Source organism: Idiotropiscis lumnitzeri, unplaced genomic scaffold (genome assembly GCF_059441095.1).
Source record: "Idiotropiscis lumnitzeri isolate Australia: NSW breed Sydney's pygmy pipehorse unplaced genomic scaffold, RoL_Ilum_1.0 HiC_scaffold_99, whole genome shotgun sequence".
In the NCBI taxonomy this organism is placed as follows: Eukaryota; Metazoa; Chordata; class Actinopteri; order Syngnathiformes; family Syngnathidae; genus Idiotropiscis; species Idiotropiscis lumnitzeri.
In genome coordinates this window covers 244,011-316,099 of record NW_028283637.1, presented here as the reverse complement: position 1 = coordinate 316,099, position 72,089 = coordinate 244,011, and the positions used below count along the sequence as shown (strand labels likewise).

Below are 72,089 nucleotides of genomic sequence, written 5' to 3'. Positions count from 1 at the left end.
TCCAGTATTTCCCTTATGAGATAATGCCTCACATAGCAAATGTGTACAGCGCGAGCTGAAAATGCATTTACAGCACTAAAAAAACAAACTTTTATAACAGCTAAACTAAACGTTTCCAATGTAAATTTCCACCTTTATATAGTGTAAAAAGACATCCTGAAGCCTGGGCAGTCATTAATTTGATTGTCCAATATTTCGCTTATGAGATAATGCCTCTCATAGCAAATGTGTACAGCGCGAGCTGAAAATGCATTTACAGGACTAAAAACCCAAACTTTTATAACAGCTAAACCAAACGTTTCCAATGTAAATTTCCACCTTTATATAGTGTAGAAAGGCATCTTGAAGCCTGGAAAGTCATTAATTTGATTGTCCAGTATTTCCTTCATGAGATATTGCAACACTTAGAAAAGGTGTACAGCGCCAGCAGACAATGAATTTTCAGCACTAAAAAAACGAAACTTCATTAACAGCTAAACCAAACGTTTCCAATGTAAATTTCCACATTTATAGAGTGTAAAAAGGCATCCTGAAAGCCTGGGAAGTCATTAATTTGATTGTCCAGTATTTCCCTTATGAGATAATGCCTCACATAGCAAATGTGTACAGTGCGAGCTGAAAATGCATTTTCAGCACTAAAAAACCAAACTTTTATAACAGCTAAACCAAACGTTTCCAATGTAAATTTCCACCTTTATATAGTGTAAAAAGACATCCTGAAGCCTGGGCAGTCATTAATTCGATTGTCCAATATTTCCTTTATGAGATAATGCCTCTCATAGCAAATGTGTACAGCGCGAGCTGAAAATGCATTTACAGCACTAAAAAACCAAACTTTTATAACAGCTAAACCAAACGTTTCCAATGTAAATTTCCACCTTTATATAGTGTAAAAAGGCATCCTGAAGCCTGGAAAGTCATTAATTTGATTGTCCAGTATTTCCTTCATGAGATAATGCCTCACATAGCAAATGTGTACAGTGCGAGCTGAAAATGCATTTTCAGCACTAAAAAACCAAACTTTTATAACAGCTAAACCAAACGTTTCCAATGTAAATTCCACATTTATATAGTGTAAAAAGACATCCTGAAGCCTGGGCAGTCATTAATTTGATTGTCCAATATTTCCCTTTTGAGATAATGCCTCTCATAGCAAATGTGTACAGCGCGAGCTGAAAATGCATTTACAGCACTAAAAAACCAAACTTTTATAACAGCTAAACCAAACGTTTCCAATGTAAATTTCCACCTTTATATAGTGTAAAAAGGCATCCTGAAGCCTGGAAAGTCATTAATTTGATTGTCCAGTATTTCCTTCATGAGATAATGCCTCACATAGCAAATGTGTACAGTGCGAGCTGAAAATGCATTTTCAGCACAAAAAACCAAACTTTTATAACAGCTAAACCAAACGTTTCCAATGTAAATTCCACCTTTATATAGTGTAAAAAGACATCCTGAAGCCTGGGCAGTCATTAATTTGATTGTCCAGTATTTCCCTTATGAGATAATGCCTCACATAGCAAATGTGTACAGTGCGAGCTGAAAATGCATTTTCAGCACTAAAAAAACCAAACTTTTATAACAGCTAAACCAAACGTTTCCAATGTAAATTTCCACCTTTATATAGTGTAAAAAGACATCCTGAAGCCTGGGCAGTCATTAATTTGATTGTCCAATATTTCCCTTATGAGATAATGCCTCTCATAGCAAATGTGTACAGCGCGAGCTGAAAATGCATTTACAGCACTAAAAAACCAAACTTTTATAACAGCTAAACCAAACGTTTCCAATGTAAATTTCCACCTTTATATAGTGTAGAAAGGCATCCTGAAGCCTGGAAAGTCATTAATTTGATTGTCCAGTATTTCCTTCATGAGATATTGCAACACTTAGAAAAAGTGTACAGCGCCAGCAGACAATGAATTTTCAGCACTAAAAAAAACGAAACTTCATTAACAGCTAAACTAAACGTTTCCAATGTAAATTTCCACCTTTATATAGTGTAAAAATACATCCTGATGCCTGGGCAGTCATTAATTTGATTGTCCAATATTTCCCTTATGAGATAATGCCTCTCATAGCAAATGTGTACAGCGCGAGCTGAAAATGCATTTACAGCACTAAAAAACCAAACTTTTATAACAGCTAAACCAAAACTGGGTTTAGCTAGTCAGTAAAACACTCTTTATAGTGTAGCAACGTTAGTAACGCTAAATTCTTACCTAGTTTATGAGACGAGTGCTGTACTTGACTATTTTTTGTAATTTATTATTATTTTTTTTTTTTAATGCTTTATAGAGCAAATTGCACCTATGACAGTTGTTATTACCACAGAAGCCATCTCAAATGGTTGCAAACTCTGAGGGTGACTTTGAACCGGAAGTCCCGCCTCAATCGTCATCTGATTGACAGCGGAATCCTGGAGCCAGAGAAGAGAAAAGAATCAGACACGAAGTTGAAGAAGCGAAAAAAAATAAACATCGAATCTTAAAGTTCTCGCAACGAGGGTGACTGTTGGGGTCTGGAGAAGTGACCGGGAGATGGGGAGCCCCGTATTTTGGTCTTGGTAAGAGGGTAACTCACTTGATGTTGACGAGGGAACCTATGCCGCTATGCTATATACCGTCGTGAGAAAACTACGGCCTGGGGGCCACATGCGGCCCGTTAAACGTTTTAATCCGGCCCGCCGAATTTGAAAAAAAAATAAATAAACCTTGTTAATGTTTTATTTTCAAAATAGTGTGGTTTTTCAAAGACAAGCTTTTGTTCACTTTCATTTAAAATTAAATGTATTTTTTTTCTCAGATGAGATGAGGTTACCAAAACACTCCATCCATCTGCTCCTGGTCCAGCCCCTCTGTCAAATTTTAGAACCCATTGTGGCCCGCCAATAAAAAAGTTTTCCCACCCCTGCTATATACTATAAACTATGTTAATGTCGTCAGGCCATTATAGAGTATTTCTTCTGACATTTTGAAGGAGAAATAATACTCAACGTTTTATTTTTTTATGATGTTTGAGGCATTCTGACTGAAATACAGTTAAATTGAGGTTACCAGTAGTCATTTCCATTACCTGTAAATGTAAATTAGAATGTAACTTACTACAGTGAACCCTCGGTTATCGCGGTTAATGGGGACCGAGACCACCCGCGAAAACTGAAAATCCGCGAAGTAGCGGCGCACCTTCAAAAATGCTTAAAAAAAAAAAGTGCGAAGTAGCGGCGCACCTTCAAAAATGCTTAAAAAAAAAAAGTGCGAAGTAGCGGCGCACCTTCAAAAATGCTTAAAAAAATAAATAAATAAAATAATATATATATATATATATATATATATATATATATATATATACGGGTAGAGAGAGAGAGGGTGAAATTCATGTTATAACAAAAAAAAAAATTATTAAAACATTTTTTTATTCCCCAGCCATTATTTTTGTATTTATTCAATTACTTCTTTTTGTATTTATTTAATTACTTCGACTTTTACCTGCTGGTACGCCGTCCGGTGTGCCCTGGCATTCTTCATTTATTTATTCATTTATTCATTCATAACTGACAGCCTCGCGCTCCGCTCATGCCCGGGCGGAAGGTGTTCCTCTTCGGCTTAACAACCACGCACGCCGGCCGGTCTCCTCCGGAGCTCTCGCACGGTCCCGAACGGAGCGAAATGTCGCCCCGCTAGTGCCCGGGCGGAAGTTGTTCCTCTTCGGCTTAACTGCCACGCACGCTGGCCGGAGCTCTGGTACGGTCCGAACCGCGCGAAACGTCGCCCCAAATCGTGCCCGGGGGAACGTGCTCTTCTTTGTCCACTCTCCTCTTCGCCCACGTTCTTCTTCGGCGCACGCCGGCCGTCTAACCACTCCAGCGCCCCGTCGTGCCGCTCGGCGAAACTACAATGCCCCCGAATATTTTTTAGACCCGCGAAGCACTGAACCCGCGAAAGGTGAACCGCGAAGTAGCGAGGGTTCACTGTATTGCAGCCAGATACCTATAAAATGTCATTTAATTTGCACTGTTTTGATTGCCACTGTTTTGCTCATTGAACAACAAATGAAAAGATGAATCATACACAGTGTTTGTAAAGATAATTGTCAATGTTTTATTAAATGAAATTCCAATGTAAAATTGTGTAATATTGTGTTATATAATGGGTCTACAACATACATTTCTCACAGACAAGTAGAGCTTTTTCTCATGAAATGTGTTGAAAAAAAACTAACATTTGAACATTGTTTTGCGTTACAACATCCGTGTTTACTGGTCATAAATTATTAACTTAAGTTTAATATACACTACACGAGCTGGGTAGCCACCACGCCTCAACCACCATAACAAGTTCGCTAACCCTTTAAGTCGAACGAGGTAGCTAACATATCGGGTTCAATTTGTACCAAAAATATGCTGTTGTGCCTTGTGTCTCTGTATATGTCGTCATGACGTGTCATTTGACAAAGCCTTGTGTCGATGTTAGTTGTCGATGTAACAGTCTTTGTTAGATGTCAATGTATGTCTATGTTAGATCTCAATGTGTCGATGTTAGATGTCAATCTATGTGTCTATATTAGATGTGTTTATGTTAGATGTCTATGTAAATGTTTGTTAGATGTCGATGTGTGTAAGATGTCTATGTAAAGGTTGGTTAGATGTCGATGTCTATGTAAATGTTTATGATGGATGTCGATGTGTCTGTTAGATGTCCGTGTTTGTTAGATGTGATTGTAATGGTTTATGTTATAGACGTCAATGTAAGTGTCAATGTTAGATGCCCATGCATGTTTGTTAGATGTCGATATATGTGTCATTGTTACATTTCAACGTAAATGTTGTTCGTGCAAGTTTCCAGTCCTCCAGCCACGTGACATCATGCGCGTCAAAGTGATAACTCGTACATTTCACGGAGGGAAAAAAAACAGACACCATTGGTAGTTTTGACCGGGAAAAAAAAATCATTTATTTTTTTCGAACACCTCATGTCTCTTTCAGCGTAAGAATAAACATGACACGACCAAAATAAAATATACCAACACAGGCAAATATTTAAGGAGCACTCAAGAGATACACTTCAGCTCATTTAATCCCACCTATTTTTACTAACGCAAACCCTTCAATTCTAGCGCCCACAGAATAGTGTGCTATAATGCTATAAAAATATGGAGCCTTTACCTGACAGCGTTTGAATATAACTGAATTCCCATTGCTCACGAAAAACTGAGAAACTAAGAACAAACATTTCAAGCACAAGCTTGACTTGACTTCAACAGTTCTATTTTTTCTTTTGTGACAGCTAAGACATCAAAATAATGCTTTCCTTCTATAAAATAAAAACAGCATGACAAAAGGTGCTGAAATAAACTATATACGGAAGTGCGTGAGTGACAGTGTGTGCATGTGTTTTTGCAACGCATGTGTACACCCCGCCATACAAATTACACAATTCGTTGGGTATGTGGTATACACTTAAAAACAATTGCCTTGGAGCAAGTGAACACAACACGTCTCACACTGTATACATGCTGTAGAAGGGCTGGGCGATATGACCTCAAATCAATATCGCGAGAAATCGAGCAATTTTACCTCGATAACGATAAATGCACAATAAATTCCCACGTGGACTAAAATCAAAATAAATGCAGGAATTGCATATTGACTGTTTTTTTTATTGACCAACTGGTACACTTTACTTTCAATGAAAAATAAAAGTACAAAAATCATTTGTATGAACATTCCAAATAGCTTGCAGGGTTCGCGGTTAACTTTAAAAACTGCTTGCCCATAGGGCAAGTGCCACTAAAATTTGCCTTGCCCGAGTGGCCAAATTACTTGCCCGACTTGGGCAAGTGACAATTTTTTTTCTCTAAGAATAAAATGTTTATGGTTGTAAAATGTGCGCCACAAATGTAAATAAACATATAATCTGATAAGCATAAATTAATCTTGTTTTCATCGTCAACCATGAAACCCTACTCACAAGAGCAAATGTATCATCCTGTGCAGTTATTGAAAATGTTAATTGTAGTTTTAATAATTAACAAATCTGCATGTTAAATTGGGAAAATGATATTACAGCAATCCAGATGATCAATTTTAAGTCCAGGAGAGCGTATTAATTGAGGAATCACATGAGTAAATTATGAGTGTGGCAAATTTGTGTATTCCTTTAAGACCAGTGCCTGTGGTGCTGCCTCCATAAGTTTCATAGCATAAACAGAACACAGTCACTGACACTATGTCAGGTCACATCATGGAGCTAATGAATTAACAGCCAATAATCAAATATTACTCCCTTCCTTACTCACAACTGAATTGTCTACTTAAAAATATTCGAGCTATTTTAGTCATGTCAGAGGAATCCGAAATGTTCGGATTTGAACGAACTCGTCGCCAATTTTCGGCCAAAATATCGTAGGTTTTTGTTGTGTTTTTCAAACTTCAAATGAGGATGCTACGACAGCGAGTTCCAATACTGCGGGATTTATTGACGTCCACTTTAACTCGACATTCACTGAACTAACTGATCCCCGTAGCGCCCGCCCATTGCCCCCGATAAGGCCAATGGACCATACCAAAACATAAGGGGTTGTCTGGGTTAAACCATCACCATACAGTGCACACAAACAGATCACACCACCGTTTTCGTCAAAATTAAAGATATTTGGCTGCTTTAAAAAATGCTTGCCCGGTCGGGCAAGTTGCCCATAATTTTACCTTGCCCGTGGCCAAATTTCACTTGCCCCGGGCAATCGGGAAGCGGTTAACCGCGAACCCTGAGCTTGCTTTGCATGACTTGAACAATGTCACAAAGAAAAAGGGTACCTCTTGCGAAATCTTTTTCTGCAAATAGATTGCGCCAAGATGCTCTCATGATGTAAATAATGGCAAATAAAAAAACGCTAAATAAAATGAAAGAAAATGTCAATGCAAGCCAAATAAACAAGTGGGTATTATCGGGGAAAATGTGCCGTCTCGAGTACTCTGCTGCGCAGTCGCCACTTGTCATCTATGTAATGCACAGTTAGGCTCAATCAGGGATCCATGTTGCGACCCGACCACAAGTCGGATGTAGATGCAAAATGCTTGACATGTCTAAGCTCCCGGCCCGATGTAGTCCATATCGGGAAATACGGCTTTCATGAAGCGTTTAAATCCTGTGCGCGCCACGTAACTAGAGGAGCTTTATCTTTAGCTATGTGCTAAGCTATCGCGTCCACCTCTGAGACGTTCTCTCGTATGGTGTCGCCTCCGTTCATGGGCTGTTGTCACTTGTCGAACCTTGCTTCTCACTTTGAACTTTCAGCACAGCATGGTTGTGTTGTGGGTGGTGAGAAAGCTTCTGGATTTGAATCGCCAGCAACGAGAGCGACAGACGGGTGGAGTCACATGACTAGAGGCGCTGTAGCGGTCTTAAAGGGGCATGAACATTGCCGCAGACAAAAGGCTTTTCTTTTTTTATTCATCGAATTTACCGACATGGGCAAAATGATTTCGGTCATTGTAATAAATTTCGGTAACGGTAAATTTTCGGTTTATCGCCCAGCCCTATGCTGTAGCATGGCTTTTTTTGCCGTGGGTGTCAAATATTTTACTTTGTTTTCAGAGTGCTTACAGACCTCTTGGTTTTGCCTCAAAATAATTGTCTGCAAAGCAGTCTGTGCCATCCGCATCATTGATGTGCAGGAGTAGCTTGTTGGTAATAAATAGCTGCAAGAAGTCCGCTGTTTGCCGCAGCATCCAGTGGTCCAGCGCTCGCAGTGAAAGTCTTGTCTGGCAGCCCGAACCATCCCCAAACATTTCGAGATGCACGCCCACTAAATTCCAGAAATATAAACATGGACAAACTTGACATTCTTCCAGATTCTGTCTCTTTGCATTGTTTTGAAGTTACTCCTGCAACTTTTCCACTTCTTCGATCCTCCCCATTGTCTGAAAAAGAAGTGTATATTTTGATTTGAAATAATGACCTCAACATACCAATACATTTGTTTATCATCTGAACTGGATTATTTTGAAACAACATTTGGGTTGGACATCTGGGATTTGTTGTTGTGTATATTCAGAGTAATCCTTTTCTTGTATATAGCTAAAGCAATAGTCGCTGGCCTTGAAAATGGGTACAAGACTTGACCAAATTAACATGCCATAAGGTCTAATTTGCCCCTTCTCTACCACAACTGATTTAGAGGCCATTAGTAACAGATTTGAGAAGACCACTTTTAAAGATATGAAGCCAGAGCTCGGCACCGGACCCATTTTAATTATTTATTATAATTTTAATGTATTATTGAGCAAATGACACAATATGTCAGTAGTGATTACCACAGAAGTCATGTCAAAATAGTGCAAATTCTGAGGTCGACTTCAAATCAGACAGGCGGAGACGAGCGCCAGAGAAGAGATGAGAATCAGAAGAGATGTTGAAGAAGCTAATAACAAAAAAAACAAAAAAACACATCAAATCTCCATGTAGTAGCAACGGGGATGGCTCATGGGGTCAGGAGAAGTGAGCGGGAGATGGGGAGTATGAGGTGCCGTTGGGGACAAAAGTCAGGAATCGCTTCACACTTCTGAAATGCACTCTTACACACCAGTGAAATTGTTGTTGCTCATGCATACTTATGAAACGCTATCATACATACGAGTGAAACGCTCTCATACACACTAGTGAAATAGTTGTTGCTCATACACTCGTCAAATGCGCTCATACACATAGGTGAAACATTCTCATACACACCAGTGAAAGGCGCTCAGGCACAATTGTGAAATTATTGTTATTCATAAATACAACTGAAACATGCTCATGCCCATACACGAGTGAAATGCTTTCATACAAACACCCACACTGTTGAAAATGCTGTCATGAACACAAGATCGCTTACAAATACTAAAATGTAAAAATTAATCATTTATTTAGCAGGGATGCATGGTGGGCGACTTGTTAGCACGATGGTCTCACAATGCAGAGGTCGCGGGATTGATTCCGGCTTTCCTGTTTGGAGTTTGCATGTTTCCCACACGCCTGCGTGGGTTCTCCGGTTTCCTCCCACATTCCAAACACATGCATGGCAGGTTGTTTGGACACCCTAAATTGGTGTGAGTGTGAGCGCGGATGGTTGTTTGTCTTTGTGTGACCTGCGATTGGCTGGCAACCAGTTTAGGGTGTACCCCACCTACTGCCCCAAGATAGCTGGGATAGGCTCCAGCACCCCCCGCAACCCTTGTGAGGAGAAGCCGTATAGATAATGGATGGTGGGATGGCATTCATAATGGACGGCCGCCACGGTGGGCGACTTGTGAGCACGATGGTCTCACAATGCAGAGGTTGTGGGATCGATTCCGGCTCCGGCCTTCCTGTGTAGAGTTTGCATGTTCTCCCAAGCCTGCGTAGTTTTCTCTGAGTTCGCCAGTTTCCTCGCACATTGCAAAAACATGCATCCATTTACTCTGATGCCAATGTTTTCTGTACCTTATGGCAGATTTTTCTCTTTGCCGAAGACTATTAGCACTTGTAGAGCGAGGACCTGTGCCACAGTCGTCAACTGCACCCTAAAATCTGATCATTTTGTATTTTAGACATTACACACTACACAGTTAAAGATGGTCCAAAGAAGAAAAATGGATTAATGTATTTCAACTTACATAATACTCTTTAAAGAGCTGACCAGCTCATTCCCAGAGGTACGTATTGGGGCGTATTGGTCGTCTTTACAGAAGACTCCAGGAGGTAACTCAGGTTTGACCTTCAGCCACAACAGAGTGTTGGGTGTGAGTGCTTCCAAGTCGTTGAGGTCGGAAGATGTCCTTGTGATAGGCCTGCTGTTTATAACTGCTTCAGCCTCACCAAGCAAGGTATATTGACTTTCTTCACCCGAAATTTGTTCTTTTACAGTGACATTCAGGATTTTTCTCACAGACCAAATAAGTCGCTCACAGCTTCCTCCGTGGTGGGAACCTGCTGGGGGATTGCTATGCCACTGAATACCTTTTTGCAGCAAGTGTTTCTCGATTTACTTAGTGTTCCATTCTTTGATTGATTTCTTCATTTCACTGTCAGCTGATCTAAAGTTGGTTCCGTTATCAGAATACATCTCTCTCACTTGTCCTCTTCTGACAAGAAATCTTCGGATTGCGTTGAGACAAGCATCTGTGTCACGTGAAGATGCAATTTCCAGATGTACGGCTCGTACAGCGAGACATGTAAAAATCACGCCGTATCTCTTTACTTGTCCTCTAACCCTACTTACTTAGAATGGACCAAAATAATCAACGCCAATTCTCTTGAAAGGCGGATCGTCAGGTAGCACTCTTCTGATGACTCTAGCAGCTCGAGGTATCCAAAACTGTTGATGCAGATTAGCCATCATGTGGTTCCTTCCAGCGTGAGCTGTAATCTCATGAATGTATCTCAGGACTAGCTTTGTGTTATGTGAATCCTTGGCAAGATGGCTTGCTGTTTTGCTGTTTCAGGCATGGCTGCGTGGCTCAACTGTCCACCAACCCTCATGACACCATCTTGAAGTACTATATTGAACTTGTAAAGTGGGCTACTTTTCTTCACCCTTTTTTGTTTTTCAAATATGGCTAAATCTTTTTTGAAACTTCGCCTTTGACAGTATTTCACAAGTTCTCTTTCTGCTTTATCCAAGTCGTCGCAGGTCAAATACTTTCCTTTGACAGTTCTCTTGAATAAATTCATCTTGCCTTCTTCACCTAATGTGATTAACTCCTTTCTATTTTCCTTTACTCTGTCAGTAAGTCTTTCAGCTTTAGAAACCAGGCTACGGCCTGCTTCAATGCTGTCCAAGACGAATAATGGTTCATCCACTGGCCCAGAGAATCTTTGGGCTACAGTGACTGAATTACATGCACTTGAGTCACTCATTTGACCTCCAGGTCATTAATTGGTAATTTGAAGTGGTTTTTGTGTTTAACTAAATTCCTGGACACTGCCTGATTTTTTTCAGAGCTGTACAACCACTAGAAAGGGTGGTTCCCACAATGTGAGTTTTGCTCAGGTGGCCCAACAATGTCACAAAAACAAGTAGGGGTGTGTGTGTGTGTTTGTATAAGCTACATGTTGGGGACCAACATCGGACAGCACACCCACTGTAGGGGACCAAAATTTTTGTGGGGACCAAAAATCTGGGCCCCACAAAAAAGAGCATTGAATTCAGTGATAAGAAGCTCAGGGGGAGGTCCTGTCAAAGTTTCAGGGCTTCCCAGGAAGGTCACAAAAACAAGACGAGTGTGCTAGAAATGTGTGTGCGGAAAAATTACTCAGGATCGCTGTCTAGTGGTCGGTCCCGGTACTGCACTTACGCACACTTCACACACTCGGCTGGTCTGCGCATGTGCAGGACAGTCTGCTTTATGTCAGGCAGCCACCCTCCCCTCCCCCACAGCCCAACCCGAAAAATTGAGATGTTAGTTAAGTATTTATTCCTATTATTGAGTGAGATTACATATTTTTACTTGGCAGCTGGCACAACAGCTAAGCTTGGAGCACAGTTATTGCAAAATAAAATAAATAAACAGTAACAACAATAAACGATTGTTAATATTGTTATACTTTATAGCGTAACCTATTTATACTAATTTTCTGTATGCAATTTCAAGTGCAACTAATATAGTTGTGCATATAGATAGCCACCAAACTCCATACATTAGATAAAAATAAGAGCCACGATGTTAACCAATTAACAGTTCAAGAAAAAAGCAGACATCCAAGAACTTGCTTTGTTACTTTTGCGTGGCCAGAACTACAAACCCCAAAGCAGAGCAAACCCAAAACATCAGAGAAAGTACAATACTTTTGTCAAGGAGTGGTGCTGCTGCTTTGCGATCGCTGCCACCATAGTGAACGCGCTCCCACATTCGTGCACACGCACACATGCCACACACCTGTTTTCCACGTCCTGTCAGTCCACTCCGTCGGTCCGCATTTATTTCGTTGGTCAGCCATCACGGTTGGGTGCGCACTAGATCGCTGTTAAACCATCTTCTACGCCACAGTCCTCGTGTTCAACAAACATTTCTCCCGAATTCGCCTACCATGCACAACTCTCCACTTTCAAACCGAGCGCCGCTGTTACTTCCGGGTTTTTAGCGCCAAGCACTTGACGCTAGCGTGTGACGTCATGGCGAAATACTAGGTTTTAAAATAAAAATTTTCTTTTTTTTGTACAGTCTAAGTGCATGGGGTTATGATAGATCGAATGAGTATACCTTTATGTACTCACTAACATTTATGTTGATCATAAAATGTTGTTTTGATGAAGAAAACTGTTATTTTTTAGAATCAATTGGCTTAGGGCACTTGGGCAAACTACGGCCCGGGGGCCACTTGTGGCCCGTTAAACGTTTCAATCCAGCCCCCCAAACTTGAAAAAAATTAAATGAATAAGCCTTGTTAATGGTTTATTTTCTAAATACTGTGGTTTTTCAAAGACATATATATTGTTGTAATGCTTTTGTTCACTTTCGTTTAAAATTAAATGTATTTTAGGACTCATTGTGCCCCCCCCCTCCCAATCAAAAAGTTTGCCCATCCCTGGCATAGTGGATGGGCCGAGGAGTTTAAAAGGCACACATCATGCATTTTTCAGTCAGTTTTAGCCAGGGCTTGGTATGGGGAAGACCAGCTGGTTTACATGTAATCATTAAATTTTCCCAAGTTTTATTTAAGTTAATTGGACAAAACAAAAAAACGCAATATTCTTCTGCCAGAGAGTATGTAATATTCTTCTGCCATTTTATTGTAGAGGGCCATTTTGAGCCCCTAACAATATTATTCAACCAAGAGATCATGAGTCGTCGCCCACTTACTTTCTGAAGTCAGCTGGGATGTCACGGCTGTGAGCCTCGTGAGGATAAAGTGGTTCAGATGGAAAAGTAGGACTAAGGGCTTTTTCTCAGGTTTCCATGCGCAAATCCATGTATATTAGGTTAATTGGAGACTCTAAATTCTCTACTCATCAAATGACATTCGTGACCCTGATGGATAGATAAAATAGATTATTAATCTGCCATGGGAAGTCCAAGGTGTCTGGTAGAAAGAAATGCATTCATACACTCATTACACAGTCAACCAAGCAAAGACACAAAGCCTAGGGCAGGGGCGGGCAAACTTTTTGATTGGAGGACCACAATGGGTTCTAAAATATGACAGAGGGGCCGGACCAGGAGCAGATGGATGGAGTGTTTTGGAAACCTCACCTCATCTGAGAAAAAAAATACATTTAATTTTAAATGAAAGTGAATAAAAGCATTCCAACAATAATATTTGTCTTTGAAAACCACAGTGTTTAGAAAATAAAACATTAACAAGGTTTATTCATTAAATTTTTTTCAAGTTCGGCGGCCCGGATTAAAACTTAACGGGCCGCATGTGGCCCCCGGGCCGTAGTTTGCCCTCGCCTGGCCTAGGGCATAAACACATACATGTAATATCCAATCCGCTTATTCTCACAAGGATAGCGTGCTGGAGCCTACCCAGCTGTCAACGGACAGTAGGCGGGGCACACCCTGAAGTGGTTGCCAGCCAATCGCAGGGCACGCAAAGACGAACAACCATCTGCGCTCAAACTCACTCACAAATGCAACCTCCACACAGGAAAGCTGGGTCCCGGGATCGAACCCTGCACCTTGGGACTGCGAGCCGGATGTCCTAACCAGTCTTAACTCATTAAATACCAGCCATTTTCACTGGAGCAACCCGCTCAATCCCAGCGTTTTCCTGGGTTTTGACTAATATTGCAAGGCCCACAGAATATAGTATTCTAATGCTATATAGACATGGAGCACACCCGAAGAAAGATGAGACTCTCTTCTTTCAACAGAAAAAAATGTTTGTTCCTATCTTTTTCCATTCTTGAGCAATCGGCATTTGAAAATAGCTAAATTTCATGAAAACTCCAATCCCTGGGGAAAAAACTGAGAAAATGAGCTTTTTGTAAACTGATGCATTTTGACCATAATTTGAATTTTGACACTATTATTTATGGCTTTTATGACACCTCTAACATCTAAATAATGCATGCCTTCTATAAAATAACAAAAAAAAGCACAAAAAATGTTTTTGATAAAATAAATTTATTTGCACATAACACTAAACGACTGAACTGTTGAACTATGTACAAAAATGAAATACATCAGTGTCATACATACTTTTTTTTTGTGTGATATAAAATAAAACAGTTGCCTTGATGCAAGGGCACACAACATAGTTCACACCACATTCTTGTTTCACTCCGTTTGCCTTTGCACAAACAGACCCGACACTTTCGTTGTGGTCTGGCTTTGCTGGTCCGTGGAAAATAGGCGAGCTTGTGTTTGTCCACTGGGGTTTGTGTGAAAATAATTGTCTGGGAAGTGATTGCTGGCATCCGCGATGTGCTGCAGAAGCTCATCCGTGAGAAACAGCTGCAGGAAATCAGCTGGCTCCTCAGACTCCAAATGGGCAGCGGCATTCAGTGGTCCAGGTGTTGCTGTAAAGTCGATTTTCCTCGGTTGCCATCCAGTGTGACGCCATCCGGAACCACTGCTTCCTGATGCACAACCTGTAAATTACAGAAATACAAACAATTGGAAATATATATTTATTGCTGCATTTTATTGCTGGCGTGTGAAGTTTCATATTATAATTTACCTTTCTTTACACCAACAAGACGAGGAGGAACTTTCTTGCCGCGGGATGCACAATCTGTGAATTTTAGAAAGTATGCATGATTACCACACCATTCAGTATTGTTGTTTCCTCGTCGGGGAGGAGATGCGCTCGCGCGTAACTGCACATTTACGCGACATTTTCTGCCCGCAAGATGCATGATATGTACAATAAAAGCATGAGGGCTAAAACCACATGTTCAATGGTAACTTGCGAGCGTTTACTTCCTCGTCGGCGAGGACTTACGCTCGCGTGTAATTGTGCAATAGGCGCCCGGACGAGAAAGTCAGCGAGCAAGCTTGCGTCTAACTGCACATTTACGCGACATTTTCTGCCCGCAAGATGCATGATATGTACAATAAAAGCATGAGGGCTAAAACCACATGTTTAATGGTAACTTGCGAGCGTTTACTTCCTCGTCGGCGAGGACTTACGCTCGCGTGTAATTGTGCAATAGAGGCGGCCGGATGAGGAAGTCAGCGAGCAAGCTCGCGTCTAACTGCACATTTACGCGACATTTTCTGCCCGCAAGATGCATGATATGTACAATAAAAGCATGAGGGGTAAAACCACATGTTCAATGGTAACTTGCGAGCGCTTACCTCCTCGTTCGGGGGGATCTGGTGAGGACTCTCAGCTGCTTTGGCTATTGTCCGAAGGCAGGCGATGCAGGCCGCAAGGCACGCGCACCCTCTTTAGACGCCGTTTTGTTGTGACGACGACGAAGCGTCATCATCTCAACCAAAGCGTCTCCATCGCCTTGATGCTTTTAGGAAGCTTTTTTTTAAAAAAAAAGCATTCCTCGATCGTCATTTGCTTGGAGGATTTCATTGCTAACGCTACTAATGCGACTGCTGCTAGTGCTGCCGATGCTGCTGCTACCCACGCTGCTCTCCACACTTATAAGTCTACCCCAGGATCCCGCCCCCCCATTTGTACCTCTGGCGCAGATTCAAGGCGGATCTTTTGCACCTCTGCCCCCTGCTGGGTGATTTTTACATGATTCACAATGCGGACAAGGCTGATTCTCAGTCAGAGGTTGCATCAGACCCTTATGTACACTATGACGTAAAAAAGACAGGAAACGTACTTATACGTCTTTGGTAGAGGGCGCCATTGCATTAAAAGACGTCTTTGTACGTCTAAGGGAGTAAATGAGTTGAACAAAGTACAGGGTCCTTCACCTGACTACAGATGATCTTCTGGGGACTTTATTTGGTTTTAATCACTTTTGGGGTCTGTATCTATGCACACTCCCTGGTTTTGCTACCTTCCCGGGTACCACATACACACTGCTTAGTTTCTCTGCCTTCGTGGGTACCACATACATATTGCTTGGTTTCTCTGCCTTCCTGGGTACGACATACACACTGCCTGGTTTTGCTACCTTCCTGGGTACCAGTCACACAAACGTCAGACGACTCAGCACATACCGACTGTCTCAGCACTACACACTTTCACTCCAAGGCAGTGCTGTGAACCAACTTACTGACAAGAGGTAGTATTTAGAATTTTAAAAAGTGCTTGAAAGGTTTTGTTCATGTAAAACCAACAGATTATGACATTATTATTATTATTATTTAAATCAGTATTAAACAGCATCAGCATAGGTTAAAGATATTATACAGACTATATACGATAAAAAAATACTAAACCACCCTTGCTTTTCCGTCATTTCTTGTATAAGTTAACACACAGATGTATAACATTTGTTTATACAAATATAACGATTAAAAAGTAGCTGATTAGAGTTTTAATTTTGTATTCATTAATCTGTAATAAAAATGGACATATTTTGGTTAATAAAATTAACAAGAAATAAAAGTAAAGGGTGTTCTAATACTTTTTTCAAGATTGTCCTAACATACATTTACTGTTTACAGTATATGTCTTCGGAAGAAGCGCAGCATTAGATTTTTTTTTTGTTCTCTCTCTTTGACTTCTGAATTTGAATTTCTGTCACAGATGTGCTTGAATTCTATTTTGGATGATTTGTGTTAAACTGCACAAATATTTGAAGAGCCATAGAATTCAAGAATCACACCAGTGCTGCTACTCCTCCGAACGGGTGAACGCCCTTGATTAACAACCTGCGTTGAGGTGGCTTTTGAGATTCGTGGTGTGGGAGAAAAATCTCTGAAGGCATTCTTAGACTTCAAGAGAGGGTCCACAATTTTCAAAGATTCACTTCCGTCTGAATCAGAGGCCTCACTTGTATCCGGAATATATTCATCTCCACCGTCATCTGAGTTGGAGTAATAATGCTTCTCCATTCCAAAGTCAGCCTGTTTTTTTAATCTAAAAAACAACAACAACAACGAAATATAAAGGATAGAAGGCAGGAGACCAATAAAATATATGCAATTTGCTTGTAAGATTCCCTGAAATCTATATGGGTTGTTTACCTGTATACTTTTGGTCCTCCTGAGCCTTGGGATAGTAATATGGTCTGGGTCTGAGGCACAAAGTTCAGGGGCAGGATTTGACAATGATTCGTCAGAATCTGTGTCGTTATTCCAAGGAAGATTCAGCCCATATTTTTTGTCCAAGGGAGGAGACTGGGTTGCATCAGAGTCCAAGAGAAAATTGAGAACCCATTAAATACTTAATCCCCAGAGGAATCTGCACAGAAAAAGGTCTTAATTCTATTTGAAAAAAAAAAAAAACTAAAATATTGATGAATGATATTATGACAAAATAATGTCATAAAATTAGAATGATTTTAGGAAATTATTTGCAAAACCAAAACATTGTGGTACGATAATAATGCATATAATTATTCTACGCAGCTATATTTAACAAAAACACTTAATTGACCGTAACAAAAAGCTCCCGGGAGGAAAACTACATTAAATGTTTTTTTAACAGGGCAGTGAAAATATTGGAAAATAAAAAAAATAATGAATAAAATAATACGAAAAAAGAATTCAATGTGTATCGATGGACCCATATGAAATACTTATATCGCTATGTACTTATCAGCCATATCGCCCAGCCCAATATGTAACTGCAACTTCAAAACCTCGGGCCATAACAGGATTGTAACATGGGATGCATATCTTCATTCCTAAATTTGTAGATCCCGAGGAGGCTGCTCAATGGTCCTGGTAATGTAAACCTCAACCAATTCGGTCACAGCCAATGTTCTCCATCCTTGTTAAGAAGTTTTGAAATGATTTAATAGATATACTATTGCAAACTATACCAGAATTTTATACATTTTAAACTTTTGATCACAATTTTACCTATTTTCTAAAAATCTGAAGAATCCACATGCCAAATCACCTGCTGTGGACACATAGGTTCTGTTCTGACAGATAATTCAGTTACAGGTTGTGTACTTAAAGCCAATAAGAGGGCAATGCAGCAGTCGACAGCCTGACGAAAGCTTAAGTCTCCCAATGAGAGAACTGTAGTGGCTGGTAGGTTCTTAGATTGTAACATAGTAAAGACATACACTACGCATAACTGTATATCATATGATGATGAGGGAAAATATTATTAGCTACGATTTATGTCCAGATATATTAGAAAACTTGTCCAACCAGCACAGGTCTATCTAACTGTAATTTTAACATCTCAAGACACGACAGGATGACCACATGATACGCATACCTCCTTTTCAGAGTCTGTCAAACCTTGAGAAGGCTGCTTCGATGTTCTGGTGGCATCAACCTCAGCCGATTCAGTCATTGTCGGTTGTCCTCCATCCTAATGAACAAGTTGAATATTAATTTAATGAATTCAAAAAAAGAAAATGGATCAGAATTTTACACATTTTAACGAACAAGTTCACGAATGAAACAAAACCAATTACTTTAGCGCATGACAATTAATCTTCAGTAGAGATATGTTGTGACTGATATTTCAGTCACAGGTTGTCTTTTGAACGCCACCAGGGCCGCAATGGAGCACAGGACAGCCAAAAGTCTTCTTGTCGGACAGCTGTAGTGGCTGGTAGGTTCTAAGATTATAACATAGTAAAGGCACATACAACTCCTAACTGTATTTCATATGATAATGAAGGAAAAGATGATTAGCTATGATTTATGTCAACAATAAAAATGGCTCTACGGGGTCCCCACGAACGCAAACCTGACAGTTGGGTGTCAGATGGCCAACATACCTGACTCGCAATTCAACTCAACTGGACCCCACAACACAAGAAAAAGCTGAGTGAGCCTCAAACCAGACATACACATTCACTGACAAATATCCTGTGACACCAGATATATTAGAAGTCTTGTCTAATCAGCACACGTCTATCTAACTGCAATTTTAACATCTCGAGACACGACAGGATGAGCACACGATACGCATACCTCCATTTCTGAGTCTGTAAAGCCTGGAGGAGGCTGCTTCGATGTTTTAGTAGCATCATAAATTTATTGAATTAATTATATTTGAGGTTGGATTAGATTTTTACACATTTTAAGCCTTAGCCACCCAAAACAAAACATAAGCTCATGAATGAAATAAAACTAATTAATTTCGCCCATGCCAATTAATCTTCTGTAGACACGTGTTGTGACCAGTGTTGTTTTTGGCAGGCATTTTAGATTTTGTCCAAGTCATTTGGACAAAGTGCTGATTTGTTTACATCACATTTAGTCATCCCAATTCGTTATAGTTTTAGTCCAGTTTTAGTCAACGAAAACTAAAAAAAGGGTTTTAGTCCAGTTTTAATCGACGGAAACGCAAAAAAAGTTTTACCCTAGTTTTTGTCAATTTATTCACAAAGGTTTTAGTCCAAGCGGCACGGTGGCCCAACTGGTTAGCATGATGGCCTCACAATATTGAGGTCGTAGGTACGATTCTGGCTCCGGCCTTCCTGCGTGGGTTTCCTCTGGGTAATCCGGTTTCCTCCCATATTCTTAAAACATGCATGGCAAGTTACTTGGACACTCTAATTGCCCCGAGGCATGAGTGTGAGCGTGGATGGTTGTTCGTCTATGCATGTCCTGCGATTGGCTGGACACCAATTCAGGGTGTACCTCGCCTACTGCCGAAGACAGCTGGGATAGGCTCCAACACCCCCCGCGACCCTAGTGAGGAGAAGCGGTACAGATAACGGATGGATGGATGGATGGATGGGTTTAAGTCCATTTGAGTTAAAACAAGGCATTCAAGGTTTCCACCCAATAACAAAGACTTTTGGATGGACTACTAAGGATTCTTCATTACAAACAGAAAAAAGTGGCAACAGTGGAATCAATACTCACTACTCCAAAATAAGCAGAGAAGCAAAACATTTTGTTGGGCAACTGTTGTGGCTTTATTTCACTAAAAGCAACATAAAATAATTTATGAACCACATGCTAACAATTTTGTCTAGTCAACGAAAAAAATTCATGTACATCACGTCATGTTTTCGTCATAAAAGAACCTCGTATAGCTTGTCATCGTCATTAAAAAAGGGGCGTTAACGAAGTATTTTCGTCATAGTCATCAGTGACGAAAACAACACTGGTTGTGACTGATATTTCAGTCCCAGGTTGTCTCCTGAACACCACCAATTGGGCAAGGGAGCGCAGGAAAGCCTGGGGTCTTCTATTTTTACAGTATAGAAAGGCTAAATATCAAATTGAAACAGTGTTTTATATCATGAATATACAGGGTTGGTGCTGGTTCTGGTAGGGAAACCACAACATAAAGATGTCCTTAATTAGTCCCACAATGGGGATATTTGCAATATGGCATATGATGGCCTAACAGGGCCACCGCCCAGAAAGGAGTAACGCAGAACTTTGTAATACTGTCACTCCCTGACCAGTTCGTTGTTCCTGCAGAGCCAAACTTTGACTCAGACCCACAAATTTGAATTACAGATAGTGGACAATGGAGAACTCCCCCAGTCAGTCATCATGTTCAACTTCCATAGAAACTTCACATACATTTATTAGATTGCCAAACTAATTGGAAACTACATCACCAGAACACCACAAGTGGGCTCTGTTATTGTACTTAAAGATGCATCTTACAAACCTGTGTTCTCCAAGGCCAGCTGGTCCATAGTCTTAAGTTATTTCTTCGCCAACATCAATGTCTCGGAGCGCAAACAGACAGAGGTGTGGTCTGTCCTCTGTTGTCATCTTCTTCATTTTACAGTTGGGGTGCATGTGGTCATCATTAACCAGTCTTCCCAGACTGCCATCTTCTTGAGCTGCATCAACACTTAAAATAGATAAAAAAAAAAAAAAACAATTATTCAATCAATGTCAGAAATTAATCTTTGAGACAATCTTGTGTACACAAAACATAAAAATAGGAAATCCACAATTTTTAAATCTAAATCAAATCATACAAGAAATTTCTATTGGAATCAGACCCTATTAACAGCTTGTCTTTGAGACTTCATGATCTATATTTTCATTTGTACAGATTCAACGCATGAATAAAAGTAATTATACATTTTTGCTTAGAGAATGATTTTTCCCCTAACACTTATGGGATGAGTATGTGTTTATTTTTTTAAATAAAAACAAAAATAAGATAACATCTCAATCTTTGCCTCACCTCCAAGTTTTTTCTTGCCGGCGGAAGTCAAACAAAAAGACAGTGCCTCTTCCATCCATCTTCCTGCGTTGAGATTCATCAGAATCTATCAATTTTCCTCTGTACTCCATAATAAAGAATAAAGTCGTCTTTCCTGAAAGGGGCCTTGGTAAATACTCCTCGACCTAGTTAACAGGGAAATCAAGTTAGCTTCGTCATATTTTTAAGCACACAAATAAGGAGTCATCATATTCATTTGGGCCACTATACTAATGTAGGGTGGTTTGAAACATTGCTTCTTGTGAGGGATAGAGCAGAGCCCTTCTTTATGATTTTAAAGGAACAGACCAGCCAAAATTCATTTTCCAGCATTGCATTAGCCAGTATGTATTAGGACTGAAAGTACAAATGTCAATTGCACCTGGTTACGTAAAAAAAAAACTTTAAGATTATTTAGTTTCAAAACAATGACATACACTGTACACAGTCATATTGGATCGCGTCACGTGATCTCTGTGACGTATTACGTGCTTTACACTAGACTATCAATATCGGACTTGTTCACCGGTCTATTGTGGTATAAAAATGCCGGAGGGCGTCATCAAGTACAGCCTTAATTTAGATAGAACTCCTACCATCAGGTTTCACACTCACTGAAATAACTTGAAACTGACAAAAGTGGCAAAAGAAAAGGTCAAGACACTCTTAATGTAAAATAACCACTTAAAAAACGATGTCAGCTTGGTTATCAGAAAACAATAATATATCTTAGCAAAAGCGTTAACATCATACCTTTAAATTAGTTTATATACTTCGCTTCTAACTCTGCAGTCTTGTCCAGACCCTTGACTGCATGTTCAATAGTATCCTGCTTTGGGGACTTCCTGCATCTCAGGGAAGGCATTGTTTATTCTATAAAGAAAAAAGACAGTATTGTGTTGAGAATTATTAATACTATGGGCTAAATGGAGTTTTAACAATATCAGTGTAAGAAAAATAAATTATAAATTAAAAAAATATCAATTCCTCCATCCCAATTAACGATTTCAACCATAATAGTTTATATTGAAGTTTAAACAACAAACACAGACAGATTTATGCAGTGCGACTACAAAAATCTTACCAAAATTGCATTCACAGTAACCTTTGCTTTAAGAATCATGTAATTAACCAGTGAACATCGTGTCTTACACAAAAATTAATGACAGAAATTATCATGGTACTTGCATTCTGTGGTTCTATAACAAAAGTGCAAGCTGTTAGCTCCGCAAAGCTAACGCAACAAGCTAGCGTCCCTCGTGCTCACATTCAATGCAAACCTGACCACCGGATGACAATACGCGTCGGTTTAGTTCTTTAAATGAGTAAAAGCACCATGACGTTTTATAATTATTCAATGCTTAACTGGAGCTCGTCAATTATGTCGATGTAGGAGCACATGTTTGCTAGGCCAGTGTTGTAGGCCCACATCCATGGTGCTACTTTGTATAGTGTTTTCCACACAACTATCTCTAACTATGAACAAATGCACTCGACGCATGTTTTGAAAAAAACCCAACGAAAAACACTTACCTCTCCGTTTCAACAGCAGTTCGAACTTCGAAGTGGTGATATTCTCCAGCGTTAAGCACCTGCTCGAACTGCGAATAGGTCAAATTCAACAGCGTCTTTTTTCTGTCTTAATAAGGACGCGATGAGAGGAGGAGCGCTTGCCTTTTCGTCAGCACGCCCCGCGCGGGTGGTGCTGCTTTATCACTCTCTATCTGTGCCCGCCCGCCGGCACGTCGATAGAAAAATAATATTCCTTCAAACATTACTTTCATCTTCTTAACGTTTTGTAGTGAATTTAACAGGTTCACCACTTTTTTCAAATACACCAATGGAAAACAGGTCTTAATTGAGGAAACATACAAAGAGCGTCTCACAAACACCTTATGATGAGCAATGTAATTTGATCACGTTTTTTGTCACTGCCTGGACGTTGGGTTCACTGGCCTGGTGGCAGTGGCTTGTAGACACTGTCACTGAGTGGGAACGGATCTCAAGGTGGGTCAAACTAACCCAAGCAGTGGATCGGTCCGTTTTTTAAATTTATTAATTTTTTTATTTTATGTATTTATTTATTATTTAATACAAGGGCTTCGGCTCACTACCAGTGGGCGGGACCAAAGAATTTGGGTTTCCTTTGAGCTAGGAGGCAGTCAAAGGCAGTCCAATCCCCGGCAACATAAAGCGCCTAGCTCTGGGGACATGGAATGTCATTTCTCTGGTAGGGAATGAACCCGAGCTGGTGTGTGACGAGACCAGTGGTTCTCAATTATTTCCTGTCATGCCCCCCCTACCAAGAAGAAAACAATTCACACCCCCCCACCACAATTTTCTTTTACATTTCGTACTAATGTACATGTTCTTTGCATATTAATGTTAGATTGTCAATAAAATATCTTACCTTAACAAAGCTAAATTGATAAAAATAAAATATCATTTTGAGAACGACTATTGTGAGGATCTCGAAACTCAGTACTCTGTGGTGCTAATATTGATGAGATGATAAATATGTTGAAGCCACAGAACAAAAAGATTAGATATTGTTTGGAAATTAATGACGTACATAAAGGAATATCAGCCTTGATTGGAGTACATTACTGCATTTAAATTTTTAATAAAAATGAAACAATTATTGATGTTATGACCACTATGAAGAATTTAAAAAACAATATATAGGGATAATTATAGTTTTCATTTTGTTATGTGTAGTCTGTTCATGTTGCATTATTTTTATGACAAAGACGATGGTTAATCGTAGGTTTGTTGCCCAAATGTACCATTACAACCTGATTAATGTTGAGAATGACGAACTCAAACTGGACACTGAAACGTAAAAACACATGGACTTCTTGCCCCTGTCCTCACACGTGCACACACACACACACCATACACGAAGATCCGGGAGGTAAGGACGGCTGTCCTACAGGATGCGGATGGAAGAACAACTGCAGCGGAACAATGCCAGGGATGTCTGGAGGGGCCTGAAGACCATCTCAGGCCACGGACAAGCAGGTAAGACCCAGAAGGGGGGGGGGCTTCAGTGGGCAAATGAGTTGAACCTATTTTTCAATAGGTTTGATCAAATGTCTGACCCCGCTCAGGCTTCCCTGATGCAGCCCCCACCCACCCCTCCTGCCACTGCGAACAAGACCCTCTCTCCCCCTCTCTCGCCCCTCTCTCTCTCCACAGGCTCCAGTTCCCAGCCTCATCAGACAACCACCACTTCCTCCTGCTCAGCCTTGTTCCTCACAACATCTCAGGTGAAGAACCAGCTGAGGAAGATGAAGGCGAGGAAGGCGGCAGGCCCAGATGGGACCAGCTCCCAGCTCCTCAAATCCTGCGCAGACCAGCTGTGTGGAATCGTCCAGCACATGTTCAACCTGAGCTTGAAGCTGGGCAGAGTCCCCCAGCTGTGGAAAACATCCTGCCTGGTTCCGGTTCCAAAGACACCCCATCCGAAGGAGCTCAACAACTTCAGACCAGTGGCGCTGACGTCTCATCTGATGAAGACCCTGGAGAGACTGGTCCTCGTCCATCTGCGCCCCCTGGTCAGCTCCTCAATGGACCCACTCCAATTTGCATACCAGCCTGGCATCAGTGTGGATGATGCCATCATCTACCTGCTCCACACTTCACTCTTCCACCTGGAGAAGGCGGGGGGCACGGTGAGGATCATGTTCTTTGATTTCTCAAGTGCTTTCAACACCATCCAGCCCGCCTTATTGGGAGACAAGCTGGAGCAGGCGGGAGTGGCCCACCACCTCATCACATGGATTCACAACTACCTCACAAACCGGCCACAGTACGTGAGAACACAGGACTGTGTGTCTGACGTGCTCCTCTGCAGCACGGGAGCGCCGCAGGGAACTGTGCTGGCTCCCTTCCTGTTCACCCTCTACACCTCGGACTACAAATACAATTCCACAACCTGTCACCTGCAGAAGTTCTCTGATGACTCTGCGATTGTCGGCCTCATCACTGACGATGACGATCGGGAGTACAGAGGGGTTACGCAGGGGTTCGTGGACTGGTGTCAGCAGAACCGCCTCCAAATCAACGCTGGGAAATCCAAAGAGCTGGTGGTGGATTTCCGCAAGCGTCGGCACTCTCCACCTGCACCAGTGAATATCCAGGGAACAGACGTTGAGAGGGTCTCAACTTACAAGTACCTGGGTGTTCATCTGAACAATAAACTGGACTGGAGCGACAACACAGACGCTCTCTATAGGAAGGGTCAGAGCAGACTCTTCCTACTCAGGCGGCTGAGGTCCTTTGGCGTTCGGGGAACACTCCTCAGGAACTTCTATGACTCGGTGGTTTCATCAGTCATCTTCTATGGAGTGGTCTCCTGGGCAGGAGGCATCTCGGGCCGAGACAAAAAGAGACTGGACAAACTGGTGAGGAGGGCCAGCTCTGTCCTGGGCCGCTCCCTGGACTCTGTGGACTCAGTGGGGGGCAGAAGGATGACGGCAAAACTGTCATCAATGCTGGACAAACCAGCCCACCCATTCAATGACACTCTGAGAACACTTTACAGCTCCTTCAGTGACAGACTTTTACACCCTCGCTGTACCAAAGAGAGATTTCGCCGCTCCTTCCTGCCAACTGCTGTCAGACTTTTTAACAAGAACATTGGGTCAGGCCTACAAACGGGAGGGCATTAGTGCAATTGTGCAGTCCTAGGATGCAATATTAACTACTACTGTACTTTCAGCCAAGGGTGTACTTAAATATTGACCAATGATGTATTTTGTTTACCATTACAGTATTCTTATTACAATACTTCTATCACTGTAGTATTTCTACCACTGCAGGATGTTCACTATTACAGTACTTTTATCATTGCAGTACTTTTATCATTGCAGTATTTTTCTATCATTGCGGTACTTTTACTATTACAGTACTTTTACCATTGCAGTACTTTTACCATTGCAGTACTTTCATCATTGCAGTATTTTTCTATCGTTGCAGTACTTTTACTATTACAGTACTTTTACCATTGCAGTATTTTCTATCATGCAGTACTTTTCTATCATTTCAGTACTCTTACCATTACAGTACTTTTATCATTGCAATATTTTTATGATTGCAGTATTTTCAATCATTCAGTAGTTTTTATCATTACAGCGTTTCCCCCTCCGTATAATGGACAAACATTAGGAGTGTTTCCTTACACTTAGATACGTTTATACTGTGTATATTTGCATGCTTTTTCTGAATGTCTGCTGCTAATGTTATACATTAACGGCTACATTACGCCGCCGACTCTGTGTGATCTATATCTTTGCTGCTGTAACACCTCAAATTTCCCCATTGTGGGACTAATAAAGGACATCTTATCTTATCTTATCTTATCTTATCTCTCCTACAACGAGGCAAGGGCCTCCACCAAGTCACCCCAGGGACAAGTTTTATTCCCTGATGGTCATCAAATTATGAGGATCTCATTCTACGCCGGAAGGGAGGAGGGGAATTTTTCCCTAATGTGAGGTTTTCGCTCCTCCACTGATGATCACACTGTTGTATGATTTCATTATGATGATCTGTCTTAAAGCCGTAAGGACATGATTTTTAAATCCACAACAGGGGGGAAATGTAAGATGGGCTGAGGATAGGTAATCAGTTTGTGTATTCATAATCATGTTTTTATACACTCATTAATGTTGAACACACACAGAGACACTTACTTGTTATTTTAACACACACACACACAGACACCGTATCCTGAAGATGTGTTTAGTTAAACTGACCTTGGGTTATGATTTTCTGCCTGCTGGAGTCCCTGGTGATTAGTTATTGATGCTTTAGTTAAACTGACCTTTATACCGTGAGTTATTGATGTTTTCTGTCTCTTGGTGATTAGTTGTTGATGCTTTTCTGTCTTCTGGTGATTAGTTATTGATGAGTTAGTTTCAATAAAAAGGCAGAACGGAGGGTGAGAGTCAGAGGGTGTGCGGGATTGAACTGGCAAGACGGCTGTTTCACCTCCTGGCTCCCTCTCCCATTCTGAATGGCACAAAACGAAAACTTTAGTAAGTTATTTCAGTCTAAAAAAGGCGTCAGGGCATTTTTAAACCGGACAGTAAGTCGCCACTGTCTTGGTTCCTTTTTGTGCCTTGACCCATACCGGAATTATTGAAAGGATGCAGTCCTATTTACAGGCCCAAGTGACACCCCAGGTTTCTGTTGTTTGTACGAGGGCGCTTAATAGGTACTGCTATTCACAATCGTCTTAGGCTGTTTCTTTGCAGAAGTTTATGGACAATGTGTAGTGCTGTAGGATGCAGTCTAGAGCATTCTTGACATTGAAGCTTTTGTTTCCAGCAACTGCTAATGCGACCGTGCATCAAACATGCAAAACACAGACCCTTGCTCCTCAAGAAGTCAATCTTATCCTTGTGATGCTTTCTCCTAAATTCCTTACCAATTGTGAGACTGTGTTGCTCTCCATTACAATTAGCACATGGTTTGGCAATAGCATCCACTGAAACAGGTTCTGCCTTTGGCGTGGTGGTTTTGTTGTTTTCCATCTTGGCGGGCACAATGACTGTTGTGAAGACTTTCTTTGATTTTGTTGTTTCTGTGTGTTGTGATTTTGTTTTCTGTTTTATAGAAATCTTTCGTGCTTGTCAACAAAGTCAACAAAATCCTTAAACTTCACTCTTCTATTTGTTCTTTCTTGGAGATTGCAGGCAAATTTTCTCCAAGATTCTATAAGTCTGTATGGAAGTTTGTTTGCCAATGCCTTTATATTAGCCATGTTGTCCAAGTCCTCCATGTAATTAACATCTGCCATTATGTTCGAACAGCCCATAAGGAATAATGTGAAAGACTGAAGTGCAACACCATCTTCAGACTTGATTGTTGGCCAATCCATGGCTTCCTTTAAATATGCTTCTGCTATCATGAAGTCATCACCATAAAACTCCTTCAAGATTTGTTTTGCTTTGGTATATCCTGTCAGAGGTTCCATATGGATGCAGCTCTTCACCAACTCATGTGGTTGTTCACTAGTATACTGCAGCTAAAATTGAAGATGATCACGGTTATCACTTGTACGGCCTTCAATCCCATGTTCAATGGCACCTATACAGGTTTTATAATGCAGAGGGTCGCCTGTAAAACGTAGGAATGGAAAGTTCGGGAAGAAGCGATGCTTTTTGACTCTTTGCTAAGTATTCTGCGACACTGGCTTGCTGTGAGATTGCGTGGCAAAGGCCATCAAGCACATGTCCCTGTTGTTCTCTACTTTCTGTCTGATGTGGAAATCTAGCCATTGGAATAGTCGAAGTGGGAGCATTTCAGGTCAACACTGCTTGTTGCTCTGATAGGCTGTGATGGTAATTGAATGTTTTTCCTTGTTTAAATTGTAACACACTCATCAGGAATGTGGATACCATCCTCCTGGGTATTTTCATATCTTCTCAAGACATCCAATTTAGCATCAGACTCAGGGAGTGCCGTTTGCATTGCATGCATTTCCTTCTTTGCTTTAATTGCAGCTTCTTCTTGCTCAAGTGCCAACCTTTGTTGTAAATCAGCAGCCTTTGCCTTTAAACATGCTCGTTCCATTTGAGCCTTTAATTTAATTGAAGACGTTGACAGAAGTGAGCTTCTGTCTGTTAGATTCTTTACTTCTACTTCTATGGGTGTAGTTAGTTGATGCAGATCTACTATCAGCAGGTGATATTTGTTTATTGCATCCTTCCTCTGCACGTTTCAAAACGTCCTTCTTCCATTGCTCACATTTCCATTAATTACATTTTTTGGATCAAACCAGTTATTTTGGTCATCGGCAAAATCCTCTTCAGTCTTTAAATTTTGCAGACCGGAATTGAGGTCCACAAATTCTTGCTCCATGCCGCTAAAGCAAACACGAACCTCAGTTTTTTACAGCGTCAACATTTGCATCATCCTCCATCAATTGTTCAATTTGACGTTGCATGGAGGTCAATTGAGCAAATTTGCAGCTGCGTGCCTGCATCCGTTTAGGCTTGTGATCTTCTACAGCTTTTCTCCGTCATTTTTAATGTCCGCTTTCCACTGTCTTGTTCCTCCATGTCAATCCACAATGAAGCAAACAAAAACGTCAAACTGACTGTAGCGTCTCAATTTGCAGGTCAGCCGAATGACGATCAAAGTTTTAAGCAGTTTACTCACGCACCTGTTACGTGCGCGTCCTTGTTAACTCGCGATGCTTGTCAAGTATGGACGCATGCTAACAGCTAGCAGCTCATTGTCCCGACTGGAAAGTTGCTCCTTAGCTGTGATGTGCCTAGGGTTACACTATCTATCATTAACAAACACAGCCAGCCCTCCTCTTTCCTCTTACCGCTTTCCAGTGTCCTGTCCGCAAGTAGTATTTGGAAGCCGTCAAATTCCACAACGGTGTCCGGCGTTAGCTCTGTTAGCCATGAATCCGTGAACATCAGCAAGCTAGCTCATTGGAAGTTCCTCTCGTGCCGCGTTAGCGCTGTTAGCTCGTCCATTTTCTTGGGAAGGTATCTAACATTTCCCATAAAAACGGACGGGAGGACGGGGTGGTCACGCCTCCTCTTTGCCTGGCGTTTCGCCCCCGCGCGACATCTCTCTTCCTCCTCAACTCGTGGGGGATATCGGGTCTCGCTCCGGGAGTCGGCACGGGGTTAGCACGAAGTGCTAACAGCTGATCTCTTGTGTAAACGATTGATCCGTAGCTCCCAGTGACATCTCCGGACACGATCACGCAAAAAACAGCCCTCAGCAGCAATAAAACCACCGCAATTTGGATGTCCATTGCTGCGATGAGGTAAAATAAATAAAACTGGGTAAAGGGAAAAACACGCGAAAAAGGCTCAAATAGTGAGCCGTGCTGCTCTAGCAGGTAGCCACTCGCGTGGCGACGGAACCGGAAAAACAAATGTGGTCCCATCAAAATCTGATTGGATATTTAAAAATAAAAGCGTGAAAATTTGCTTATTTGTCTGTCGTCACCAATGATTAAAAAAATTAAAATCATTACAAAATCCTCAAGCTATCGTGATACCAGACGAGTTCTGCGGGACACCAGACCACCCCAGTTGTCCACAAAAAGTGGTCACTTCAAAATTTGATGTGGCATTTCAAAATAAAAAAATCACCTGAAATATGCACTGTGATCAACACTGATTTAAAAGAAAAATCTTTAAAAAATATCCTCAAACTATCGTGATACCAAACCAGGACTGGGGATACTAGACCACACCAGCTGTCCACCAAAAGTGGTCACATCAAAATGTGATGTGGCACTTCAAAATAAAAGTAGCCTGAAATTCGCTTATTTCACGGTCATCACCACTGAGTTAAAAAAAAACATAGCTCGAGCTTTCGTGATACCAGACCAGTTTTGTGGGACACGAGACTACCCCAGCTGTCCATAAAAAGTGGTCCCATTGAAATCTAATTTGTAATTTCAAACTAAAAGTTGCCTGAAATCTGCACATTTCACTGTCATCATGCCTGACTTTAAAATTTCATTAAAAAATATCCTCTAGCTATGGTAATACCAAACCAGGTTTGGAGGACACTAGACAACACAGCTTTCCACCAAAAGTAGTCCCATCAAAATGTAAGGAGGCATTTTAAAATAAAAGAGCTGGAGCTGTCGTAATACCAGACTAGTTTTGTTGGACACTCGACGACCCCAGCTGTTCATCAAAAGTGGTCCCATCAAAATCTGGTGTAATTTCACAATAAAAAAAAAAACACCTGAAATATGCACATTTCATTGTCATCAACACTGATTTTAAAATAATCATTTCAAAATACCCTCGAGCTATCGTGATATCAGACCCATTTTGGGGGACACTAGACAACCCCAGTTGTCCATCAATTGCGGTCCCACCAAAATGTGATACGGCATTTCAAAATAAAAGTAGCCTGAAATCAGCATACATCACTGTTATCACGCCTGACTAAAATATCATGACAAAATATCCTCCAGCTATCATGATACCAGACCAGACATATTTCACTGTCATCACCATTGATTTAAAAAAATTAATTAAAAACTAGAGCTGCGAGCAGCTATAAAGGGCCCTCGCCACCCGGACAACGTTGGGGTACTGGCACGTTGGAAATGTGAAATATTTCCGAGAAATAACGTGAGGAATCTTCAAGAGGAATTTGCTTGTAGTTAAAGTTAGAGCAGCTTTTGTTTTCAAAGCCTCGTCAATGTTTGAAGTAAATTTGTTGGCAGGCACTACAGGTGCATCAAATCAAAGACTAATAGACTGAAAAACATTTTCTTTCCGAGAGCCATCACCATTCTGAACTCTCACACACATGCACACACACACGACCACCCTTACCTTGCTGAACAGCGACGTATTGTGTTGTATTTCTCCAATTTCATACTATTTTCCATCACAATATTTATTCTCTTATTTATCTAATTTATATATTTGATTAAATTATTGTTGTATTGCACTGGAGAGGGGAGCTCCCTAATCTTGTTGCACACTGTACAATGACAATAAAAGGATTTCGGATTCTGATAAATTTAGAATGGCCGACTTCCTGTTCAATTTAGCATACGGCTCCATGAGACTTTTTATTAGGTCTTGGCTTTGTACACACTTCATCAAATTTTCAGTTTGGTGAAACAGAGATATGGGGCTGTTTTTTTTTGTTGTTTTTTTTTTCTAGGGGGCGATAGCGAGCCATTTTTAAACAACTGTACGACAAAATAATAAAATATTGTGAATATTGAATCAACTCCCGGTTGGGTGGACGCTGGCACGTTTGGCTGCCACTGCTCACCGGTAACTCTCAGAAATATTTTGGATCCGCTTGTTGTACCTGCTTTAGCAGTTTACAATCCCTCCAGTTACAGTGATTTTATTTATTATCTGTATGTTGAGCGATCCCGATTCTCATGAATGCCACCCACCGATTGCATAGTCGCTGACGCGTCTACTGTGGCTAAAGTTTAGCTTACCTATCAAAGTTAGCACCTTATGTACAGGGTAAGTTTGGGATTTTTTTAGAGCATGAGCAGGGGAGTTTTTAAGCATTTAGTCCATTGTGGTGAACCGCCCCCATTTAAGTAAATTCAAAATGGCCGACTTCCTGTAAAACCTAGCGCATGGCTCCAAGAGACTTTTTTGTAGGTCTTGGCCTTATACATACTCCATCGAATTTACAAAAAGTAGGTGAATCACTCAACCAGGGCTGATGTTTTTGAATATTTCTAGAGGGCCATGGCAAGCCATTTTAAAAAAGCTGCACATTCCATTCCGCAGGATTGCTATGGACATTGTGGGTCCTTTGACAAAAAGCAGTGGTGTAGTGTGTGACAACGCCACACGTTTCCCAGAGGCATTTCCATTGCGCACAATCACTGCTCCGGCAGTACTTTGTGCCTTGGTGCAACTCCTTTCCAGAGTTGGCATACCAGATGAGATTCTAACAGACCAGGGAACCAATTTCACTTCAAGGTTAATGCAACTGTTCAACAAACAACTGGGCATCTCCGCCATCAAAACCACTCCATACCACCCATAGACTGATGGACTAGTGGAAAGGTTCAATCAGACCTTAAAGAAGATGCTCCAGAAATTTGTGGATGATACTGGAAAAGACTGGGACCGGTGGCTGCCCTTTTTGCTGTTTGCCTATCGCGAAGTTCCTCAGGCGTCAACAGGTTTCTCTCCCTTTGAACTCTTGCATGCTTGGGAGGTTCAGGGGCCATTGGACTTGCTCCGAAAGGCCTAGGAGGCACCTTCCACCACGTGAAGTGATCGGGGGGTGGTGAAATTTGTGCTGGAAATGAGGGAGAGACTGGCCAGGTACCAGTAGGAGGCAGAGGTCAACCTGCGGGAGGCCCAGAAAAGCCAGAAGACCTGGTATGACCAGCAAGCTCGCCACCGGGAGTTTAAACCCGGCCAAAAAGTATTGCGGCTTCTCCCCACATGCAACAACAAGCTTTTAGTAAAGTGGCAGGGGCCATATGAGGTCACCCGGAAGATGGGTCCAGTGACCTATGAGATTTTCCATCCGGAGAAGAAAAAAAATAAACAAACTTATCATGTGAACCTCCTCAAAGAGTGGAAGGAGCGTTCAAACCAGGCTCCAAAGGAGGTCATACTCGCGCGGAAGGTGGAGGAGGACGACGACGACGACAAGGACGAGGACGACGACAATGATGATGATGATGATGATGATGACGAGGCAGAGCTGGAGTCCTCGACGACGACAGATGCGCCTGCACTGGCACGTCGGAAACCCAAGCAAGTCACAGAGATGTGCTTAATTTTCAAGACGGTGCCTTCTCTTTTTTCCGCCAGCCCAGGGAAGACGACGGTGGTAGAACACGTCATTCGTCTCAAAGAAGGATTACCAATTCGTCAGCGCCCCTACCGAGTTCCGCAACACTTGGTGGAGAGACTAACCAAGGAGCTCCAGGAAATGCTGAAGCTTGGAGTCATTGAGCCTTCCAAGTCGGAGTGGTGCAGTCCGGTGGTTATCATCTCCAAGAAAGATGTGTGCTGATTTAGAAAGAGAGTGAAAGACGTTTAAGAGAAGAAGCAGAAAGTACTTAATATGGAGATAAAGAAAGACGAAGAAACAGGAGCGAGAAAAAAAGGAGGAAATGCACCAGCCGAGGATCAAAGAGACAGTGACAGTGAAAAAGGAAGTCAGGGTGAGAGAGCTGAGGAGGAGGGCCAGCGAGAAAAGGAGCCGGGATTGCCTCAACAAGTGGACAACAGCGCCCTGGGAAGCCTGCCACAAGAGATGAATGCAAAGCGGCCTGCCAAACAATCACACCAATCCAAGATAATATGCGTAAATGGGCTGCGGGCCTCACGACCACCCCGTCAGCACCGATCTTCTACCAAGGACGTGGAAGAGGAAGAGGACACCTGCCAACAAAAGACGACGTCTGCTACAACTGTAGGAAACATGGCCACTTTGCTCGAAACTGCCGTCAACCACCCAGGAAAACCGATTACAATTTACACAGACAGAATCAAGTTTGATAAGAAATTTGTGATTTGTCAGGACCAGTCGTGAAAGCAACGGAGGATCACGTGACGTAAAAAACAAACAAAAAAAGCAAGTGGAGAAGCAGTTCTACATGAACGTGCGTTTTACTTATTAGGCCGTGATACACTGACACAATTGGACCTTAATATCAGAGTCAATAAGCAAGGGCGAATTCAAACAAACGTCAAAACTTTAAAAGGGCACATTATTATCGGTTGCTACATTTGGAAGAACAAAATAGGACGTCAATAAATTATTAGAAGTAGCTCACAATAGAGTCTGTTTGGGCGATGACGTGCAACACATGGTTAGTCTGCAAGGGACTATCAGATACAATGTATCAAAAGTAAGTGAAAACGCAACTATGGTTTCGTGCACCACCACATGCAACACTTGCACCATTCTCATGGAAAGACTCTCCCTGCTGGAGGGACGTGTCCGCCAGCTAGAGCAGAGTACTGTGGTAAGCGTAAATGTGGCGGACAGCACCGGTTAGCATTGGCCGTAAACGGCTTGCTAATCGCGTTGAGCCTGTTAAGACACAGAGCAGTTCCATTCCACCTCGGTCTCCTGGCTCCCGCACTTTAGTGAAAGGTGACTCCATTACTCGATACATTAAGCTTGAAAATCCAACCACAGAATGTGTATTGCTGGGGCCAGAGCACCCGACATTGAAGCTAATCTTATGGAGCTAGCACACAAGAGACCTAGACACCAGCGCAGTGCAAACAACGCTAGCTATTCAGATATAGTAATACACGTCGGCTCCAATGACACTAGTGTTACTGCCGTTTCAATGATACGCTGGCTAAAGAAAGTTTTAACGCGCACTCACTCACCATGGGTTGAAGTTGCGATGACGTTCGCTCGGCTTCACTGGTCTTGATGTTGATGTGTAGTTATGTATGTCACGTCAAACAGTCAAGGGTTAGTCTTAATCGTAGTCATTTCAGTCCAGATGTCATGCCGTGAAGTCAAGTAAATCAAATAAATAAATCAATGGCTACGGTCTTCCAAACTTCAAATCAAAAACATCCGCGCATATGCGGTAATCAATACAATATACTATCTTCTATCTTCCAGTTTGTACATAAATAATGCGTCTTGAGTAAGTGCGGTTGAAAAACGGTATCCGACCAGCGTTCCCCCACCTGTCCTGCATTTGTTATTTATGGATGAACGCAACCAGTGCTGACGTCATCAATTGCCCTAGTGGTGGTGTTGCCATACTGCATTACTCAAAAGAAAACTGCTCCAACAACTAGGATGAAGCAATCAGAGATCACAAAGAAAAAACATAGCAAGGACTTGTGATCTCGCCAGAAAGATGAGTCTGAGTCGAGTAATTGTCTCTGGCCCCTTGCCTGCGAGAGGCAATGATGAGAAAGATGGGGGTGTAGCCCTCATTTCCGAATTTAATCTAAAACTTAGTCCTCGTCCTAGCAATTCCTTCAAAACATTTGAAGTTCTCATTATGCGATCCACGGCCGCACTGCCGTTTTATCTTGCCGTTTTTTACCGTCCCCCTGGCTCTTACTCAGGCTTTTTAGATGAATTTTCTGAATTTGTGGCTGATTTGGTAACTCATGCGGATAATATATCATGGGCGACTTCAACATTCATATGAATCTCCCGTCGGAACCACTTACCGTGGCGTTTCGGACAATAATTGATATGTTTGGTTTCATGCAAATAATAGATGAAGCAACGCATATAAATGGTAACACGTTAGATTTGGTATTAACCCGGGGCTTAGCATCCTCAAAAATAATTGTATTACCATATACTAGTGCTATAGCTGACCATTACTTAATCAAATTTGAAGTCTTGGCGCATTGCCATCGTTCTGACCATGATCAAAGCTATAGCAGCCGCAACATTAGCTCCTTAACCACCGCTGCGCTCTCTGAGCTACTCCCTTTAGTAACCGATTCGTTTCCTAATTATATTGGTACGATTGATGATCTTACAAACAACTTTAATGTCGCTCTGTTAAATGCGCCTGACTCCGTCGCACCTTTAAAAACTAAAACTTGTCCAAAGAGGCTGACTCCGTGGTTTTATGAGGAAACACGCATACTGAAACGATTCTTGTAGGAAGCTTGAGCGCAAATGGCGTGCGACCAAACTGGAGGTCTTCCGTCAGGCATGGTGCGCTAGTTTATACAAGGAAGCGCTCAATCTAGCCAAAACTAATTATTACTCTAGATTAATTGTTTTACATAAAAACAACCCTAAATATTTATTTGCTACTGTAGCAATGCTAACGCAACAGCAACCAACCTCGGATAGCTCTTCCTATTCAGCTCACGATTTCATGCAATTCTTTACTCAGAAGATTGAGTGTATTCGTGATGAGATTAAAGACACTGTTCTTACAATTCCGTTGAATTCCGTCATAAATGGTGTTAATAGGGACATTAGGGCTGATAACTGTCCGATAACCTTATCTCAATTTAAAAAAGTATCTCTTGAAAGCCAAACAAAATTGGTTAGTGGGGCAAAACCGACAACTTGTGTGCTCGATCCGCTTCCTGGCAAACTAATTAAAGAACTGTTTATGACCCTAGGACCGTCTGTCTTAAATATTATTAATCTATCACTTACCACGGGTATAGTACCAGCAGCTTTAGGACCGCCATTATGCGACCGCTACTTAAGCAACCAAACCTCGACCCAGAGAGTCTCAACAACTATAGACCGGTTTCAAATCTTCCGTTTATTGCAAAAATCTTGAAAAACTTAATGAATATATGACTAGTAATAATCAATTTGAACCTTTCCAATCAGGTTTTACCGAATGGAAGCTACGGAGGAGGAGGGCATGCTCGCGTCACAGTTAAGCCGAAGAGGAGCACCTTCCCCGGGCACGGGCGGTGTCAAGCGGCCCCTAAATTTAACCGAATGGAAGCTCCGGAGGAGGAGGGCATGCTCGCGTCACAGTTAAGCCGAAGAGGAGCACCTCTTCCCCCCGGGCACGAGCGGAGCGCGAGGCTGTCAGTTATGAATGAATAAATGAATAAATAAATAAATGAAGAATGCCACCTTTCATTTCACTGGCATGATCCGTGCCTGTCATGCCGCGTGTGTTTTTGTTTTTTCAGCTGTGTGGGGCGTTCCTCCAGCGATCGTCTCGCGCCATGCGGTCAGCTGCTGCGAGACGCGCCCACCAGCCCCGCACCGGATTCCCATTCACTCACTGATTACACTCACTACCACCTACACTGACTACCTGGCGTCGGATTGTTATCCTACTTGTGTCTGCGTTTGGAGAGTCCTGCTCAATCCTCCAGCTCTGCTGGAGGATCATAACATTCACAGGGCACACCGGACGGCGTACCAGAAGTTAAAAGTCGAAGTAATTAAATAAATACAAAAATAAGTAATTGAATAAATACAAAAATAATGGCTGGGGAATAAAAAAATAAGAAGTTTTAATAATAATTTTTTTTTGTTATAACATGAATTTCACTCTCTCTCTCTCTACCCGTATATATATATATATATATATATATATATATATAATTTAAGCATTTTTGAAGGTGCGCCGCTACTTCGCGGATTTTCAGTTTTCGCGGGTGGTCTCGGTCCCCATTAACCGCGATAACCGAGGGTTCACTGTATTACTCTTACTCGATCTTGGCGCCGCTTTTGACACTTGATCATAACATATTATTAAAACGCCTTGAAACTTGTGTTGGCATTTCAGGTTCAGCGCTTTCTTGGTTTAATTCGTATCTGTCGGAGAGGAGGCACCGTGTAATTCATGGCAATGCGACTTCTGATCTTTGTAAGATCACACGCGGAGTTCCGCAGGGATTGGTACTAGATGCTACCGCTTGGTGATATTATACGGAAATATAACATTAGTTTTCATTGTTATGCTGATGATACGCAATTATACATGCCGTTGGATATAACGAATCCGTGTGATTGCTATAAATTAGAGGCATGCCTTGCCGAAATTAAACTATGAATGTCTTTCAATTTTTTGCGTCTTAACTCAGATAAAACCGAGATGCTGATCATTGGACCAGCGCGTCATCGGTACCTTTTTCAAAGACACCACTATGAGTATCGATAAATTGCCCAAAAGGATTCAACAAGATCAATGTCTAAAGTCATTTTTGGCCAATTTTCAATCAGATTCGTTAAAAGGGCACCGTGCAGTACGTCAAAATGTAAAAAATTATAATTTTTGTCACCACTGGGTGGTGCAAGGTGGTCGCTGCTCAGGCCCTAATAATAATAATAATAATAATAATAATAAAAGTAATAATATTTTCTACAAAAACAATAGGGACCTCGCAGCCGTCGCAGCTCGGGCCCTAATAACAATTTCTACAAAAACAATAGGGACCTCGCCGCGGTCGCTGCTCGGGCCCCAATAATAATTTCTACACAAAGTCCATTGTGGTGACCCGCCCCCTTTTAAGTAAATTCAAAATGGCCGACTTCCTGTAAAACCTAGCTCATTGCTCCAAGAGACTATTTTGTAGGTCTTGGTCTTATACATACAGTGAACCCTCGCTACTTCGCGGTTCACCTTTCGCGGGTTCAGTGCTTCGCGGGTCTAAAAAATATTCGGGGGCATTGTAGTTTCGCCGAGCGACACAACGGGGCGCTGGAGCGGTTAGACGGCCGGCGTGCGCCGAAGAAGAGCGTGGGCGAAGAGGAGAGTGGACGAAGAAGAGCACGTTCCCCCGGACACGATCGGTGGCGACGTTTCGCGTGGTTCGGACCGTACCAGAGCTCCGGCCAGCGTGCGTGGCAGTTAAGCCGTAGAGGAGCACCTTCCCCGGGCACGGGCGGTTCCAAGCGGCCCCTAAGTTTAACCGAATGGAAGCTCCGGAGGAGGAGGGCATGCTCGCGTCACAGTAAGCCGAAGAGGAGCACCTTCCCCGGGCACGGGCGGTGCCAAGCGGCCCCTAAGTTTAACCGAATGGAAGCTCCGGGGGAGGAGGGCGGGCGTGTGTCACAGTTAAGCCAAATTGGAGCACCTCTTCTGCCCGGGCACGAGCGGAGCGCGAGGCTGTCAGTTATGAATGAATAAATGAATAAATAAATAAAGAATGCCACCTTTCATTTCACAGGGCACACCGGACGGCGTACCAGCAGGTAAAAGTCGGAGTAATTAAATAAATACAAAAAGAATGGCTGGGGAATAAAAAAATAATACGTTTTAATAATAATTAGGTTTTTTTGTTATAACATGAATTTCACTCTCTCTCTCCCCGTATATATATATATATATATATATATTTATTATATATATTGTATATTTTTTTTAAGCATTTTTGAAGGTGCGCCGCTACTTCGCGGATTTTCAGTTTTCGCGGGTGGTCTCGGTCCCCATTAACCGCGATAACCGAGGGTTCACTGTACTCCATAAAATTTACAAAAAGCGAGGTGAAACACTCAACCAGAGCTGCTTTTTTTAACATTTCTCGAGGGCCATGGCGAGCCATTTCAAAAAAGCTGCACAACTAACGTATAAAATATTGATAAATTTGCTCGGCCTGATGTGTGTGTAAAGTTTTACGAGTTGTCGTTCATATTTAGAACCTCATAATCAGCTTTGTTTTATTGCCGAACAGTGCAATGCCACTCCCACAACTTTTCACGAAAAAGGACGAATTTCGTATTGTGACATCCTCATGGCCGAAACAGTCATCCGAGCATATATGAGGGCGACCTTGTTGAGTTGCACGTAGAAAAACATCCAAGAAAATAACTTGTATTAGCTTTTACCAGTTGGTGGCGCTACTACTACGATGTAAAATAAGTTGGTAGATGTCTTCAGGGCTGAAGTATCCTCAAATGTGTACAACTTCGAGAAGATAGGATCATCTGAGTCATGTTGCCGGAGCTTTTGTTGCCACAGAGTACAATCGGACTTTTCAGCACCTTAATAGCCACGCCTTTTGCCAAAACGTCACAAAATTCGGCAGAGAGTAAGATCATTGTCTTGAGTCTTTTCTGACTAATTTTCAGTCGGATTCGTCAAAAGGGCACCGTGCAGTACGTGAAAATTAAAATAAAAACTAATTTTTGATTCCACTTGGCGGCACTGTGTGTATAACAAAATAATAACATTACGATGTCTTCAGGTCGGGACGTTTTATTTACAGGTGAAGGTTTGGATTTTTAGGAGCATGTGCAGGGGAGTTATTAAGCATTCATTTATTTGTATTAGGTTCATTTTGTCTTCTTATTATTGATATTTGACTGATTCATTAAAAGCAGACAATTATGTTTTAGGTAAATTTTTTACCTGACATCTTTCGGCGAGTCTTTCGCCTTCTTCAGAGTGTCGCATGATGGTGTCTTGAGCTGATGTTCCATGAGGGTGTGACTTACCTGTCAAAAAAATGAAAAAAATCAGAGCAGTAAAAGAACAAGCACAACATGAACATTACAAATCAGCAATCACTGACCACTGCAAAAGGGAAAACTACATCATGGACCGGGAGAAGGGCAGGGTCATCCGCACAGAAGAGAACAAACAACAGCGCTGGATCAGAGAGGCCATTGAGATCTGCAAGCGAGGCATAAAAACCATGAACAGAGACAAGGGAGCCTTCATCCTCTCTACCACCTGGACCAGCATCTTGGCGGAGTGAACGGACAGCGGGGGCGTGACTTGCCTTCATTCTTGTGACAGGTAAGTCACGCCCTCATGGAACATCAGCTGATAAAGACGGGTCACAAGACAGCATCATGTGACACTCTGAAGAAGGCAAAAGACTTTCGTATTGTGACATGCTCAAGGCCTAAACACTCATCCGAGCAAATATAAGGTAGATTTTGTTCACCTGCCCGGAGAAAAACATCAACGAAAATAATTTGTATTTGTTTTAACCAGTTGGTGGCGCTACCACTGCGATCAAAAATAAGTTGGCAGCCGTCTTCAGGGCCTGAATATCCTCAAATGTGAAAAATTTCGAGAAGATGGATCATCTGAATCATTTTGCAGGAACTTTTGTTGCCACGGAGAATAATCAGACTCTGCGGCACCGTAATAGCCACGCCCTTCGAAGGAAAGTCACAAAAATAGGGATAGAGTAAGATCAATGTCTTGAGTCTTTTCTAGCCAATTTTCAATCAGATTCGTTAAAAGGGCACCGTGCAGTAAGTCAAAATGTAAAAAATGATATTGATTGGCGCAAGGTGTATAACTGAATATAAACATATAGATGTCTTCAGGTACAGACTTTTTATGTACATGTGAAGTTTTGGATTTTTAGCAGCATGTGCAGGAGAGTTATTAAGCATTTTGTCCATTGCGGCGAAGGAAATCTTAAGTGAAAACTTTGAAGCCCCGCCCCCGTCATATAGTATTTCGGAAACAAAAAATTTTAGCCCCAGTGTTTGTCCCAGGTCTTCAGATGCTACAGACAGAATTTTAAGGCAATCAGATGAAGCCTTTAGGATCAGGGTGCAAAAGAATGACCCCTGTAAACATGCAAAAAAGGGCAAAAGTCGGACTTTCAAAAATTCATAACTCACTTCCTGTTCATATTAGACGTTAAAATATCAAATTTTTCGCCATGCCCGATGAGACTGCCAAGTTTGGTGAGTTTTTGTGCATGTTTCGGGGGTCAAAAATGCGATCGAACAATCGGAAAAATAATAATAATAATAATTTCTACAAAAACAATAGGGACTTCGCAGCGGTCGCTGCTCAGGCCCTAATAATAATAATAATAAAAGTAATAATATTTTCTACAAAAACAATAGGGACCTCGCCGCGGTCGCTGCTCGGGCCCCAATAATAATTTCTACACAAAGTCCATTGTGGTGACCCGCCCCCTTTTAAGTAAATTCAAAATGGCCGACTTCCTGTAAAACCTAGCTCATTGCTCCAAGAGACTTTTTTGTAGGTCTTGGTCTTATACATACAGTGAACCCTCGCTACTTCGCGGTTCACCTTTCGCGGGTTCAGTGCTTCGCGGGTCTAAAAAATATTCGGGGGCATTGTAGTTTCGCCGAGCGTCACGACGGGGCGCTGGAGCGGTTAGACGGCCGGCGTGCGCCGAAGAAGAGCGTGGGCGAAGAGGAGAGTGGACGAAGAAGAGCACGTTCCCCCGGACACGATCGGTGGCGACGTTTCGCGCGGTTCGGACCGTACCAGAGCTCCGGCCGGCGTGCGTGGCAGTTAAGCCGTAGAGGAGCACCTTCCCCGGGCACGGGCGGTGCCAAGCGGCCCCTAAGTTTAACCGAATGGAAGCTCCGGAGGAGGAGGGCATGCTCGCGTCACAGTAAGCCGAAGAGGAGCACCTTCCCCGGGCACGGGCGGTTCCAAGCGGCCCCTAAGTTTAACCGAATGGAAGCTCCGCAGGAGGAGGGCATGCTCGCGTCACAGTAAGCCGAAGAGGAGCACCTTCCCCGGGCACGGGCGGTGCCAAGCGACCCCTAAGTTTAACCGAATGGAAGCTCCGGGGGAGGAGGGCGGGCGTGTGTCACAGTTAAGCCAAATTGGAGCACCTCTTCTGCCCGGGCACGAGCGGAGCGCGAGGCTGTCAGTTATGAATGAATAAATGAATAAATAAATAAAGAATGCCACCTTTCATTTCACAGGGCACACCGGACGGCGTACCAGCAGGTAAAAGTCGGAGTAATTAAATAAATACAAAAAGAATGGCTGGGGAATAAAAAAATAATACGTTTTAATAATAATTTGGTTTTTTTGTTATAACATGAATTTCACTCTCTCTCTCCCCGTATATATATATATATATATATATATTTATTATATATATTGTATATTTTTTTTAAGCATTTTTGAAGGTGCGCCGCTACTTCGCGGATTTTCAGTTTTCGCGGGTGGTCTCGGTCCCCGTTAACCGCGATAACCGAGGGTTCACTGTACTCCATAAAATTTACAAAAAGCGAGGTGAAACACTCAACCAGAGCTGCTTTTTTTAACATTTCTCGAGGGCCATGGCGAGCCATTTCAAAAAAGCTGCACAACTAACGTATAAAATATTGATAAATTTGCTCGGCCTGATGTGTGTGTAAAGTTTTACGAGTTGTCGTTCATATTTAGAACCTCATAATCAGCTTTGTTTTATTGACGAACAGTGCAATGCCACTCCCACAACTTTTCATGAAAAAGGACGAATTTCGTATTGTGACATCCTCATGGCCGAAACAGTCATCCGAGCATATATGAGGGCGACCTTGTTGAGTTGCACGGAGAAAAACATCCAAGAAAATAACTTGTATTAGCTTTTACCAGTTGGTGGCGCTACTACTACGATGTAAAATAAGTTGGTAGATGTCTTCAGGGCTGAAGTATCCTCAAATGTGTACAACTTCGAGAAGATAGGATCATCTGAGTCATGTTGCCGGAGCTTTTGTTGCCACAGAGTACAATCAGACTTTTCAACACCTTAATAGCCACGCCTTTTGCCAAAACGTCACAAAATTCGGCAGAGAGTAAGATCATTGTCTTGAGTCTTTTCTGACTCATTTTCAGTCGGATTCGTCAAAAGGGCACCGTGCAGTACGTGAAAATTAAAATAAAAACAAATTTTTGATTCCACTTGGCGGCACTGTGTGTATAACAAAATAATAACATTAAGATGTCTTCAGGTCGGGACGTTTTATTTACAGGTGAAGGTTTGGATTTTTAGGAGCATGTGCAGGGGAGTTATTAAGCATTCATTTATTTGTATTAGGTTCATTTTGTCTTCTTATTATTGATATTTGACTGATTCATTAAAAGCAGACAATTATGTTTTAGGTAAATTTTTTACCTGACATGTTTCGGCGAGTCTTTCGCCTTCTTCAGAGTGTCGCATGATGGTGTCTTGAGCTGATGTTCCATGAGGGTGTGACTTACCTGTCAAAAAAATGAAAAAAATCAGAGCAGTAAAAGAACAAGCACAACATGAACATTACAAATCAGCAATCACTGACCACTGCAAAAGGGAAAACCACATCATGGACCGGGAGAAGGGCAGGGTCATCCGCACAGAAGAGAACAAACAACAGCGCTGGATCAGAGAGGCCATTGAGATCTGCAAGCGAGGCATAAAAACCATGAACAGAGACAAGGGAGCCTTCATCCTCTCTACCACCTGGACCAGCATCTTGGCGGAGTGAACGGACAGCGGGGGGCGTGACTTGCCTTCATTCTTGTGACAGGTAAGTCACGCCCTCATGGAACATCAGCTGATAAAGACGGGTCACAAGACAGCATCATGTGACACTCTGAAGAAGGCGAAAGACTTTCGTATTGTGACATGCTCAAGGCCTAAACACTCATCCGAGCAAATATAAGGTAGATTTTGTTCACTTGCCCGGAGAAAAACATCAACAAAAATAATTTGTATTTGTTTTAACCAGTTGGTGGCACTACCACTGCGATCAAAAATAAGTTGGCAGCCGTCTTCAGGGCCTGAATATCCTCAAATGTGAAAGATTTCCAGAAGATGGATCATCTGAATCATTTTGCAGGAACTTTTGTTGCCACGGAGAATAATCAGAATCTGCGGCACCGTAATAGCCACGCCCTTTGAAGGAAAGTCATAAAAATAGGGATAGAGTAAGATCAATGTCTTGAGTCTTTTCTAGCCAATTTTCAATCGGATTCGTTAAAAGGGCACCGTGCAGTACGTCAAAATGTAAAAATTGATATTGATTGGCGCAAGGTGTATAACTGAATATAAACATATAGATGTCTTCAGGTACCGACTCTTTATGTACATGTGAAGTTTTGGATTTTTAGCAGCATGTGCAGGAGAGTTATTAAGCATTTTGTCCATTGCGGCGAAGGAAATCTTAAGTGAAAACTTTGAAGCCCCGCCCCCGTCATATAGTATTTCGGAAACAAAAAATTTTAGCCCCAGTGTTTGTCCCAGGTCTTAAGATGCTCCAGACAGAACTTTAAGGCAATCAGATGAAGCCTTTAGGATCAGGGTGCAAAAGAATGACCCCTGTAAACATGCAAAAAAGGGCAAAAGTCGGACTTTCAAAAATTCATAACTCACTTCCTGTTCATATTAGACGTTAAAAAATATAAAATTTTTCGCCATGCCCGATGAGACTGCCAAGTTTGGTGAGTTTTTGTGCATGTTTCGGGGGTCAAAAATGCGATCGAACAATCGGAAAAATAATAATAATAATAATTTCTACAAAAACAATAGGGACTTCGCAGCGGTCGCTGCTCAGGCCCTAATAATAATAATAATAAAAGTAATAATATTTTCTACAAAAACAATAGGGACCTCGCCGCGGTCGCTGCTCGGGCCCCAATAATAATTTCTACACAAAGTCCATTGTGGTGACCCGCCCCCTTTTAAGTAAATTCAAAATGGCCGACTTCCTGTAAAACCTAGCTCATTGCTCCAAGAGACTTTTTTGTAGGTCTTGGTCTTATACATACAGTGAACCCTCGCTACTTCGTGGTTCACCTGTCGCGGGTTCAGTGCTTCGCGGGTCTAAAAAATATTCGGGGGCATTGTAGTTTCGCCAAGCGGCACGACGGGGTGCTGGAGCGGTTAGACGGCCGGCGTGCGCCGAAGAAGAGCGTGGGCGAAGAGGAGAGTGGACGAAGAAGAGCACGTTCCCCCGGACACGATCGGTGGCGACGTTTCGCGCGGTTCGGACCGTACCAGAGCTCCGGCCGGCGTGTGTGGCAGTTAAGCCGTAGAGGAGCACCTTCCCCGGGCACGGGCGGTGCCAAGTGGCCCCTAAGTTTAACCGAATGGAAGCTCCGGAGGAGGAGGGCATGTTCGCGTCACAGTAAGCCGAAGAGGAGCACCTTCCTCGGGCACGGGCGGTTCCAAGCGGCCCCTAAGTTTAACCGAATGGAAGCTCCGGAGGAGGAGGGCATGCTCGCGTCACAGTAAGCCGAAGAGGAGCACCTTCCCCGGGCACGGGCGGTTCCAAGCGGCCCCTAAGTTTAACCGAATGGAAGCTCCGGAGGAGGAGGGCATGCTCGCGTCACAGTAAGCCGAAGAGGAGCACCTTCCCCGGGCACGGCGGTGCCAAGCGGCCCCTAAGTTTAACCGAATGGAAGCTCCGGGGGAGGAGGGCGGGCGTGTGTCACAGTTAAGCCGAATTGGAGCACCTCTTCTGCCCGGGCACGAGCGGAGCGCGAGGCTGTCAGTTATGAATGAATAAATGAATAAATAAATAAAGAATGCTACCTTTCATTTCACAGGGCACACCGGACGGCGTACCAGCAGGTAAAAGTCGGGGTAATTAAATAAATACAAAAAGAATGGCTGGGGAATAAAAAAATAATACGTTTTAATAATAATTTGTTTTTTTTGTTATAACATGAATTTCACTCTCTCTCTCCCCGTATATATATATATATATATATATTTATTATATATATTGTATATTTTTTTTAAGCATTTTTGAAGGTGCGCCGCTACTTCGCGGATTTTCAGTTTTCGCGGGTGGTCTCGGTCCCCATTAACCGCGATAACCGAGGGTTCACTGTACTCCATAAAATTTACAAAAAGCGAGGTGAAACACTCAACCAGAGCTGCTTTTTTTTAACATTTCTCGAGGGCCATGGCGAGCCATTTCAAAAAAGCTGCACAACTAACGTATAAAATATTGATAAATTTGCTCGGCCTGATGTGTGTGTAAAGTTTTACGAGTTGTCGTTCATATTTAGAACCTCATAATCAGCTTTGTTTTATTGCCGAACAGTGCAATGCCACTCCCACAACTTTTCACGAAAAAGGACGAATTTCGTATTGTGACATCCTCATGGCCGAAACAGTCATCCGAGCATATATGAGGGCGACCTTGTTGAGTTGCACGGAGAAAAACATCCAAGAAAATAACTTGTATTAGCTTTTACCAGTTGGTGGCGCTACTACTACGATGTAAAATAAGTTGGTAGATGTCTTCAGGGCTGAAGTATCCTCAAATGTGTACAACTTCGAGAAGATAGGATCATCTGAGTCATGTTGCCGGAGCTTTTGTTGCCACAGAGTACAATCGGACTTTTCAGCACCTTAATAGCCACGCCTTTTGCCAAAACGTCACAAAATTCGGCAGAGAGTAAGATCATTGTCTTGAGTCTTTTCTGACTAATTTTCAGTCGGATTCGTCAAAAGGGCACCGTGCAGTACGTGAAAATTAAAATAAAAACACATTTTTGATTCCACTTGGCGGCACTGTGTGTATAACAAAATAATAACATTAAGATGTCTTCAGGTCGGGACGTTTTATTTACAGGTGAAGGTTTGGATTTTTAGGAGCATGTGCAGGGGAGTTATTAAGCATTCATTTATTTGTATTAGGTTCATTTTGTCTTCTTATTATTGATATTTCACTGATTCATTAAAAGCAGACAATTATGTTTTAGGTTAATTTTTTACCTGACATGTTTCGGCGAGTCTTTCGCCTTCTTCAGAGTGTCGCATGATGGTGTCTTGAGCTGATGTTCCATGAGGGTGTGACTTACCTGTCAAAAAAATGAAAAAATCAGAGCAGTAAAAGAACAAGCACAACATGAACATTACAAATCAGCAATCACTGACCACTGCAAAAGGGAAAACCACATCATGGACCGGGAGAAGGGCAGGGTCATCCGCACAGAAGAGAACAAACAACAGCGCTGGATCAGAGAGGCCATTGAGATCTGCAAGCGAGGCATAAAAACCATGAACAGAGACAAGGGAGCCTTCATCCTCTCTACCACCTGGACCAGCATCTTGGCGGAGTGAACGGACAGCGGGGGGCGTGACTTGCCTTCATTCTTGTGACAGGTAAGTCACGCCCTCATGGAACATCAACTGATAAAGACGGGTCACAAGACACCATCATGTGACACTCTGAAGAAGGCGAAAGACTTTCGTATTGTGACATGCTCAAGGCCTAAACACTCATCCGAGCAAATATAAGGTAGATTTTGTTAACCTGCCCGGAGAAAAACATCAACGAAAATAATTTGTATTTGTTTTAACCAGTTGGTGGCGCTACCACTGCGATCAAAAATAAGTTGGCAGCCGTCTTCAGGGCCTGAATATCCTCAAATGTGAAAGATTTCCAGAAGATGGATCATCTGAATCATTTTGCAGGAACTTTTGTTGCCACGGAGAATAATCAGACTCTGCGGCACCGTAATAGCCACGCCCTTTGAAGGAAAGTCATAAAAATAGGGATAGAGTAAGATCAATGTCTTGAGTCTTTTCTAGCCAATTTTCAATCGGATTCGTTAAAAGGGCACCGTGCAGTACGTCAAAATGTAAAAATTTATATTGATTGGCGCAAGGTGTATAACTGAATATAAACATATAGATGTCTTCAGGTACCGACTCTTTATGTACATGTGAAGTTTTGGATTTTTAGCAGCACGTGCAGGAGAGTTATTAAGCATTTTGTCCATTGCGGCGAAGGAAATCTTAAGTGAAAACTTTGAAGCCCCGCCCCCGTCATATAGTATTTCGGAAACAAAAAATTTTAGCCCCAGTGTTTGTCCCAGGTCTTAAGATGCTCCAGACAGAACTTTAAGGCAATCAGATGAAGCCTTTAGGATCAGGGTGCAAAAGAATGACCCCTGTAAACATGCAAAAAAGGGCAAAAGTCGGACTTTCAAAAATTCATAACTCACTTCCTGTTCATATTAGACGTTAAAAAATATCAAATTTTTCGCCATGCCCGATGAGACTGCCAAGTTTGGTGAGTTTTTGTGCATGTTTCGGGGGTCAAAAATGCGATCGAACAATCGGAAAAATAATAATAATAATAATTTCTACAAAAACAATAGGGACTTCGCAGCGGTCGCTGCTCAGGCCCTAATAATAATAATAATAATAATAATAATAATAAAAGTAATAATATTTTCTACAAAAACAATAGGGACCTCGCCGCGGTCGCTGCTCGGGCCCCAATAATAATTTCTACACAAAGTCCATTGTGGAGACCCGCCCCCTTTTAAGTAAATTCAAAATGGCCGACTTCCTGTAAAACCTAGCTCATTGCTCCAAGAGACTTTTTTGTAGGTCTTGGTCTTATACATACAGTGAACCCTCGCTACTTCGAGGTTCACCTTTCGCGGGTTCAGTGCTTCGCGGGTCTAAAAAATATTCGGGGGCATTGTAGTTTCGCCGAGCGGCACGACGGGGCGCTGGAGCGGTTAGACGGCCGGCGGGCGCCGAAGAAGAGCGTGGGCGAAGAGGAGAGTGGACGAAGAAGAGCACGTTCCCCCGGACACGATCGGTGGCGACGTTTCGCGCGGTTCGGACCGTACCAGAGCTCCGGCCGGCGTGCGTGGCAGTTAAGCCGTAGAGGAGCACCTTCCCCGGGCACGGGCGGTTCCAAGCGGCCCCTGAGTTTAACCGAATGGAAGCTCCGGAGGAGGAGGGCATGCTCGCGTCACAGTAAGCCGAAGAGGAGCACCTTCCCCGGGCACGGGCGGTTCCAAGCGGCCCCTAAGTTTAACCGAATGGAAGCTCCGGAGGAGTAGGGCATGCTCGCGTCACAGTAAGCCGAAGAGGAGCACCTTCCCCGGGCACGGGCAGTGCCAAGCGGCCCCTAAGTTTAACCGAATGGAAGCTCCGGGGGAGGAGGGCGGGCGTGTGTCACAGTTAAGCCGAATTGGAGCACCTCTTCTGCCCGGGCACGAGCGGAGCGCGAGGCTGTCAGTTATGAATGAATAAATGAATAAATAAATAAAGAATGCCACCTTTCATTTCACAGGGCACACCGGACGGCGTACCAGCAGGTAAAAGCCGGAGTAATTAAATAAATACAAAAAGAATGGTTGGGGAATAAAAAAATAATAAGTTTTAATAATAATTTGTTTTTTTTGTTATAACATGAATTTCACTCTCTGTCTCTCTCTCTCCCCCCGTATATATATATATATATATATATATATATATATATATATTTATATATTTATTATATATATTGTATATTTTTTTTAAGCATTTTTGAAGGTGGCCGCTACTTCGCGGATTTTCAGTTTTCGCGGGTGGTCTCGGTCCCCATTAACCGCGATAACCGAGGGCTCACTGTACTCCATAAAATTTACAAAAAGCGAGGTGAAACACTCAACCAGGGCTGCTTTTTTGAACATTTCTCGAGGGCCATGGTGAGCCATTTCAAAAAAGCTGCACAACTAACTATATAAAATATTGATAAATTTGCTCGGCCTGATGTGTGTGTAAAGTTTCACGAGTTGTTGTTCATATTTAGAACCTCATAATCAGCGTTGTTTTATTGACGAACAGTGCAATGCCACTCCCACAACTTTTCATGAAAAAGGACAAATTTCGTATTATGACATCCTCATGGCCCGAAACAGTCATCCGAGCATATATGAGGGCGACCTTGTTGAGTTGCACGGAGAAAAACATCCAAGAAAATAACTTGTATTAGCTATTAGCAGTTGGTGGCGCTACTACTACGATGAAAAATAAGTTGGTAGATGTCTGCAGGGCTTAAGTATCCTCAAATGTGTGCAACTTCGAGAAGATAGGATCATCTGAGTCATGTTGCTGGAGCTTTTGTTGCCACAGAGTACAATCGGACTTTTCAGCACCGTAATAGCCACGCCTTTTGCCAAAACGTCACAAAATTCGGCAGAGAGTAAGATCATTGTCTAGAGTCTTTTCTGACTAATTTTCAGTCGGATTCGTCAAAAGGGCACCGTGCAGTACGTGAAAATTAAAATAAAAAAAAAATTTTGATTCCACTTGGCGGCACTGTGTGTATAACAAAATAATAACATTAAGATGTCTTCAGGTCGGGACGTTTTATTTACAGGTGAAGGTTTGGATTTTTAGGAGCATGTGCAGGGGAGTTATTAAGCATTCATTTATTTGTATTAGGTTCATTTTGTCTTCTTATTATTGATATTTGACTGATTCATTAAAAGCAGACAATTATGTTTTAGGATAATTTTTTACCTGACATGTTTCGGCGAGTCTTTCGCCTTCTTCAGAGTGTCGCATGATGGTGTCTTGAGCTGATGTTCCATGAGGGTGTGGCTTACCTGTCAAAAAAATGAAAAAAATCAGAGCAGTAAAAGAACAAGCACAACATGAACATTACAAATCAGCAATCACTGACCACTGCAAAAGGGAAAACCACATCATGGACCGGGAGAAGGGCAGGGTCATCCGCACAGAAGAGAACAAACAACAGCGCTGGATCAGAGAGGCCATTGAGATCTGCAAGCGAGGCATAAAAACCATGAACAGAGACAAGGGAGCCTTCATCCTCTCTACCACCTGGACCAGCATCTTGGCGGAGTGAACGGACAGCGGGGGGCGTGACTTGCCTTCATTCTTGTGACAGGTAAGTCACGCCCTCATGGAACATCAGCTGATAAAGACGGGTCACAAGACACCATCATGTGACACTCTGAAGAAGGCGAAAGACTTTTGTATTGTGACATGCTCAAGGCCTAAACACTCATCCGAGCAAATATAAGGTAGATTTTGTTAACCTGCCCGGAGAAAAACATCAACGAAAATAATTTGTATTTGTTTTAACCAGTTGGTGGCGCTACCACTGCGATCAAAAATAAGTTGGCAGCCGTCTTCAGGGCCTGAATATCCTCAAATGTGAAAAATTTCGAGAAGATGGATCATCTGAATCATTTTGCAGGAACTTTTGTTGCCACGGAGAATAATCAGACTCTGCGGCACCGTAATAGCCACGCCCTTCGAAGGAAAGTCACAAAAATAGGGATAGAGTAAGATCAATGTCTTGAGTCTTTTCTAGCCAATTTTCAATCAGATTCGTTAAAAGGGCACCGTGCAGTACGTCAAAATGTAAAAAATGATATTGATTGGCGCAAGGTGTATAACTGAATATAAACATATAGATGTCTTCAGGTACAGACTCTTTATGTACATGTGAAGTTTTGGATTTTTAGCAGCATGTGCAGGAGAGTTATTAAGCATTTTGTCCATTGCGGCGAAGGAACTCTTAAGTGAAAACTTTGAAGCCCCGCCCCTGTCATATAGTATTTCGGAAACAAAAAATTTTAGCCCCAGTGTTTGTCCCAGGTCTTCAGATGCTACAGACAGAATTTTAAGGCAATCAGATGAAGCCTTTAGGATCAGGGTGCAAAAGAATGACCCCTGTAAACGTGCAAAAAAGGGCAAAAGTCGGACTTTCAAAAATTCATAACTCACTTCCTGTTCATATTAGACGTTAAAATATCAAATTTTTCGCCATGCCCGATGAGACTGCCAAGTTTGGTGAGTTTTTGTGCATGTTTCGGGGGTCAAAAATGCGATCGAACAATCGGAAAAATAATAATAATAATAATTTCTACAAAAACAATAGGGACTTCGCAGCGGTCGCTGCTCAGGCCCTAATAATAATAATAATAAAAGTAATAATATTTTCTACAAAAACAATAGGGACCTCGCCGCGGTCGCTGCTCGGGCCCCAATAATAATTTCTACACAAAGTCCATTGTGGTGACCCGCCCCCTTTTAAGTAAATTCAAAATGGCCGACTTCCTGTAAAACCTAGCTCATTGCTCCAAGAGACTTTTTTGTAGGTCTTGGTCTTATACATACAGTGAACCCTCGCTACTTCGCGGTTCACCTTTCGCGGGTTCAGTGCTTCGCGGGTCTAAAAAATATTCGGGGGCATTGTAGTTTCGCCGAGCGGCACGACGGGGCGCTGGAGCGGTTAGACGGCCGGCGTGCGCCGAAGAAGAGCGTGGGCGAAGAGGAGAGTGGACGAAGAAGAGCACGTTCCCCCGGACACGATCGGTGGCGACGTTTTGCGCGGTTCGGACCGTACCAGAGCTCCGGCCAGCGTGCGTGGCAGTTAAGCCGTAGAGGAGCACCTTCCCCGGGCACGGGCGGTGCCAAGCGGCCCCTAAGTTTAACCGAATGGAAGCTCCGGAGGAGGAGGGCATGCTCGCGTCACAGTAAGCCGAAGAGGAGCACCTTCCCCGGGCACGGGCGGTGCCAAGCGGCCCCTAAGTTTAACCGAATGGAATCTCCGGGGGAGGAGGACGGGCGTGTGTCACAGTTAAGCCAAATTGGAGCACCTCTTCTGCCCGGGCACGAGCGGAGCGCGAGGCTGTCAGTTATGAATGAATAAATAAATAAAGAATGCCACCTTTCATTTCACAGGGCACACCGGACGGCGTACCAGCAGGTAAAAGTCGGAGTAATTAAATAAATACAAAAAGAATGGCTGGGGAATAAAAAAATAATACGTTTTAATAATAATTTGGTTTTTTTGTTATAACATGAATTTCACTCTCTCTCTCCCCGTATATATATATATATATATATATATATATATATATATATATATATTTATATATTTATTATATATATTGTATATTTTTTTTAAGCATTTTTGAAGGTGCGCCGCTACTTCGCGGATTTTCAGTTTTCGCGGGTGGTCTCGGTCCCCATTAACCGCGATAACCGAGGGTTCACTGTACTCCATAAAATTTACAAAAAGCGAGGTGAAACACTCAACCAGAGCTGCTTTTTTTTAACATTTCTCGAGGGCCATGGCGAGCCATTTCAAAAAAGCTGCACAACTAACGTATAAAATATTGATAAATTTGCTCGGCCTGATGTGTGTGTAAAGTTTTACGAGTTGTCGTTCATATTTAGAACCTCATAATCAGCTTTGTTTTATTGCCGAACAGTGCAATGCCACTCCCACAACTTTTCACGAAAAATCACGAATTTCGTATTGTGACATCCTCATGGCCGAAACAGTCATCCGAGCATATTGTTGAGTTGCACAGAGAAAAACATCCAAGAAAATAACTTGTATTAGCTTTTACCAGTTGGTGGCGCTACTACTACGATGTAAAATAAGTTGGTAGATGTCTTCAGGGCTGAAGTATCCTCAAATGTGTACAACTTCGAGAAGATAGGATCATCTGAGTCATGTTGCCGGAGCTTTTGTTGCCACAGAGTACAATCGGACTTTTCAGCACCTTAATAGCCACGCCTTTTGCCAAAACGTCACAAAATTCGGCAGAGAGTAAGATCATTGTCTTGAGTCTTTTCTGACTAATTTTCAGTCGGATTCGTCAAAAGGGCACCGTGCAGTACGTGAAAATTAAAATAAAAACACATTTTTTATTCCACTTGGCGGCACTGTGTGTATAACAAAATAATAACATTAAGATGTCTTCAGGTCGGGACGTTTTATTTACAGGTGAAGGTTTGGATTTTTAGGAGCATGTGCAGGGGAGTTATTAAGCATTCATTTATTTGTATTAGGTTCATTTTGTCTTCTTATTATTGATATTTGACTGATTCATTAAAAGCAGACAATTATGTTTTAGGTTAATTTTTTACCTGACATGTTTCGGCGAGTCTTTCGCCTTCTTCAGAGTGTCGCATGATGGTGTCTTGAGACCCGTCTTTATCAGCTGATGTTCCATGAGGGTGTGACTTACCTGTCAAAAAAATGAAAAATCAGAGCAGTAAAAGAACAAGCACAACATGAACATTACAAATCAGCAATCACTGACCACTGCAAAAGGGAAAACCACATCATGGACCGGGAGAAGGGCAGGGTCATCCGCACCGAAGAGAACAAACAACAGCGCTGGATCAGAGAGGCCATTGAGATCTGCAAGCGAGGCATAAAAACCATGAACAGAGACAAGGGAGCCTTCATCCTCTCTACCACCTGGAGCAGCATTTTGGCGGAGTGAACGGACAGCGGGGGGCGTGACTTGCCTTCATTCTTGTGACAGGTAAGTCACGCCCTCATGGAACATCAGCTGATAAAGACGGGCCACAAGACACCATCATGTGACACTCTGAAGAAGGCGAAAGACTTTCGTATTGTGACATCCTCAAGGCCTAAACACTCATCCGAGCAAATGTAAGGTAGATTTTGTTAACCTGCCCGGAGAAAAAAATCAACGAAAATAATTTGTATTTGTTTTAACCAGTTGGTGGCGCTACCACTGCGATCAAAAATAAGTTGGCAGCCGTCTTCAGGGCCTGAATATCCTCAAATGTGAAAAATTTCGAGAAGATGGATCATCTGAATCATTTTGCAGGAACTTTTGTTGCCACGGAGAATAATCAGACTCTGCGGCACCGTAATAGCCACGCCCTTCGAAGGAAAGTCACAAAAATAGGGATAGAGTAAGATTAATGTCTTGAGTCTTTTCTAGCCAATTTTCAATCAGATTCGTTAAAAGGGCACCGTGCAGTACGTCAAAATGTAAAAAATGATATTGATTGGCGCAAGGTGTATAACTGAATATAAACATATAGATGTCTTCAGGTACAGACTCTTTATGTACATGTGAAGTTTGGGATTTTTAGCAGCATGTGCAGGAGAGTTATTAAGCATTTTGTCCATTGCGGCGAAGGAAATCTTAAGTGAAAACTTTGATGCCCCGCCCCCGTCATATAGTATTTCGGAAACAAAAAATTTTAGCCCCAGTGTTTGTGCCAGGTCTTCAGATGCTACAGACAGAATTTTAAGGCAATCAGATGAAGCCTTTAGGAACAGGGTGCAAAAGAATGACCCCTGTAAACATGCAAAAAAGGGCAAAAGTCGGACTTTCAAAATTTCATAACTCACTTCCTGTTCATATTAGACGTTAAAATATCAAATTTTTCGCCATGCCCGATGAGACTGCCAAGTTTGGTGAGTTTTTGTGCATGTTTCGGGGGTCAAAAATGCGATAGAACAATCGGAAAAATAATAATAATAATAATTTCTACAAAAACAATAGGGACTTCGCAGCGGTCGCTGCTCGGGCCCCAATAATAATAATAATAATAATAATAAAAGTAATAATATTTTCTACAAAAACAATAGGGACCTCGCCGCGGTCGCTGCTCGGGCCCCAATAATAATTTCTACACAAAGTCCATTGTGGTGACCCGCCCCCTTTTAAGTAAATTCAAAATGTAAAACCTAGCTCATTGCTCCAAGAGACTTTTTTGTAGGTCTTGGTCTTATACATACAGTGAACCCTCGCTACTTCGCTGTTCACCTTTCGCGGATTCAGTGCTTCGCGGGTCTAAAAAATATTCGGGGGCATTGTAGTTTCGCCGAGCGGCACGACGGGGCGCTGGAGCGGTTAGACGGCCGGCGTGCGCCGAAGAAGAGCGTGGGCGAAGAGGAGAGTGGACGAAGAAAAGCACGTTCCCCCGGACACGATCGGTGGCGACGTTTCGCGCGGTTCGGACCGTACCAGAGCTCCGGCCAGCGTGCGTGGCAGTTAAGCCGTAGAGGAGCACCTTCCCCGGGCACGGGCGGTGCCAAGCGGCCCCTAAGTTTAACCGAATGGAAGCTCCGGAGGAGGAGGGCATGCTCGCGTCACAGTAAGCCGAAGAGGAGCACCTTCCCCGGGCACGGGCGGTTCCAAGCGGCCCCTAAGTTTAACCGAATGGAAGCTCCGGAGGAGGAGGGCATGCTCGCGTCACAGTAAGCCGAAGAGGAGCACCTTCCCCGGGCACGGGCGGTGCCAAGCGGCCCCTAAGTTTAACCGAATGGAAGCTCCGGGGGAGGAGGGCGGGCGTGTGTCACAGTTAAGCCAAATTGGAGCACCTCTTCTGCCCGGGCACGAGCGGAGCGCGAGGCTGTCAGTTATGAATGAATAAATGAATAAATAAATAAAGAATGCCACCTTTCATTTCACAGGGCACACCGGACGGCGTACCAGCAGGTAAAAGTCGGAGTAATTAAATAAATACAAAAAGAATGGCTGGGGAATAAAAAAATAATACGTTTTAATAATAATTAGTTTTTTTTGTTATAACATGAATTTCACTCTCTCTCTTCCCGTATATATATATATATATATATATATATATATATTTATTATATATATTGTATATTTTTTTTAAGCATTTTTGAAGGTGCGCCGCTACTTCGCGGATTTTCAGTTTTCGCGGGTGGTCTCGGTCCCCATTAACCGCGATAACCGAGGGTTCACTGTACTCCATAAAATTTACAAAAAGCGAGGTGAAACACTCAACCAGAGCTGCTTTTTTTTAACATTTCTCGAGGGCCATGGCGAGCCATTTCAAAAAAGCTGCACAACTAACGTATAAAATATTGATAAATTTGCTCGGCCTGATGTGTGTGTAAAGTTTCACGAGTTGTCGTTCATATTTAGAACCTCATAATCAGCGTTGTTTTATTGCCGAACAGTGCAATGCCACTCCCACAACTTTTCACGAAAAAGGACTAATTTCGTATTGTGACATCCTCATGGCCGAAACAGTCATCCGAGCATATATGAGGGCGACCTTGTTGAGTTGCACGGAGAAAAACATCCAAGAAAATAACTTGTATTAGCTTTTACCAGTTGGTGGCGCTACTACTATGATGTAAAATAAGTTGGTAGATGTCTTCAGGGCTGAAGTATCCTCAAATGTGTACAACTTCGAGAAGATAGGATCATCTGAGTCATGTTGCCGGAGCTTTTGTTGCCACAGAGTACAATCGGACTTTTCAGCACCTTAATAGCCACGCCTTTTGCCAAAACGTCACAAAATTCGGCAGAGAGTAAGATCATTGTCTTGAGTCTTTTCTGACTAATTTTCAGTCGGATTCGTCAAAAGGGCACCGTGCAGTACGTGAAAATTAAAATTAAAAAAAATTTTTGATTCCACTTGGCGGCACTGTGTGTATAACAAAATAATAACATTAAGATGTCTTCAGGTCGGGACGTTTTATTTACAGGTGAAGGTTTGGATTTTTAGGAGCATGTGCAGGGGAGTTATTAAGCATTCATTTATTTGTATTAGGTTCATTTTGTCTTCTTATTATTGATATTTGACTGATTCATTAAAAGCAGACAATTATGTTTTAGGTTAATTTTTTACCTGACATGTTTCGGCGAGTCTTTCGCCTTCTTCAGAGTGTCGCATGATGGTGTCTTGAGACCCGTCTTTATCAGCTGATGTTCCATGAGGGTGTGACTTACCTGTCAAAAAAATGAAAAAATCAGAGCAGTAAAAGAACAAGCACAACATGAACATTACAAATCAGCAATCACTGACCACTGCAAAAGGGAAAACCACATCATGGACCGGGAGAAGGGCAGGGTCATCCGCACAGAAGAGAACAAACAACAGCGCTGGATCAGAGAGGCCATTGAGATCTGCAAGCGAGGCATAAAAACCATGAACAGAGACAAGGGAGCCTTCATCCTTTCTACCACCTGGACCAGCATCTTGGCGGAGTGAACGGACAGCGGGGGGCGTGACTTGCCTTCATTCTTGTGACAGGTAAGTCACGCCCTCATGGAACATCAGCTGATAAAGACGGGTCACAAGACAGCATCATGTGACACTCTGAAGAAGGCGAAAGACTTTTGTATTGTGACATGCTCAAGGCCTAAACACTCATCCGAGCAAATATAAGGTAGATTTTGTTCACCTGCCCGGAGAAAAACATCAACGAAAATAATTTGTATTTGTTTTAACCAGTTGGTGGCGCTACCACTGCGATCAAAAATAAGTTGGCAGCCGTCTTCAGGGCCTGAATATCCTCAAATGTGAAAGATTTCCAGAAGATGGATCATCTGAATCATTTTGCAGGAACTTTTGTTGCCACGGAGAATAATCAGACTCTGCGGCACCGTAAAAGCCACGCCCTTTGAAGGAAAGTCATAAAAATAGGGATAGAGTAAGATCAATGTCTTGAGTCTTTTCTAGCCAATTTTCAATCGGATTCGTTAAAAGGGTACCATGCAGTACGTCAAAATGTAAAAAATGATATTGATTGGCGCAAGGTGTATAACTGAATATAAACATATCAATGTCTTCAGGTACAGACTCTTTATGTACATGTGAAGTTTTGGATTTTTAGCAGCATGTGCAGGAGAGTTATTAAGCATTTTGTCCATTGCGGCGAAGGAAATCTTAAGTGAAAACTTTGAAGCCCCGCCCCCGTCATATAGTATTTCGGAAACAAAAAATTTTAGCCCCAGTGTTTGTCCCAGGTCTTCAGATGCTACAGACAGAATTTTAAGGCAATCAGATGAAGCCTTTAGGATCAGGGTGCAAAAGAATGACCCCTGTAAACATGCAAAAAAGGGCAAAAGTCGGACTTTCAAAAATTCATAACTCACTTCCTGTTCATATTAGACGTTAAAATATCAAATTTTTCGCCATGCCCGATGAGACTGCCAAGTTTGGTGAGTTTTTGTGCATGTTTCGGGGGTCAAAAATGCGATCGAGCAATCGGAAAAATAATAATAATAATAATTTCTACAAAAACAATAGGGACTTCGCAGCGGTCGCTGCTCAGGCCCTAATAATAATAATAATAATAATAATAAAAGTAATAATGTTTTCTACAAAAACAATAGGGACCTCGCCGCGGTCGCTGCTCGGGCCCCAATAATAATTTCTACACAAAGTCCATTGTGGTGACCCGCCCCCTTTTAAGTAAATTCAAAATGGCCGACTTCCTGTAAAACCTAGCTCATTGCTCCAAGAGACTTTTTTGTAGGTCTTGGTCTTATACATACAGTGAACCCTCGCTACTTCGCGGTTCACCTTTCGCGGGTTCAGTGCTTCGCGGGTCTAAAAAATATTCGGGGGCATTGTAGTTTCGCCGAGCGGCACGACGGGGCGCTGGAGCGGTTAGACGGCCGGCGTGCGCCGAAGAAGAGCGTGGGCGAAGAGGAGAGTGGACGAAGAAGAGCACGTTCCCCCGGACACGATCGGTGGTGACGTTTCGCGCGGTTCGGACCGTACCAGAGCTCCGGCCGGCGTGCGTGGCAGTTAAGCCGTAGAGGAGCACCTTCCCCGGGCACGGGCGGTTCCAAGCGGCCCCTAAGTTTAACCGAATGGAAGCTCCGGAGGAGGAGGGCATGCTCACGTCACAGTAAGCCGAAGAGGAGCACCTTCCCCGGGCACGGGCGGTGCCAAGCGGCCCCTAAGTTTAACCGAATGGAAGCTCCGGGGGAGGAGGGCGGGCGTGTGTCACAGTTAAGCCAAATTGGAGCACCTCTTCTGCCCGGGCACGAGCGGAGCGCGAGGCTGTCAGTTATGAATGAATAAATAAATAAATAAATAAAGAATGCCACCTTTCATTTCACAGGGCACACCGGACGGCGTACCAGCAGGTAAAAGTCGGAGTAATTAAATAAATACTAAAAGAATGGCTGGGGAATAAAAAAATAATACGTTTTAATAATAATTTGTTTTTTTTGTTATAACATGAATTTCACTCTCTCTCTCCCAGTATATATATATATATATATATTTATATATATATATATATATATATATATTTATTATATATATTGTATATTTTTTTTAAGCATTTTTGAAGGTGCGCCGCTACTTCGCGGATTTTCAGTTTTCGCGGGTGGTCTCGGTCCCCATTAACCGCGATAACCGAGGGTTCACTGTACTCCATAAAATTTACAAAAAGCGAGGTGAAACACTCAACCAGAGCTGCTTTTTTTAACATTTCTCGAGGGCCATGGCGAGCCATTTCAAAAAAGCTGCACAACTAACGTATAAAATATTGATAAATTTGCTCGGCCTGATGTGTGTGTAAAGTTTTACGAGTTGTCGTTCATATTTAGAACCTCATAATCAGCTTTGTTTTATTGCCGAACAGTGCAATGCCACTCCCACAACTTTTCACGAAAAAGGACGAATTTCGTATTGTGACATCCTCATGGCCGAAACAGTCATCCGAGCATATATGAGGGCGACCTTGTTGAGTTGCACGGAGAAAAACATCCAAGAAAATAACTTGTATTAGCTTTTACCAGTTGGTGGCGCTACTACTACGATGTAAAATAAGTTGGTAGATGTCTTCAGGGCTGAAGTATCCTCAAATGTGTACAACTTCGAGAAGATAGGATCATCTGAGTCATGTTGCCGGAGCTTTTGTTGTCACAGAGTACAATCGGACTTTTCAGCACCTTAATAGCCACGCCTTTTGCCAAAACGTCACAAAATTCGGCAGAGAGTAAGATCATTGTCTTGAGTCTTTTCTGACTAATTTTCAGTCGGATTCGTCAAAAGGGCACCGTGCAGTACGTGAAAATTAAAATAAAAACAAATTTTTGATTCCACTTGGCGGCACTGTGTGTATAACAAAATAATAACATTACGATGTCTTCAGGTCGGGACGTTTTATTTACAGGTGAAGGTTTGGATTTTTAGGAGCATGTGCAGGGGAGTTATTAAGCATTCATTTATTTGTATTAGGTTCATTTTGTCTTCTTATTATTGATATTTGACTGATTCATTAAAAGCAGACAATTATGTTTTAGGTTAATTTTTTACCTGACATGTTTCGGCGAGTCTTTCGCCTTCTTCAGAGTGTCGCATGATGGTGTCTTGAGCTGATGTTCCATGAGGGTGTGACTTACCTGTCAAAAAAATGAAAAAAATCAGAGCAGTAAAAGAACAAGCACAACATGAACATTACAAATCAGCAATCACTGACCACTGCAAAAGGGAAAACCACATCATGGACCGGGAGAAGGGCAGGGTCATCCGCACAGAAGAGAACAAACAACAGCGCTGGATCAGAGAGGCCATTGAGATCTGCAAGCGAGGCATAAAAACCATGAACAGAGACAAGGGAGCCTTCATCCTCTCTACCACCTGGACCAGCATCTTGGCGGAGTGAACGGACAGCGGGGGGCGTGACTTGCCTTCATTCTTGTGACAGGTAAGTCACGCCCTCATGGAACATCAGCTGATAAAGACGGGTCACAAGACAGCATCATGTGACACTCTGAAGAAGGCGAAAGACTTTCGTATTGTGACATGCTCAAGGCCTAAACACTCATCCGAGCAAATATAAGGTAGATTTTGTTCACCTGCCCGGAGAAAAACATCAACGAAAATAATTTGTATTTGTTTTAACCAGTTGGTGGCGCTACCACTGCGATCAAAAATAAGTTGGCAGCCGTCTTCAGGGCCTGAATATCCTCAAATGTGAAAAATTTCGAGAAGATGGATCATCTGAATCATTTTGCAGGAACTTTTGTTGCCACGGAGAATAATCAGACTCTGCGGCACCGTAATAGCCACGCCCTTCGAAGGAAAGTCACAAAAATAGGGATAGAGTAAGATCAATGTCTTGAGTCTTTTCTAGCCAATTTTCAATCAGATTCGTTAAAAGGGCACCGTGCAGTACGTCAAAATGTAAAAAATTATATTGATTGGCGCAAGGTGTATAACTGAATATAAACATATAGATGTCTTCAGGTACAGACTTTTTATGTACATGTGAAGTTTTGGATTTTTAGCAGCATGTGCAGGAGAGTTATTAAGCATTTTGTCCATTGCGGCGAAGGAAATCTTAAGTGAAAACTTTGAAGCCCCGCCCCCGTCATATAGTATTTCGGAAACAAAAAATTTTAGCCCCAGTGTTTGTCCCAGGTCTTCAGATGCTACAGACAGAATTTTAAGGCAATCAGATGAAGCCTTTAGGATCAGGGTGCAAAAGAATGACCCCTGTAAACATGCAAAAAAGGGCAAAAGTCGGACTTTCAAAAATTCATAACTCACTTCCTGTTCATATTAGACGTTAAAATATCAAATTTTTCGCCATGCCCGATGAGACTGCCAAGTTTGGTGAGTTTTTGTGCATGTTTCGGGGGTCAAAAATGCGATCGAACAATCGGAAAAATAATAATAATAATAATTTCTACAAAAACAATAGGGACTTCGCAGCGGTCGCTGCTCAGACCCTAATAATAATAATAATAATATTAATAATAATAAAAGTAATAATATTTTCTACAAAAACAATAGGGACCTCGCAGCCGTCGCAGTTCGGGCCCTAATAACAATTTCTAGAAAAACAATAGGGACCTCGCAGCGGTCACTGCTCGGGCCCTAATAATAATAATAATAAAAATAATAATAATTTCCACAAAAACAATGGGGACCTCGTAGCGGTCGCTGCTCAGGCCCTAATAATAATTTCTACAAAAACAATAGGGACCTCGCCGCCGTCGCTGCTCGGGCCCCAATAATAATTTCTACACAAAGTCCATTGTGGTGACCCGCCCCCTTTTAAGTAAATTCAAAATGGCCGACTTCCTGTAAAACCTAGCTCATTGCTCCAAGAGACTTTTTTGTAGGTCTTGGTCTTATACATACAGTGAACCCTCGCTACTTCGCGGTTCACCTTTCGCGGGTTCAGTGCTTCGCGGGTCTAAAAAATATTCGGGGGCATTGTAGTTTCGCCGAGCGGCACGACGGGGCGCTGGAGCGGTTAGACGGCCGGCGTGCGCCGAAGAAGAGCGTGGGCGAAGAGGAGAGTGGACGAAGAAGAGCACGTTCTCCCGGACACGATCGGTGGCGACGTTTCGCGCGGTTCGGACCGTACCAGAGCTCCGGCCGGCGTGCGTGGCAGTTAAGCCGTAGAGGAGCACCTTCCCCGGGCACGGGCGGTGCCAAGCAGCCCCTAAGTTTAACCGAATGGAAGCTCCGGAGGAGGAGGGCATGCTCGCGTCACAGTAAGCCGAAGAGGAGCACCTTCCCCGGGCACGGGCGGTTCCAAGCGGCCCCTAAGTTTAACCGAATGGAAGCTCCGGAGGAGGAGGGCATGCTCGCGTCACAGTAAGCCGAAGAGGAGCACCTTCCCCGGGCACGGGCGGTTCCAAGCGGCCCCTAAGTTTAACTGAATGGAAGCTCCGGAGGAGGAGGGCATGCTCGCGTCACAGTAAGCCGAAGAGGAGCACCTTCCCCGGGCACGGGCGGTGCCAAGCGGCCCCTAAGTTTAACCGAATGGAAGTTCCGGGGGAGGAGGGCGGGCGTGTGTCACAGTTAAGCCGAATTGGAGCACCTCTTCCGCCCGGGCACGAGCGGAGCGCGAGGCTGTCAGTTATGAATGAATAAATGAATAAATAAATAAAGAATGCCACCTTTCATTTCACAGGGCACACCGGACGGCGTACCAGCAGGTAAAAGTCGGAGTAATTAAATAAATACAAAAAGAATGGCTGGGGAATAAAAAAATAATACGTTTTAATAATAATTTGGTTTTTTTGTTATAAAATGAATTTCACTCTCTCTCTCCCCGTATATATATATATATATATATATATATATATATATATTTATTATATATATTGTATATTTTTTTTAAGCATTTTTGAAGGTGCGCCGCTACTTCGCGGATTTTCAGTTTTCGCGGGTGGTCTCGGTCCCCATTAACCGCGATAACCGAGGGTTCACTGTACTCCATAAAATTTACAAAAAGCGAGGTGAAACACTCAATCAGGGCTGCTTTTTTGAACATTTCTCGAGGGCCATGGCGAGCCATTTCAAAAAAGCTGCACAACTAACGTATAAAATATTGATAAATTTGCTCGGCCTGATGTGTGTGTAAAGTTTCACGAGTTGTCGTTCATATTTAGAACCTCATAATCAGCGTTGTTTTATTGCCGAACAGTGCAATGCCACTCCCACAACTTTTCACGAAAAAGGACTAATTTCGTATTGTGACATCCTCATGGCCGAAACAGTCATCCGAGCATATATGAGGGCGACCTTGTTGAGTTGCACGGAGAAAAACATCCAAGAAAACAACTTGTATTAGCTTTTACCAGTTGGTGGCGCTACTACTACGATGAAAAATAAGTCGGTAGATGTCTTCAGGGCTGAAGTATCCTCAAATGTGTACAACTTCGAGAAGATAGGATCATCTGAGTCATGTTGCCGGAGCTTTTGTTGCCACAGAGTACAATCGGACTTTTCAGCACCGTAATAGCCACGCCTTTTGCCAAAACTTCACAAAATTCGGCAGAGAGTAAGATCATTGTCTTGAGTCTTTTCTGACTAATTTTCAGTCGGATTCGTCAAAAGGGCACCGTGCAGTACGTGAAAATTAAAATAAAAACAAATTTTTGATTCCACTTGGCGGCGCTGTGTGTATAACAAAATAATAACATTAAGATGTCTTCAGGTCGGGACGTTTTATTTACAGGTGAAGGTTTGGATTTTTAGGAGCATGTGCAGGGGAGTTATTAAGCATTCATTTATTTGTATTAGGTTCATTTTGTCTTCTTATTATTGATATTTGACTGATTCATTAAAAGCAGACAATTATGTTTTAGGTTAATTTTTTACCTGACATGTTTCGGCGAGTCTTTTGCCTTCTTCAGAGTGTCGCATGATGGTGTCTTGAGACCCGTCTTTATCAGCTGATGTTCCATGAGGGTGTGACTTACCTGTCAAAAAAATGAAAAAATCAGAGCAGTAAAAGAACAAGCACAACATGAACATTACAAATCAGCAATCACTGACCACTGCAAAAGGGAAAACCACATCATGGACCGGGAGAAGGGCAGGGTCATCCGCACCGAAGAGAACAAACAACAGCGCTGGATCAGAGAGGCCATTGAGATCTGCAAGCGAGGCATAAAAACCATGAACAGAGACAAGGGAGACTTCATCCTCTCTACCACCTGGAGCAGCATTTTGGCGGAGTGAACGGACAGCGGGGGGCGTGACTTGACTTCATTCTTGTGACAGGTAAGTCACGCCCTCATGGAACATCAGCTGATAAAGACGGGCCACAAGACACCATCATGTGACACTCTGAAGAAGGCGAAAGACTTTCGTATTGTGACATCCTCAAGGCCTAAACACTCATCCGAGCAAATGTAAGGTAGATTTTGTTAACCTGCCCGGAGAAAAAAATCAACGAAAATAATTTGTATTTGTTTTAACCAGTTGGTGGCGCTACCACTGCGATCAAAAATAAGTTGGCAGCCGTCTTCAGGGCCTGAATATCCTCAAATGTGAAAAATTTCGAGAAGATGGATCATCTGAATCATTTTGCAGGAACTTTTGTTGCCACGGAGAATAATCAGACTCTGCAGCACCGTAATAGCCACGCCCTTCGAAGGAAAGTCACAAAAATAGGGATAGAGTAAGATCAATGTCTTGAGTCTTTTCTAGCCAATTTTCAATCAGATTCGTTAAAAGGGCACCGTGCAGTACGTCAAAATGTAAAAAATGATATTGATTGGCGCAAGGTGTATAACTGAATATAAACATATAGATGTCTTCAGGTACAGACTCTTTATGTACATGTGAAGTTTTGGATTTTTAGCAGCATGTGCAGGAGAGTTATTAAGCATTTTGTCCATTGCGGCGAAGGAAATCTTAAGTGAAAACTTTGATGCCCCGCCCCCGTCATATAGTATTTCGGAAACAAAAAATTTTAGCCCCAGTGTTTGTCCCAGGTCTTCAGATGCTACAGACAGAATTTTAAGGCAATCAGATGAAGCCTTTAGGATCAGGGTGCAAAAGAATGACCCCTGTAAACATGCAAAAAAGGGCAAAAGTCGGACTTTCAAAAATTCATAACTCACTTCTTGTTCATATTAGACGTTAAAATATCAAATTTTTCGCCATGCCCGATGAGACTGCCAAGTTTGGTGAGTTTTTGTGCATGTTTCGGGGGTCAAAAATGCGATCGAACAATCGGAAAAATAATAATAATAATAATTTCTACAAAAACAATAGGGACTTCAGCGGTCGCTGCTCAGGCCCTAATAATAATAATAATAATAATAATAAAAGTAATAATATTTTCTACAAAAACAATAGGGACCTCGCCGCGGTCGCTGCTCGGGCCCCAATAATAATTTCTACACAAAGTCCATTGTGGTGACCCGCCCCCTTTTAAGTAAATTCAAAATGGCCGACTTCCTGTAAAACCTAGCTCATTGCTCCAAGAGACTTTTTTGTAGGTCTTGGTCTTATACATACAGTGAACCCTCGCTACTTCGCGGTTCACCTTTCGCGGGTTCAGTGCTTCGCGGGTCTAAAAAATATTCGGGGGCATTGTAGTTTCGCCGAGCGGCACGACGGGGCGCTGGAGCGGTTAGACGGCCGGCGTGCGCCGAAGAAGAGCGTGGGCGAAGAGGAGAGTGGACGAAGAAGAGCACGTTCCCCCGGACACGATCGGTGGCGACGTTTCGCGCGGTTCGGACCGTACCAGAGCTCCGGCCAGCGTGCGTGGCAGTTAAGCCGTAGAGGAGCACCTTCCCCGGGCACGGGCGGTGCCAAGCGGCCCCTAAGTTTAACCGAATGGAAGCTCCGGAGGAGGAGGGCATGCTCGCGTCACAGTAAGCCGAAGAGGAGCACCTTCCCCGGGCACGGGCGGTTCCAAGCGGCCCCTAAGTTTAACCGAATGGAAGCTCCGGAGGAGGAGGGCATGCTCGCGTCACAGTAAGCCGAAGAGGAGCACCTTCCCCGGGCACGGGCGGTTCCAAGCGGCCCCTAAGTTTAACCGAATGGAAGCTCCGGAGGAGGAGGGCATGCTCGCGTCACAGTAAGCCGAAGAGGAGCACCTTCCCCGGGCACGGGCGGTGCCAAGCGGCCCCTAAGTTTAACCGAATGGAAGCTCCGGGGGAGGAGGACGGGCGTGTGTCACAGTTAAGCCAAATTGGAGCACCTCTTCTGCCCGGGCACGAGCGGAGCGCGAGGCTGTCAGTTATGAATGAATAAATAAATAAAGAATGCCACCTTTCATTTCACAGGGCACACCGGACGGCGTACCAGCAGGTAAAAGTCGGAGTAATTAAATAAATACAAAAAGAATGGCTGGGGAATAAAAAAATAATACGTTTTAATAATAATTTGGTTTTTTTGTTATAACATGAATTTCACTCTCTCTCTCCCCGTATATATATATATATATATATATATATATATATATATATATATATATATATATATATTTATATATTTATTATATATATTGTATATTTTTTTTAAGCATTTTTGAAGGTGCGCCGCTACTTCGCGGATTTTCAGTTTTCGCGGGTGGTCTCGGTCCCCATTAACCGCGATAACCGAGGGTTCACTGTACTCCATAAAATTTACAAAAAGCGAGGTGAAACACTCAACCAGAGCTGCTTTTTTTTAACATTTCTCGAGGGCCATGGCGAGCCATTTCAAAAAAGCTGCACAACTAACTTATAAAATATTGATAAATTTGCTCGGCCTGATGTGTGTGTAAAGTTTTACGAGTTGTCGTTCATATTTAGAACCTCATAATCAGCTTTGTTTTATTGCCGAACAGTGCAATGCCACTCCCACAACTTTTCACGAAAAATCACGAATTTCGTATTGTGACATCCTCATGGCCGAAACAGTCATCCGAGCATATATGAGGGCGACCTTGTTGAGTTGCACGGAGAAAAACATCCAAGAAAATAACTTGTATTAGCTTTTACCAGTTGGTGGCGCTACTACTACGATGTAAAATAAGTTGGTAGATGTCTTCAGGGCTGAAGTATCCTCAAATGTGTACAACTTCGAGAAGATAGGATCATCTGAGTCATGTTGCCGGAGCTTTTGTTGCCACAAAGTACAATCGGACTTTTCAGCACCTTAATAGCCACGCCTTTTGCCAAAACGTCACAAAATTCGGCAGAGAGTAAGATCATTGTCTTGAGTCTTTTCTGACTAATTTTCAGTCGGATTCGTCAAAAGGGCACCGTGCAGTACGTGAAAATTAAAATAAAAACACATTTTTGATTCCACTTGGCGGCACTGTGTGTATAACAAAATAATAACATTAAGATGTCTTCAGGTCGGGACGTTTTATTTACAGGTGAAGGTTTGGATTTTTAGGAGCATGTGCAGGGGAGTTATTAAGCATTCATTTATTTGTATTAGGTTCATTTTGTCTTCTTATTATTGATATTTGACTGATTCATTAAAAGCAGACAATTATGTTTTAGGTTAATTTTTTACCTGACATGTTTCGGCGAGTCTTTCGCCTTCTTCAGAGTGCCGCATGATGGTGTCTTGAGACCCGTCTTTATCAGCTGATGTTCCATGAGGGTGTGACTTACCTGTCAAAAAAATGAAAAATCAGAGCAGTAAAAGAACAAGCACAACATGAACATTACAAATCAGCAATCACTGACCACTGCAAAAGGGAAAACCACATCATGGACCGGGAGAAGGGCAGGGTCATCCGCACAGAAGAGAACAAACTACAGCGCTGGATCAGAGAGGCCATTGAGATCTGCAAGCGAGGCATAAAAACCATGAACAGAGACAAGGGAGCCTTCATCCTCTCTACCACCTGGAGCAGCGTCTTGGCGGAGTGAATGGACAGCGGGGGGCGTGACTTGCCTTCATTCTTGTGACAGGTAAGGCACGCCTTCATGGAACATCAGCTGATAAAGACAGGTCACAAGACACCATCACAGGGTTCGAAGTTAACTTTAAAAACTGCTTGCCCATAGGGCAAGTGCCACTAAAATTTGCCTTGCCCGAGTGGCCAAATTACTTGCCCAACTTGGGCAAGTGACAATTTTTTTTCTCTTGCCCTGAGTGACTTTTTGTATGACAAAGTGTCTAATTACAAATTGCATGAATTTTTTGTTCGGACAGTTCCCGCCTAGAAAGAATTAAAAATACGTTACAATCATAAGGGTTGCTTATAGAAAAATGTATCATGTATTAACACATTAATTAGGTGTCTGCTGACCCAGGATTATGTTATTGTTATGTTATGTTATATATGAAAGAGAATGTGGAACGACACTGAACGATGGAAGGTGGAAGGATGTGGAAAGATTGTGAATGACATTGAATGATTTGGAATGACACTGAAAGATTTTGAATAATACTGAATGACACTGAATGAAGTAAAACTTTCTGGGAACGGGCCAATTCAAGATAGCTGCCGCACTGTGGGGGAGGCTTTGGTACCAAATTTGGAAAGAGACCCAAACGGTTGGGTCCATTTTATATCAGTGTGGGGGTGAAACGTTGGTCTCGGCGGAGCTGTCTGAATATTGGAGAAGTTAGAAGACAAAGTAAAACAGAACAATTAAAATCACTCTTCAAATACATATTGTTTGGTGGGCAGAGCATGATTTACAGCTCACCATTTTATTGCATGCACCAAGCATGTTATACATTTTTCTGTCCATGGGATGGCGTAGTCAAGAAAAATGAAGCATCTCGAAGCCCATTCGTGTGTGAAGTATTTCCCTGCAGGGCTTGGCTGCTTTATGGGGCTTCATTTTGCCATCACTAGTTTTAGATAGTTTTAATTTTTGAAAGAGCATTTTTGTTTTAGTATTAAGGTAGGCCAGAAATGGAATGAAATGCAGAGATAGAAATGACACAGGAAAAATTTGGCTAGAAGGGCTATAATTTTCATTAAAGCAGAGAAGAAAATAGAAACTACAAAAAACATTGATGTGTACTTGTCCACTTTAAGGTAGAACTGGTTGAAGTGAAATGAGTCACAAGATTGGAAAAATAGGAAATAAAATAGAATTAACATGTTCATTTTTGTGATAAGAAATTTGTGATTAGGTGAAAAGGGGAAAAAAAAGAGAATTACAGGCTTTTCAAATAAAACAACCTAATTTAAATTGGCCAACTTGTAAAATGGAAAAGAAAATTCTAAATTATGCACAGAAAGCATGAACGTGTTGGGCAGAAGGAAGGAAAAAGAAAAGAAAGAAAGGAGGAAGCAGTAAGTCTTGTTACAAAACATTAACTTTTCAGGACGAGTTGTGGTAGCAATGGAGGATCACGTGACGTAAAAAGTCAAACATAAAAGTGTGTGTAGAAGGAGTTCTACATCAACATGCGTTTTACTCATTAGGCCGTGATACACTGACAAAATTGGACTTCAATAGAATTAATAAGCACGGGCGAATTCAAACAAACGTCAAAACTTTAAAGGGGCGCATTGTCAGTGATAAGAAAGAGAAAAGATATTGCCAGACCACTTTTCTGTAAAAACTTTCCTTGGGACGCCTCGGTGACCCCCATTAAATCCCTGACCCTTCATAGATAAAGTTGAGGCCCAGTGCCTCTCAGGGCTGTAATTTATGTGGCAGAGAAAGGTCCAACAAGCCTTGGTAATCTTTAAAACAGTATCGTCATGGCCATGGAATGGGTTGTGTATGTTGGAACTTGTGAAGATACACTACAAGATTGTATCGACAAAGCATCTTAACGCACTACCAAATTATTATAAGCCATTTGAGCAAAACAGTGACTGCAAAAAATGACTTCATTAGCCTGGGTTACTGCAGGAACCAGGGCAAAATGAATTCATTTGCATATTTAGTCACAACAATTTGGATTTCGTGGCAGAGAACCACTTAGAGTGTGATTAAGAGCTTTCACTGCTGCTTTAAGGAATCAAAAAATTACATTCTTTTCCCACCACATTCACATTGCACGCCGGCCTAATTGTCACAGGGACACATTATACTGATAAGTTGCGGTGCATTTCAGCCCAGCGTCATTTTTTCCCCGCATCATCTAGGAGGCGCCACACGACTGTGGAGCCGTCCAAATTATCACCAAACCGCGACTTGACCTTCCTCCCGACTGGAGGAACTCAGACTTGTAACACAGACCAGGTGCGCATTCCAGACTGATAAGAAGTAAAAGTGTTTGAGAACCAAGGTCGCAGCCTGAAATCAAACTGACTTTTATGCGATGGGAGTACTAACATTGTGATACCAACGGATAAGAGATTGTTAGGATAAGCAGGAAGAGCGTAGGCGGGTGTGAGCTAATTAAAATTTGGGGTTTCCCATCTTGTATGAGTTGTATGGTTACAATGTGGACTGACAGTCAAGATAAATGTTCATGCGTTCTGTCGACATTGGGCTTTAAAAACCACAACAGGAAAAGAAAAGTTGTGCATAAAGCACGTCTAAAATAGTTATTTGTGAACGCAAAATTCACTTAACAGAAAATGACACAATTACAATTGGAAACTGCCTCGCCTTTATATCGACACAGCGCAGCTAAAAGGGAAAATGAACACACCCCCACACGCACACACACACAGAAAATCAACTTGACAATTTGATCCCACGCCAGGGAAAAAGGTACCAGTAATTGAACGCACAAATTGGGAGAACAAAGGTGCAAACATTGCTGAGGACAGGATCAGCAAATTGGCAGATGG

General features: G+C 42.5%; 1 protein-coding gene and 1 long non-coding RNA gene across 3 annotated transcripts; both read right to left on the bottom strand.

Annotated features, from left to right (window-relative positions):
• Window positions 1-14,314: 14,314 nt before the first annotated feature.
• LOC148315561 (uncharacterized) lies at window positions 14,315-15,562 on the bottom strand. The gene is made up of 3 exons (XR_015840812.1): window positions 15,266-15,562; window positions 14,646-14,699; window positions 14,315-14,556 (listed from the first exon to the last, which is right to left on the bottom strand). It is a non-coding gene; the product is annotated as an uncharacterized LOC148315561 (long non-coding RNA).
• Window positions 15,563-16,162: 600 nt separating this feature from the next.
• LOC148315560 (uncharacterized) lies at window positions 16,163-68,969 on the bottom strand. Of its 2 annotated transcripts, XM_088287475.1 has the most exons (22): window positions 68,885-68,969; window positions 65,417-65,517; window positions 65,240-65,340; window positions 61,596-61,696; window positions 61,433-61,518; window positions 58,178-58,278; window positions 51,264-51,364; window positions 47,726-47,826; window positions 47,564-47,649; window positions 44,136-44,236; window positions 43,973-44,058; window positions 40,649-40,749; window positions 40,486-40,571; window positions 27,025-27,212; window positions 22,731-22,798; window positions 21,951-22,070; window positions 21,180-21,343; window positions 20,649-20,837; window positions 19,456-19,708; window positions 18,279-18,374; window positions 17,069-17,221; window positions 16,163-16,961 (listed from the first exon to the last, which is right to left on the bottom strand). In XM_088287475.1, exons 19-22 carry the CDS (start codon window positions 19,531-19,533, stop codon window positions 16,944-16,946), a joined length of 345 nt encoding a protein of 114 aa, XP_088143601.1. In that variant the 5' UTR covers window positions 19,534-19,708; window positions 20,649-20,837; window positions 21,180-21,343; window positions 21,951-22,070; window positions 22,731-22,798; window positions 27,025-27,212; window positions 40,486-40,571; window positions 40,649-40,749; window positions 43,973-44,058; window positions 44,136-44,236; window positions 47,564-47,649; window positions 47,726-47,826; window positions 51,264-51,364; window positions 58,178-58,278; window positions 61,433-61,518; window positions 61,596-61,696; window positions 65,240-65,340; window positions 65,417-65,517; window positions 68,885-68,969; the 3' UTR covers window positions 16,163-16,943. The 2 variants fall into 2 exon arrangements, with proteins under 2 accessions (XP_088143601.1, XP_088143602.1); XM_088287476.1 differs by lacking the exons at window positions 19,456-19,708; window positions 20,649-20,837; window positions 21,180-21,343; ... (14 more) ...; window positions 65,417-65,517; window positions 68,885-68,969 and adding an exon at window positions 54,494-54,586.
• Between the last annotated feature and the right edge of the window lie 3,120 nt (window positions 68,970-72,089).

What these genes read in the sequence shown, in the direction of transcription:
- LOC148315560 (XM_088287475.1), bottom strand. Translation starts at nt 19,533, where the DNA reads ATGGGAGGAAACCGGATTACCCAGAGGAAACCCACGCAGGAAGGCCGG. An exon ending in GTACCTACGACCTCAATATT is followed by an intron (nt 18,375 to 19,455) that starts GTGAGGCCATCA and finishes CTTGTTCATTAG; the next exon opens with GATGGAGGACAACCGACAAT. An exon ending in TGACAGACTCTGAAAAGGAG is followed by an intron (nt 17,222 to 18,278) that starts GTATGCGTATCA and finishes GATGCAACCCAG; the next exon opens with TCTCCTCCCTTGGACAAAAA.